This window comes from Diplotaxodon limnothrissa, linkage group LG1 (assembly GCF_057381915.1).
Source record: "Diplotaxodon limnothrissa isolate DT_005_m linkage group LG1, D_limnothrissa_male_GT1.1, whole genome shotgun sequence".
NCBI lineage: Eukaryota > Metazoa > Chordata > Actinopteri > Cichliformes > Cichlidae > Diplotaxodon > Diplotaxodon limnothrissa.
In genome coordinates this window covers 30,522,583-30,594,671 of record NC_140596.1, presented here as the reverse complement: position 1 = coordinate 30,594,671, position 72,089 = coordinate 30,522,583, and the positions used below count along the sequence as shown (strand labels likewise).

The 72,089-nt window shown below is 42.4% G+C and overlaps 1 protein-coding gene across 6 annotated transcripts; it reads right to left on the bottom strand.

Moving 5' to 3' along the window:
• Positions 1-18,962: 18,962 nt before the first annotated feature.
• On the bottom strand, positions 18,963-46,564 carry tle3b (TLE family member 3, transcriptional corepressor b). 6 transcript variants are annotated; one of them, XM_085349704.1, is made up of 22 exons: positions 46,088-46,564; positions 45,345-45,568; positions 44,708-44,808; positions 44,465-44,528; positions 42,514-42,558; positions 36,331-36,393; positions 35,498-35,602; positions 32,858-32,896; positions 30,516-30,720; positions 29,991-30,007; positions 27,513-27,635; positions 27,005-27,055; positions 26,441-26,596; positions 25,411-25,549; positions 24,766-24,938; positions 24,016-24,092; positions 23,674-23,923; positions 22,545-22,792; positions 22,267-22,414; positions 21,935-22,085; positions 19,934-20,010; positions 18,963-19,442 (listed from the first exon to the last, which is right to left on the bottom strand). In XM_085349704.1, the coding sequence occupies exons 2-22, from the start codon at positions 45,366-45,368 to the stop codon at positions 19,335-19,337; spliced, it is 2,364 nt and encodes a 787-aa protein (XP_085205830.1). In that variant the 5' UTR covers positions 45,369-45,568; positions 46,088-46,564; the 3' UTR covers positions 18,963-19,334. The 6 variants fall into 6 exon arrangements, with proteins under 6 accessions (XP_085205830.1, XP_085205839.1, XP_085205847.1 ...); XM_085349713.1 differs by having other exon boundaries at positions 30,516-30,717; XM_085349721.1 differs by having other exon boundaries at positions 30,516-30,717; positions 35,528-35,602.
• Between the last annotated feature and the right edge of the window lie 25,525 nt (positions 46,565-72,089).

The following is a 72,089-nucleotide window of genomic DNA, read 5'->3' as shown; positions in this document are numbered from 1 at the left end:
AGGGTTACCAGTCACCCACCCATCCATGCTTGAAGCCTCTGGAGGAAAGAGGGAAAAAAGAGAAGGAGCCTAAAGTAAACAGAAGAGAACAAATGAGCTCTGTGACGGCTCAGCAAGCACTGCCTCCCTCCTTGCCTGTCTGAATGCCCATTCTTTGTTGATAGCTGAATAGGGGGCTAAATATCCCTTGAAATCAGAGCCAGAGCTACCTCTCTGGATGATATATTCTGAGGCTGAAGCTATTCATATGCAAAAAGCAGCTGGGTTAGGATTGGTTCTATACCCTAGTGGGTCGGCGTGCTATAATGGACATCGCATTTAAGATTAGAGGATGAGTAATGGGGCAAAATCTAAGCTTCTCATCCTCAGTTAGCCTGTGGAGCCTTAGATTCTCCTTTTCAGGTTTTAGCATTGTGTGCTTACTCACGCTGGTTTGACAAGATCTCGTTTCTTCTTGGTGGGAGGAGACCAGATGGTGTCCCATGAACTGGTGTTTAGCGTTGCAGCAGGAAGAAGGGTTTGTGGTGAGAGTAATGCTTAGTTACAGTTCACTGAAGGATTAGCGTGTTTGTGTGCGAGAGTGTGTTTGATGAGGACACAGCTATGTGTGTGTGCGAGCTGTGGCAACTCATTCATTAAGGCGTAAATCACCGACTAATGCCCTCTATATTCCCAAGTGGGTTGCACGCTCAGAGCACAGGCATACTATCTGTGGTGACTTTGGTGTGAAGTGGAAAGCCACCAGACGGTTCTGCTCTCTCAAGGCTATAGTTACCAAGAGCTCAGCCTCCCAAACAGCCATTTTATTCTGAGTTTACACATTAAGGTGGATCAATCCGGAAAATACTGTTTACATGTGAAAATGATTTCCATCCAAACCAGCATTTCCAGGTTGTTTTCATCAAGCGTTCTGGCCACAAGAGTCAACAAAATGGCTCATCTCCCTTTTCATTTTGGCAAAGAAATTATAATCATCCAGTGCAACGCTTTGACGTCAATGTGAGCCCTGTCAAAAATTAGGCAAAAAATCATCATTTGGCCGTTTCAGAAAGAGAAGGGGGGGGTTCTGTCTATGAAATAGCAGCAGACTACCGAACGGAAAACTCATAATATCCTCAGATTGGTAGTTGTCATGGAAAAAAAAAGAGCCATGCCATTTTCTCCAGCCTTGAAGCCTTCTTGAATGACACTCGACAGTTTGCATAAGAGCAGTCAGAACATTGGCTTTTGTCTGCAGCAGAAATGAGGGCAATTACCTGTGCCTCTTATAATGCTCTCCATCTTCTGTAATCGTGCTGTGGAGAGGCTGAAAGGAAAACATGAAGGGTTACTTAAGCACATCCAAACTCCATCACGACATGAAGCAGTTTTCTGTTTGGTCGCGGCAGACTAATGGAGATCAAGGTGATCCTCAGCTGAGGATTTAAACATTGATGTGTCCCTTTCTTTCCTCTTTGGCTGCCTGCGGAAATTGTTTCATAGGCTGGTGTTGTTAAAGCACTGACCTGTAGTCATTTGTATAGGCTACGGTTGTGTAGCTGCTGCAAACGGTAAATGTGCAAAAGTGTTTGCAGTCCAAAAAAATCCTTCACAGGATTTGCTAGCAGTCATTGATAGTTTTGAAAAAGTGCTTCACAATCTGAGCGCTGTAAATATTAGTCTTTGTACTGCGTGCATGCTGCAATTACAGTGGGGCAGTGCTATTAGCTTATGTACATGGAACATCTGAAACAAAAGCCTTCCTTGTACAGCAGGTTTGTCCTCCATCCATCAACTCCTCCAAACAATAACACATGTACAAAACATGCCTGAGACCAGACAATGTGTCATTCAGCCTGCACAGAAACTGAAATCAGTTGATTGTAGCAAGAATGTTTGATGTTTTCTTTCTTTCTACCTGCCTGCTGTACAGATAACATCAGAAGATAAAGAACCTTTGTAATGCAAGTAACAACATAACTGTGGCTGTGATGTAACTGCTGAATTTAGTAAAGAAAAATGTCATGTGTAACAGGTTACGCCCAACCCTGCTAACGGAGCATGAACTGTGCAAACATCTGCTCAGACAGCATGCTAGCACCAAGCTAGCAAAGAACCCAGAGTGATGTTACGGGTGAGTGCATGCTGACCTTGGCCCTGCAGCCAGAGCCTTTTTTTTAACCGCTAAACAAGACAGTATGAGGAGTTGCGCTTGTATGGTTGTAGCCTTGTTTTTTACCTTTACAGCAGAATCACAGTAGTGAGCTTCGACGCCTCTTTGGAACAATTTGAACTTTGCTTTGTGATGTTTCCTTTATGAACACTAAAACAGCCTATTATTTATGTCCTCATTAGGATAGGGATTAGTGCCACTATGGAGCCTAAGGTTTATATAGTCAATTGGTAATTATACTATTAAACATAAAAGTAATGCATCAAGTAGTGTGACAAATTACTTTGTCTGGAACATAATTAAATAACATAATGCGTTACTTTTTAAATAAGTAATAAGTCATGTGTAATACATGACTTTTTGAGCATGGACCCCAACACTGTCTCTCATATTAAAGTCAGAAGTTTTACTGACAAGTCCATCCACTCTAACCTCCTCTGTCTCCCGACATTCACTCCATATTATATCACTTGGCCTTTGCTCCTGTCATACTACTACGCACGGCTCTGTCACTAGAATAAAAACACACAGTAGCTTACAAAAGCTTTATGCACTAAACACAAAGCAACAACTAAACAACAAAGGGCCAATAAGTTGCCATTTGTAGTCACCACACTTTTCCTTCGAAACAGCACCAGTTCATCTGTGTATGCTTGTTTTTCATGGTACTTTGATGCCAAGTTTTTTCTCTGAGAACTTGCTACAGCACTTCCACTGATTTGGAATCTCCCACTGGCTCTACATGTATTCCCAGAATGACTCCATGGTCTTCATATCCGGACTCTGTGGGGGCCACGGGGCTGTTTATTCTTTGTTTTGCTAAAAAAAAAAAAAATGCTTTATGATTTTGGTTACATGTGTAAAGTTACTGAATTCTTTCTGCAGTATTTCTGGTGGAACTGAACAAGAACAAGAATCTGAATATCTTCAGCTTTGAGAAAGTACCCTGTGTTTTTTGGAGGGGAGACTTCTTGAGAAGTCTTGTGATGAAACTTGATCATATCCCTTTTTTGCATTGTGACTAGGTACAGCAACACATCGCTGGCACAACAATTATTCACCTGCCTTATAGAGAATGTGCTTCCAAAAATCCAACTTCAGCAGTAGAGATAGACCATGAAATGAAACATGACAGCAACTGTCTGGGCAGGCTGTATGTTTGAGAACTTCTGCTACTAAAGAATAATGGAGGCCAAAATTGCAGTTTTCCACAAGGTTGGAATAAAGTTCGTTTGCTAATCATTGATATCTTCAGTAGCAATAACCCTGTATTGCTTCTTATTTCTTCTGCCACTGAAGTCACGACCTCTAGACCTGTGTGCTATCAGTTTCGAAGTTGGTCGCGCTGATTCAGGAGTTCTAGATATCTGCACCTCAAGCACTCTACCACCACTCATGGGATAAAGTTGGAACTGAGCCGCTTTTTAGCTCTAATAAAGTAGGACTGGGGGCACCTATGCCAAAAGGAAGAACCGATTACCTTTAATTTAATTTTAAGGTATCATAATCCTCATAAACCACAGTAAACACAATATAGGTCTTTAACTATATTGTGTTGCCAAGCTGTTTGGGGATTATCCTTTTTGTCTTAACACTAAACAAAGTCTGTTATAAATCTAAAGTCCACTGTCTTTTTGTATGAGAGGAAAAATTATTAATCAAGTTTCTGCTGGATAAATGACAAACTGTAAGAACCTGAGGCACATTTGAGACAAATCAACAGTGAATCCGGACTTATCCATGCAGTCGAAAGAAGCTTGTGAAAAACCAGAAGCCTGCAGATCATGAGGTGCTTGATGTCCTGTCGTGTAGTTTAGTAACGAGTGAATTATTGAGGGTAAATTCCAGGAAGATGTGTCGACAAGGGACGTGCCATCTCATTAAAAATCCACTTATTTGATTCATCGGTGTGAAAGTCATAGAGAAAGGCTTAGAGATTAGTCGAGTAGAGAGCCACCCTAACACCCACACGCACACACGAACACACAGCACGTACACACATACATGAATTGCTTTATTTGGTGACGCACACACAACTACTCCCTCATGCTTTGCTTCTCCGTGACACACACAGACACACAAAACCCTTTTTCACTCTTCCTGAGGACAATAGCTGTGCAGCGAGGTGAGACTGCAAGAGGAAAAGCATTTATCCTAGCGGAGTAGTGCTGATGACCCTCCCTGCTGGCTCTTCTCCTGCTCTCTCTTGCTCTCTTTCTCCCTCCGGGCTTACACAGGAAGCTTTTGTGTCAGCTGGATAGAGTCGGGGTTGGTGGTGGTGGGGATGCGGGGCTTGCAGCGGGCGGACCGCTGTCACACCACACACAGCTTTTTCAGGACATAGGCTGTACTTTTGACATGTGTCTACTGACATTACCCATGATGCTGCCCCTCCTCTCCCTCCACCCCGCGGCTAGGTTGTCTCCTCGCCTCACAGGGGTAATGGTGTGTGAGACAGGTCGAGAGAGGGAGAGGGAATATGCTGTGTCTGTGAGTGTGTGTGTGACAGGGATAAACTCAGGCTCAGAAACATGGCAGAGAGTGGATGTGCTTGTGTTTCTGCTGTTCCTGAAATTGCCAGTTTGCATGTTAGCATGTGGCAGTTTCTTTCACGAGCACAGCTAATAGCGTGTTTTAGTGCTTACTTGAACGCTTAGAAATGCCCAGATTTCTCCAAGAATCTCTGTGAATTCTTTTGCTTTTAAGTCGCAGCAGCATTTCCTTCATTTCTGAAAATGGTTGAGGAGATATAACAGGCGCACTTGTTACCTAAACAGCTAGCTCCATTGCCAAGGCGCTAGCTGTAAGCTTCTCGGCCCACAACCGGAGTAAAACTGGCTCATATTTTCTCCTGCAATCTCATCATCACGTCACCATAGAGATAAAGATTTTTCTCTTTGATGACTACAAATTCAGTTATATGTTAAACATGCTGGACGTGGTCAATAAAGCCCTGCTTCCAAATCCAGGCGCCTGAGCATCATCCCTCGCTTTTCAAAAGAGGTCTAATATCTCCGTTTTGCTGTTGTTCCTGCATCATCATCATAACAGTGTTGGCCCAGGCTCGACAGTGTAACAGACCACTCACGTTGTCTGAGCCTTCAGCTAGCGTTAGCCAAGACGTTGGCTATTGCTATTAAAAATGATCGAAATCAAACTAACATGAATAAATTTGGCTAACAGCAAAACTAGCTTGATAATATATTCATTATATTGCATAAATTGGTAAGGAAAACACTTGAAATGCTTACCATTTGTTCCAGAAGAGAAAATTATGTAAACAAAAGGATTTTTGACGCTTTGACATCACAAATACGTGATTGGCCAGTTACAATGTTGGTCTTGGACAAACATGATTATGATGTGGCAAGAACAACACCAAGAGAGAGATGCATTTATACAATCTATACAAATCTCATCACCTCTATTAAGCTAAAGATTTGCACAAGTAAGTTAGGTTGGTTAAACGCAAACTGTGGATCGTGCAGCTGTCCACTCATAAGGTTTTTTGAATTTTCTCAGGAATCGTGGCGGTTTTAACACTCGCTGAAAGATAAGCATTCAACGCAACAGCATCCAACTTTGCCAGGCTTGGTTATCAGCACCAGAGTTTGCTGATTATGTGACTGATCTCACAGATTAAACCGAGTTTTCAAAGTAGCAATGCATTCAGTGTGGTCCTGCGTCCGCTGCTTTGGATTGGTGTCGGTCGCAGCCTCCTCCCTCCGCTCTGCCGCCCCACTGACAGCCACACTGAATGGGTAGTTTCCCCTTTCGCCTCTCACTTTGCATAAAGCCCATAGAAATCCCAGGAACAGGCTCCCAGTCATTTGCCTGTCACATTAACTTGGCACCTCACTTTCCTCTGGCTCTTTAACCACTGTGACCCACCCAAACAAATGACCTGTTCATTCAGCACAAAGCCTCCTCCCCTCCCCGTCAGCCTTCCGGCCTCAATTCGCTTCTCTTCTAACCTCTTGTAACCTTCCCTTCAGCCTTCGTTTCCCTTGTTCTCTTCTAGCAGTTACTTCAGTACTTAAAAGTAATTAATTATGTTTTTTTCGCATAGATTTTATGACAGCTAACTCACTTTATTTTTAAACTCCAGTCCAGTGCAGTGAAAGGTGATAAATAAATCCCATTCACCTGAAGAACACACGCAAACTCCATATAAATCAAAGATCAAAGCATAGTTTTAAAGATGTTCCTGCATTTTTTGTCATTTTCTTTCAAAAATGTCCTTTTTAACAACTTATATGCAGAAAAGCTCGGAGAAGTTTTCTAACCGGTTACACCTGAATGATACCATGTATAACTACTACAAAGGCAGATATATTTACCACCTTCCAGTAAATACACAAAGCTTACTGGGTTTAATGAGAGGCCGACACGGCATGCAACAGCTACTGCTGTTTGGAGAAACGACGAGTGCAGGTGCAGGGCAGACTGAGGAAGCTTGTGTGTGTTCGCACCGCGTTCACTTTATTTACTTGGAATGCAATGAGTGAGTGTGTTTGTCAGTTGTGCGTTAAGGTCGAGCTTTTCTGATATATCAGTGGTCACACAGGCCAAGTAAACACCGAGGACAGACGGCCACTGTGCTCAGTCGCAGCTCACTCTCTCACACACACAGACACACCGCTGTAGTGATTAATTGTAGTGATTATGGAGGGTCGAGGTATATACATGGAGGCAGTGGGGCAGTGGGCCCTATCTATTGGATCACACAGTTGCTGTTGCCACGAAGAAAAAGTCCATTAGAGGGACAAATGCGGTCTGTTTCACACAAAATCAAGGTTGCCGTCGTCATCTTCAAGCGACATGAACACACACTGTAACACCTGTGTCTGACTCCTCCCTCATCATAAGCTTTTACCTTCATTTATGTTGGAGGATACTTTAAGGGCCGGCTCATTGTCGAGGAGAGATCAATCTTTTGTTCTTTTGTGTGCATCTGTTAAAATGTGATCTTTTTGTTTTCTATAAATAAGTTGTTACTGATCACAAAGATCCATCACTTCATCAGACGTGTTCCCTCTCAAAGAGACTTCAGCAGCTCATTTCTCATTATGCTTTATGAACCAACTCATCTAGTTTTGGATGAATGTGATTAAAATAATATTAACTATTTACAATAACAGCTGGCAGTGAAGATTTAGACCAGATGTGTCAAACATAAGACCCCAGGGCCACAATTTTTGGACTTTTATCTGTGTTTTCATGGGTTTTACAGCTTTTCCTGCTCACAAAGACTCTCCAGCATGCTCATTCATACTACGCCAATTAATTAATTAATATATAAACAATAAATAAATGACAATAAACAATAATGACAGAAAAGTTCCTGTTTTTCAGCATCCACCCCTCGATGTAAAATGAGTAGGGCGTCCCTGATTTAGACATATGCAGTCAGTTTCCAGTAATCAATGTGTCATCTTCTAGTTTGCCAAATGCGTACAGTCATGCGTGTGTGTTTGACAGAACTGTGAAGGCCTGTGAAAAACACGATTGTAGCTTGTAGAGCCACCTTCAGCAGCAGTAACTTGCACTAATTCTTTCCTGCATGATTTTATCAGTGTCTCACATCAGCGTCACACTTTTCTTTACAACATTGTTTTAGTCCATTGAGGTTTGTGGGCATCTATTTATGCATAGTTCTCTTCAGGTCGCTCCACAGCATTTCAAACAGTCTGAGATCTACACTTTAACTGGGTCACTGGAACATCTCGATTCTTATCTTTTTCCACTTGTCATAGAAAAGTTGTTTTGCTCAGGATCATTGTCCTGTTACATAACCTAGTTTCGGGCCTACAGGACTACTACGGGCCTGATTAGCAGCACCAGGCTGCTACTTACCCCCTTAATTTCTATGGAAGTTGTTCAAAGGACTGCAGAGAGTCATGTGAAAACTTTTTTTTCCACATGACTGTACATTTAGACATATACGTAGTGACTATGAAAGACTACAATGTTGATCTTGTGGCATACAGAGGAGTTTTGTTGAGCTGAGCTCTGGCTGGGACTGTGAACTCTACTGCAAGCGAATTAAGTTGTCTCAGCTAATCCAGTTTATTAAATGTAATATATTGGCTACATTAAAATTTGGTGTTTTCTTTAAATACGTATGGTTGACAGAAATAAGAGTTATATACACACACAGGTAAAGCTGTTGCTTGTGTAAACTAGAGCTGAAACGATAATTAGCTGACTGGCAGAAAATTAATTGGGTGCTGTTTTAATAAATGGCTGATTTCAGTCATTTTTTTCCAGTAAGCATGCCAAATATTTACAGCTTGCACCCCATTAATGTTGATATTTTCCAGTCCAGTCAATCAACAGAGAGAAAATTGGCAGATATAATGTTTAGTTGCTGCTGTGGACATAAAGAAACATGTTTATGTGACGGATGTTGTGTTTCAGGCTCCCGATCGGTGTGAGCTCCTGTTTTGGTCTCCTCCTGCTGCTGTAATAACTACTGAATTAATATTCACCGGTGCGCATCATGAACCGGTGCTGTAGGTAAAGAGCAGCCTGTGCTTTCAGTGCTGAGGCTGAACAACACAAAAGTGAAACAAAGCTGCAATTTTGCAGGTTGTTTGCAAATGGATTTCTCTGCAGCCCTTTCACAAAACACCGAGTAATTTGATCAAGTGTTAATATGAAAAATATTGCTTGTGATAATGTGAACCTGACAGTTATTTGTAGTAAAGTGTTCTTGTTGTATTTTTTTTTTAATACGGTAATGAGGAGTCTCCCTCTGAGTTTCTCTTAAGTGGCACTTTTGTCCTGTGATCCTAATTATCTCTGAGGACCTCCTTATTAGGAGGAAAGAAGTTTATAATCATGTTCAATTAGTGCTCCTTCACATTTTATCTGAGCCCTTCCACTGTGCTAATGACTTATTTGTACCAATTATTTGCTTTGCTGAGCTTGTTAACCCCCGCATTCACCTTGGCAGTTAAAGCGATTGCTATGAGGAGTGCTTTAGCGTTTCCCTTTTACAGGCCTTATGAAATGAAAAACTGAGTCCTCCGTGGGTCTGTGAGCTGCTTTTTTCTTACCGTAGGTCACAAAATGCACGACAAACCACAAAGTACTTCAGACCTCATAACTTAACGATCTGTCACAGTTGCGTGTCAGCTGAGACGCTGGTTTGAGCTCCGATCTGGTTGAACCCAGGTTGTTTTCCCATCCTGGAAAAAAGTCCTGGAAATAGTATGGATAAAAAGTTTAATGGACATTTTAATGCAGTGTAGTGAAGTTTTCAACATGTTAAATCAGTTTATTACAGCAGACGAGTGATGGTCGTCTCATATCTGAAGTATAGCCTGGTTTATATGTTATTGTTGTTGATTTTAAAGGCACGTGCCTTCGTTTTTAAGCATAATATTCAGCATATAAAAAGGGTGAGAGGATTCACGGTGGATTTCTTATTTTTTGCACTGTTGGTCAGATGTAAACTGAGAGGTTTTGAAAAAGCAGTGAGTCTATAGCCTCAGCTGAAAGATATTGAGCTATCGAGTCATTATTTCTTGCTTTTGGATGTCAGTCATACATTATGAAATGCATCTCTCCATCTCTCTCACACCCGTGCAAGCACACTTTTTTTTTTCTCGTTCTTCACTCATATTAATAGAGATTGGTGTGCAAGAACTAATCAACACCCCCCAAAACAACGGCCTGAGCTGCCGTTATTAAGAAAAATGGTGTCCGGCAGACAGGGACAGATGACAGAAACCCAAAGTTAATGACTAATTAATTATCACACAAAATGTGATTAACTATCAGTATGTCAAACTTGAACAGAAGACAGCATTCACTTCAAGATGGTTCCACAAAGTGGGTACACTTAGTAGACTCATTAAAGTCAGTATTGTATACAAAGGGTTAAGTGGTCTCAGCAGAACATGTAACAGAAACCACGTAAAACTAAGAACTAAACTCAGTGTGCTCAAGTTTAATAAGCAGGGATGGATGGATTTATTTATTATATGTACTCTGTGCATGTCTGAAAATCAGAGAAGAAAGAAGAAAGGTTTTCTCAAAGTTATGGAAACCCATTGGCCAAATAAATTAACCAGCATCCTCTCTGGTTCAGAAGTCAAACAAATAAACAAAGAACAGAACATGCCCTTCATCTTTGTTTTTTCACCTCCTCATAGTGAGAGGGTGGAGTGTGGAGGGTTACTCATGTTTGAGTTAAAAGTCAAGTTTTGCTTTGTGTGCTTTATGAAGCCTTCTGTTGAACCTCCTGTTGAATCATTGTTGAAGAAATATTGTTTCTGAAATAATTACCAAAAGTGACTAAATGTGCCGCATGTTAATTTGTGGATGCTGGTGCGTCTCACTTTTTCCACTGAAGGGGAAAGAAAGATGAAGTGCCGCTTCAATGAACATGACAAAAATAGACCAGAATCTGTTAAATGAAATTGAAAAAGCAGCCTTGGATTCATCATGAATGACACATTCATACCAGATAGGTTGAGGCCCAGGTTAACAACAGCCGCCACCCTGTTGACCAGTGGAAAGTGTGTTAAATGGACTAGTTCTTTTCTGTTCTAATTGAGCACTCAAAGTGCTTCAACGTGTATCCAGGGATCAAACCACTAATCTTCCAATTAGTAGATGACCTGCTCTACCTCCTGAGCTACAGGCATATATAACTGCTATCCCCAGGCAGTTTCATATCCGAGTGCTAACAGGCCTGACCCTGCTTAGCTTCCAAAATCAGACAATAGTGGGTGTGCTCGGGTTGGTGAGGTTGATCATAAGCCAAGTTTACAGTACCTGGTATTCACAGGCGGCCTCCCATGCAAGTATTAAACCAGGCCCAACCCTGTTATGCTTCCGAGATCAGACCCCAATCAGCTGCTATTGGGCGAAGACAGAGGAGGAGGAGAGGGGAAAGGCACGTTTAAAGGCAGTAAGACAGAAGTACATGTATGAGTGTGGAGGTGACTGCAGGGGCTGACTGGTAACAGGAGACCAGAGAGAAGATTCATGGAAGTATTGAAGAAGCAGAAGGTTGGCGTGACAAGGAAACAGAAAACTGAGCACGAGCATCATTGCAAAGATCTGTTGAATTTCATTACGTTGTGACATGTTTTTGGGGGGCAGGGGGGTTGCCTGCCCGTGTATAAAGTCTGGCTGCTGTTAGCTTGCTGCAGGACGGCCTCTTCAACTGTTTTGTTTTCTATTTGCCTGAAAAGCTTTCAAAGCCTCCTCCAGTCCCTCCCGGGCAAAGAAAATTTTGGAAAATCCAGTTTGAGTACTGCTCTCGCTAGTCTCTGTGATCAAAGATCAAGGGAAAGGCTTCTATAACAGTAAAAGCATTGAATTATACATAACAATATGAAAACTCAATGCACGCACACACACAAAGCCCTCCTCTAATTTGAGGCGCTGATCCTGAGTGGGCTCTTGTGTCCTGCAGAGACTGATGAAAGCTTCTCATCTTAAGGACAGGTCAGAAGATGGAGCGAGGGCTGAATGCTTTCAAAGGGACTCAAATGACCTCTGAGAGCTGAAGCACCAGCGCTCTCTGCCTCTACACAACCTCCCTTTAATCTCACTCTGCTCTCTGCCAGCACTTGGTTATCCCAGTGAGTGAAAGAGAAAAGAGAGAGCCTCTTGTTTTTATCTGTTGTCTCATACACCGAGTTTTTCTTCAGGCTACTTGGTTCAGCCCAATCGATGTGCTCATAGGAGCTGCCATCACAGGAGAGAAGACGTGAAGATAGAGAAAAGAGAGCCGTGCAGGCATGTAACTGCTGAAGAGATAGGATGGGGGGAAAGGAGGTGGTGGAAGTGGTAGATGAAAACATAAAAGGCTGTCTCAGTGAGGAAGGAGAGATGGAAAGGAGAGAAAAGGGCTCATCATTTTGCTCTCCATTTCATCTCACGGTGCTATAAAAGAGAAATGAAATCAGAAGGCTGTCAGGTAAAGAGGAGTAAAACCTTTGCCTCCCGCTGAAATGGACCGAGGAGAGAAATGGGGAGGAGAGAGGCAGAGCAACCTGCATCAGTTCTCCTTCACAGGAAAAGCTCTCGACTGTCAAGAGAACAAAACACCTTGCATCAGGCAGAGCCTTTCAGAGTGGTTAGAAGCCTTTACTGGCGCACAGTCAGCTTTTAGCACAGATTGAAGGGAAGTCTTTTTTATGAATTGAGAGAAAAAGTCTTTAATGGATTTTTTTTTTAGGTAAGATATCGAAATTTATGCCGACAACAAAATGTAAAGAAAAACAGAAATATGAAATGACATCCAGGCTCATTTCTCATACATCTCTGAAATAAAACAGCTAATGAAATCACACTAGGATGGATGTCGAGGTTAAAAAAATATCTAAGTGAAGGTTGACTGGACCTGTGTGTGGATACATTATGTGGATACTAGACCCCGATCATGAGAATTTATTTCTGTTTGATTCAGTGTGCCTCTCTTTACATTTGGTGCCGAACAGGCCGCTAATCGAAGATCGTGGGCAGGAAGGAGGGTTAGTGAGCATCCTTTTGCAAACTCATTCTCATCAAAAATCAAATCAGTAACAACAAATCTGAAACTTTAGATCAAGGCTCGGGAGTTAATTTTCTTAAGGGGTCACATGGCAAACTGGGACTGTTGTGGAGCGCCATGCCAATAAGTTTATGCGGCCCTCCTCAACAGTCCTAGTTTGCCATATGACCCCTTGGGAAAATAAATTGCCCATCCATACTTTGGACATGGTGGATCTTATACTCTCACAGCTTGTTGCACTGCTTTTCTGTGTCAGTATAAGAGCAAGAAATCCTTTAATAATAATAATAATAGTGCCACACAGCAAGAAGGTCCTGAGTTCAATTCCATCATCAGGCTGGGGTCTTTCTGTGTGGAGTTTGCATGTCCTATGACAGCTGGGATAGGCTCCAGCGCCCCCGCGACCCTGAAAAGGATAAGCGGAAGCGAATGGATGGATAATAATAATTGCATTTATATAGCGCTTTTCGGGGCCCTCAAAGCGCTTTACAATACCACTATTCATTCACTCTCACATTCACACACTGGTGGAGGCAGCTACAGTTGTAGCCACAGCTGCCCTGGGGCAGACTGACAGAAGCGAGGCTGCCATATCGCGCCATCGGCCCCTCTGGCCATCACCAGTAGGCGGTAGGTAAAGTATCTTGCCCAAGGACACAACGCCCGAGACTGTCCAAGCCGGGGCTCGAACCAGCAACCTTCCGGTTACAGGACGAACTGCCAACTCTTTGAGCCACGATCGCCCATATTTAGAATTAAACATAGACAGTAATCACATCGTCTTAATTAAAGCTGTTCCTTTACTTTTTAATTGCGTAGTAGTGTGGTTAATTTCTCAATTGCAACAATCTGATTTTAGTTGTCAGTCAATTTCAGTTCTCTGTGGTGTACCCCAAGGCTGCATTCTAGGCCCCATTCTCTTCCCTCTAGTCATTCAATGCTGATGATATGTGGCTGTACATATGCTTAAAATATGTGATGTGCACACATTTAAATCAGCTCTGTAAATACTCATCTTGACCTTTAAGTTGTCTATCACAATTTTTTTTGTTTGTTTTGTCTTTTGTTTGTTTCATTTTTAGGGGGAATTTCACTTGCCTTAAATTATCTGCTTTTTGGGCATTTATGCTTATGTGTAGGAGTCAGAGCTCTTTCTAGAAATGAAAATTAATTTCCAAAAAGAACTTTGAATCGTGACTCGTCTGACCACAGAACAGTCTTCCATTTTGCCACACTCCATTTTAAATGATCCCTGGCCCAGTGAAAACGCCTGAGCTTGTGGATCTTGCTTAGAAATGGCTTCTTCTTTGCACTGTTAAGTTTCAGCTGGCAACAGCGGATGGCACGGTGGATTGTGTTCACTGACAATGGTTTCTGGAAGTATTCCTGAGCCCATTCTGTTATTTCCTTTACAGTAGCATTCCTGTTTGTGGTGCAGTGTCGTTTAAGGGCCCGGAGATCACGGGCATCCAGTATGGGTTTACGCCCTTGACCCTTACGCACAGAGATTGTCCCAGATTCTCTGAATCTTTGGACGATGTTATGCACAGTTGATGATGATAACTGCAAAGTCTTTGCAATTTTTCGCTGGGTAACACCTTTCTGATATTGCTCCACTATCTTTCTGCGCAACATTGTGGGAATTGTTGATCCTCTACCCATCATGGCTTCTGAGAGACACTGCCACTCTGAGAAGCTCTTTTTATACCCAATCTTGTTGCCAATTAACCTAATTAGTGTTAATTGGTCTTCCAGCTCTTCATTATGCTCAAATTTACTTTTTCCAGCCTCTTATTGCTACTTGTCCCAACTTTTTTGGGATTTGTTGACACCGTGTAATTTTGAATCGACATATTTTTCCCTTGAAATGATACATTTTCTCGGATGAAACTTTTGATCTGTCATCTACGTTCTATTCTGAATAAAATATTGACATTTGCCATCTCCACATCATTGCATTCAGTTTTTATTCACAATTTGTTTGGTGTCCCAACTTTTTTGCAATCCGGTTTGTAAATGATGTTGCCAGTTACAGTCATGACAGTCCACAATCCTCACCAACTACCTCCCAGCATGTGTGTGTTACACCCAGCAATTAATGTAACATTTACAGATTGCACAAAATACTGCCAAAGACAGTCACTTTTCATATTATGCAGAAGGTTACGCGAGGTTAGCTTCAGGTCCTTGAGCTGGTAATTGATGTGGAAGTATCTGTACAAAATATGTCCATGGATGCATGAGCTCAGCCATATGCACAGCGCCTTCAGCCCACACGCGCAGCTAAAATCACCCCATATTGCATCCCTAAGCACCCCGTCTCCCCCTTCTCTCACATGCACAGTCAGAAATCACAGCCTTACAGCCAGCACCCCCACAAAAGTGAAAATGAATGTACTCGCCACCTGTGGTGGGAGCAGAACAAGAGAGTGGGAGAGGAAGAAAGAGAGGAGAAAAAGAAAAGACATGGCAAGTGTTCATGGCAGTGAGTCAGTACAACAGGATTCAGACGCTGACATTAATAGTATGTATCATGAATCATCTCCTGTGGCCTGTACTTGACAAAAATGCGTAATGAGAAAAAAAAAAGAGAAAAGTTGCAGTTTGACAGTCTATATAGCTGTTGGTGTTTGCGTGATATTTATTTGTGAGACATTTTATCCAGAAATGCTGCCCAACAATCATTTCAGATATCAGTACAAAGCCACAAATTCCCAGAGTAGCTTGTCTTTTTCTTAGGTGTGTGTGTGTGGGAGTGTGTGAAATGCGAGTGCGACTGAATGTGTCTCTGCTGGCTGTGTGATTCATGTGAAGCCACCGACTAGTCACTCTCTAGCCGTGCGTGTACGTGCATGTCTGTGCATGTGTGTGGTTTGGTGAGCCACACTGATCCAAAGCTCCATGTCTCATCCCTCCCACCATTACTCCTGTCAGCAGGCCCGAAACCACAAACCATCCTGTCTGGAAACAAAGCCATTAAGTCACAACAACCGTCTCTGTCTCTCCCACGCCCTTTGCTTCAGTTCACAAGTCCTCGCTCCACCGCACTCCACCGTTTCATAGCAAAGTGTGCGCCTACAATCATATTCAAAGGAACAACCGACACTGAACTGTTTCTGTGAGCAAAAATTACACCTGCAGCAATCACTGCACATCTCTATAAACGTATGTACTTCTGATTTTTTCTTTGCACAGCGCGGAAGAAGAACAACCGAGCTGTTTCTATTAGCCGATGATTAATGAGCAACGTCAACTGTTTTTCCTGACAGCAAAGGAAAAATTGAGGTGTTTCTTTATCCTTTGCCTTAAAGTAAAAAATCATAATAATATATAACAAGTGGTATATTTTAAAATCAGGAAAGCATTGCAGAATTTCAGATGGCAACCGAATCTTTAAAAAAAACAAAAACAGATAACTGATGTGATATGAAAGCTGTCCTGTATCTGTCGTCATGGCTGCACAGCTCCATCAGTGTGTTAGAGAAGGTGCTCTGCTGCCTGTCCAGTAAGCGGTGCAGAGGATTATCTGCTTGTTTAGTGACCTCCTCTCCATCACTGCTTCAAAAGTATCCAGTGTGCAGCCAATCACAGCCTTCCCGATCAGTTTATCCCATTTGCTGGGTGTCACCAGCTCCCATGCTGCCCTCCTAGCAGACCGCAGCAAAGCACCCCCCATTATTTTGATGCACGTTGAACGGTTTCAGCATCCTTAGGAAGTATGAAATGCTCTTCTTCTAGTATACAGCCTCGTTGCTGGGCTTCCAGTTCCAGTGCTCCTAGACTTGTGCTTCTCTGCCACATCAACATCCTGACCATGTAGTTGTCCTCTTACATCTAAAGTTGATCGTCATCTAACTGGTCTCATTTACATTCAAACATAGATGATCGTTTCCAGAGCACTCCACAAAATCATCCACTGGTGCAGCGTCCTCCTCCAGCCCCACACCAATACATCCAACCACTGCAGAACCGTGTCAGTATTTCTGTAGGTGGCATGAGCTTGTGCTGTGCTGAACGTTTGTCTCATTTGTTTCAGTGCTGAATATCAAAAAAGCATTTTTGTTTGCACTGACAGAGTATTCAAAGAAGAAACATATAGCATAGGATGTAGTCTTTTCAAGTTTGGATTTTGCACTAATCAGATTAAATAACATTTTTTGTTATACTTTAGATTATGTTGCTAGCTGCTATATCATTTGCATTCAGTAAGTCAATATGCCCCTTTATTATTATTATTTATACTTCTAACCACCTTAGTCTGAATGTTAAAAAAAAAAGAGGGCAGTAACAGCAGTTTCAGCTGAATCAAATGAAAACTGGGTTTGAAACATTAACCCTCTCCAGGCAGACGTTGCAGATTTGCAACAGTTAAGAACTAACAACCTGATTAGCCCACATACATATTTTATGAGTTTTTTTTTATTCAGAAGTACCACTGCAGGACTTGGTTGTGCATTAGCAACAAAAAACTCAATTTGGGCCTGAGAGGGTTAAACATATTTTGTGATTTTTCATCTATTCACGTCAGGTTTGATGCCTAAGAAGTAGATTTTTGAACATGAAAAAGGGAAGCAGTATTCTCATTATCCACTTCCATGATTTGAACTTATGGTTGGACTGTATCATTAGAATTACTATTAGACACGCGTTAACTTTCTAATGCCTGAGCTTAAAGATGCTAGAATATTATAATAATTATAATGACGGCTCAGTAGTCCTTTTCCATTAAGTTAGAAATACAGAGCGGATGCTACATACTGACAGGGAAAAAAGGTCTAGAAAAAAAAAGATCCCAAAAGTAGCCAACGATTATTTTACCAAATCTAAAATTTTAGAAATCAGTTTAAAATGGTTTTTCTTTTCTTAAATGTAAAAATAACATGCTAGTGTTTTCTGGAAGGATCATTTTCGGCTGAACACAACTTTAAAAACTAATAAGACTCCACAAAGTCCCAGTGAGAAAAGTAACCTTCAGCCCACAGACCTCCATGAAAACCACAATCCACGCGAGTTGTTCTTAAACTTGGCCTTTTGTACAGGTAAAGCAAACAAAGCGTACAGTTACCTTTGATCAGAGCTACGCAGTTTCCCTGTTTACACTCAGTTTGCTAAGCTAACAGTCTGTGGGTTGTAACATCATATTTATGTAAGAGTGCTATCAGGAAGCAGAATTCCCCAAAATGTCAAAGCATTCCTATAAAGTTCCATCCCCGCGATGCTGGCTTGCGTGTCGGAGCAGTCCTTCACAATGCACGGGTGCTTGTCGGGAACACCTGATGAACACCGTTGGGTCAAACAATATGAAATGGGCCAGTCTAGAAAAACAGTTTTATTGATTTTATTAACAACTGTACATTTCTTTTCAGTGCCGACAGCATTTGCTACATACTTTGGTGTTACTCAGAGGGGACTGGTGCATTTCACCCCATTCATAATTTCTTGTGGGAAATGCTGACAAGAACCAAGAGCACAGTTTGAATTTTACACCACCTTGATTCACTAACTTGAGTTTTTCTGTTTATATTTAAGTGCCATTACCACCTCCTCATTCTTCTTTTTATTATTAACAAGCATCTACAGGCATCGAGCACGTCTGTAGAGACGGACCAATCCGCGCAGTCAGTCGGGTCAAATGTCTGCCTGTCTCCCCGTCACGGCCAAACAAACACGTTCCAGGAATATTGATAAGATACAAAGGGCAGAGTAATTCCAATAGCACAGATTGGACTGTTTGAGTTTGGTCTGTAGCCAGGAAATCAATGGAGCAATTCAACATCCACATTACGTCAAGTTAGCAAAAAGCACATTGTCATTCAGTTTGTGCCCGTCGCTGTGCTTCTGCTGCCAACTGAGGTCCAAGGGTTAGGCTGAGCTTAAATGTTTCCCCATCTCCCTTAAACTAACAAGGTAAAACAAACAGGGGAGAGATAGCACAGACAGAGCAGTACACTTAGTACACTTTAAAAAGAATTTCTATATATATGAATGAAATTTACATCCATGTCTTTTCACGAATCATAGTGCACCGTTCGATCCCACAGTAGTCCAAAGCAGCCGAAGCTCCATCTCACACAGAAACCGTGATTTTTTTTTGTCCGTAAGAGCACTGTGACAAAAAGGCCATTTAAAAAAAAAAAAAAAAAAAAAAAAAAATCTACAAGTTTGGTGCTCCTCTGATTTCCAAAAAAAGATCAGCCTGCAGAATGTGCTTTAAGAAAAACAAAGCGCAAAACTGTTAAAAAGTTCTCATGTCCCACTCAAATATCAAACAGAGTGGGAGAAAAAAAAATCACCACAAGTACACCCAGGACATGAAAATATATATATTTTTATAATATATATAAAATGTCTTATTTATTCCAATATGTACACTTTGCACAAGATGTCTGGGGAAGGAGTTTCTCACAATGAAGCGCTGCTTCACCAGGTTACATCCAAATATTCTTGAGGAAAGAAAAAAATCAAAAAAGTGCAACCCAAAAATAAACCCAAAGACAAAAGGACGAAAAAAAGTTCATTTCTTTCCAGTACAAGCATCCTCAGGCCGACAGCGCCTCTGATTTCCACGAGTACACTTTGAGAAATCTGCAGCCCGCAGACGGTTGGTCAGGGAGAAAACTTTAATCTCAGTAGAAGTGCTGAAGCAGAGCGGGAGCCTCTTTCTCTCTAGTAGATGACCTCGTAGACGGTGGCCTTCTTGTCACCGGATCCTGTCACGATGTATTTGTCATCTGCTGAGATGTCACAGCTCAGGACGGAGGACGACTCCTTCGACTGTGGAAAGAAAAGAAAACAGGATTACCACTGAATATTCCAAGTCATCATTTCTTTTGTGTCGGTTTTCAGGTTCTCAGTCTTGGACTCAATATTTTAACCACAAGGAGAGAAAACTATGTGATTTGTTCAGCACCATGTGGGTACACAGCTGTTTAATTCAGTCAGATTACTCATGAATTAGCTGCCCAACTGTCCTTCAGGAAGAATCGGCTGATGTCACATTAGCTCAAGGACAAAATATAAACCAGAAATCTGAACTGGAAAAGCCTCGGCTTGCATTTTAAAATTAAGAAACAAAACTAATGAGTTGTATACAAGTGCAGTGTGAGATTAAAACAATCTGAATTTAGCCATTTTTCCAGCCAAAATTATTCTAGGACCCATCGGCCTCTCTTTGCACTGCAGCTCCAGTTAAAAAGTTTGGACACACTCGCTCCTTCATGTCCAAACCTTCGACTGGAGCTGTGTGTTCGTAGTTATCCAGTTACCTGGAATATGCTGGCACCATAAGGAGTCCTCCATGCATTCAGCAGGTTGTCCTTCCCTGTGCTCACAAACCATTTACCTGCAAACACAGAACACACCTCTTTAGAGTACAATCCAATGTGTGTGTGCTGAGAGAGACACACAAACATGGTCACTGCTGTCCTTCAGTCCTGCAATAGAGCTGTGCAGAACACAGCCAACACGTGACTGTAATAACATCATCAATGGCCATAAAAACCTGAAGGGGAAAAATTGCCACTACACCAGCAATCATAAAATGCCCATAATGAAGGAGACTCGCACCACTTCCTCTTAGATAATTATTTTAATCACCCTCTGATTAATTACCCAATTGACTATTTGGCTAATGATTTAATTAGTGACAGCGCGAGCTCTGAAGCAGTGAGCTTTATTTGAATGAACTAGTTCTGTGGCGGCAGAGATATGAGACGGTGCTGTGGGGGGTCTTCGGAGACTAAATGAATATGGACATTTCTAGGAGAAGTGCAGCAGTAAAACCTCATTTGTCTCAGCCTCAAACTGGAAACCAGCTGGTCTGCCTAACAGGCACAGTGATCCTCGCTAAAAAGCATTAACAAATTTCCCTAATGATCCTGTTTGTAAAGTAACTTCTCCCATGTTCACGCGTACAGTCCTCACCCCCTGAAATTCAGACTCAGTCATGTGAGCTGCATAAGTGTCACATTTCACTTTTTACAAATAAGCTGCACTCATTAAGAGTTCATAAAAATATTCTGAAAAGCAAACAAACAGCACTTTAATCACATTCAGTCATTTCTGGATTTACACAAATGGTGGTCCTGTTTGTTTTTATAGTACAGAGAGTAGTAACCAGCTGCACAGAGACTGCAAAATCCTGGCCAGGCAGTGTGTAAAGATGTGGTTTCGAGCCCAAGCGGCTGTCAAGACAAGTTAAAGATCCGGAAAAATCCATGTTCACCACATTTAACAGGCGGCCAGGTCAGGGATGTTAGGTCAGGAGTCCAAATTCTCTCACCAGTACCCCCCAAAAAAACCTATAGAGTAGCAGACTAACCACCAAGCGTCTCTAAATATTTCACATTTTATGCATTTGTTTAACTTTTCAGTTATGTTTTCTTAACATTGCTAATACATGTTAAAGCAAGCATTCCCAAGCTGACTTTTTTTTTTATATACAATTCTGGTTGTTGGTACCAAAACCCCGTTATCAGCAATGGTTGCTCATTGTGAATGCAGAATCAATCTAGACCACATCTTCTCATCGACAGGTATGTGATACCTGCCACACACACAAGAAGATTACAATAGCTTAACATATTTTTGTACAAAAAACAAGCCAGTTCCTTTTTTTTTTTTAATATAAATGAACTGGCTCTGTTTGGGTGCCATGATGGTTCAGTGGTGAAAACTGTCCACTTGAAGAAAGGAAGTTTGCGGTTTGAATCCAACAGTTGCCTTTTCTTTGTGGTGCTTGCGTGCTGTCCAAAGTCCTGCACGCTAGGTCATTTCTAAAGTGGATCTATGATAGCTGCCAACGTGACCCTTAACTGGATAAACCATTAAGAGAAAGGATGGAGAGCGCAGCTCACTGGTATTACTCATCCTCTCTGCTGCTATGACTACACTTGCTGCTCTACAGGTACTTATGTTAGAGTACACGTCCACTATAAGCAAAGACAAGTATAGTCACCGCATGATTAGCTTTTGTTTGTAGCACAATCATAACATTTCGCTATCATCATGTCTGTTTGCTTCATGTCTGTCCCTGCTTGCAGGTTCTGTTACACGTAGGGAAGCATTGTTGTCATCAGCTCGAGTAGCACACAATTTCATGTACATCCCTCATTTGGTCGTGCCGTCCTTCGTGTGGGAGTATAGGATTCATGCCAAAATCTGGCGCCACTCAAACATTAAACACTATAATTGCCAGATAAAAGTGAAATGAAACTTTCTTGCTCACAGGTCTGTAATATATAAACAGCTCTTCCTCTAGTACTTACCACAGTAGGCGAACTTGAGTGAAAGAACGCAGCTTTCGTGCAGGTGCAGCTGGTACTTGTCAGGCTTGGTGTGGTGGAGCACCTCCACATTGCTGCTCTCCATACCCACGGCCAGCCATTCCCCAGTGGGACAGTAGCCCAATGAGAAGATCTGCAACAAGCACAGAGCAGGATCAGCAACAACATCAAAGCAGCCAAGAATCCCCTAACCAGAATCATTAAAACAACCCTTAACTGCTACTTCTAAACTGAATGCCTAAGACATGTCAGAAAGGTTACTCAGTACTATAACTGGATGTACAGAAAAGTTTTTTCCCCCCACTTTTTGTTACCTGTGAGGTAAAGTCATGCTGCTGGAGCTGTCGCCCTTCCCTCAAATCCCAGGAGCGGACCGTGTTATCGAGTCCTCCGGTCCACAGTTTGGTCCCGTCGTGGGAGATGTCAATACAGCTGGCTCCATCCGTGTGGCCCTGGAACTGCCTGGAACAACAAGATGCCAAAAATTAGACCAGGAACAAAGAAAGTTCTCCATGCAGGTGTCTTATGTTGACGTTTGACCGTTTTGTTAAATGCAGTGTTTAAAACAAATCCCCTGCTCCAAAGTACTGACCTGACCAGGGTCTGGTTATGGAGGTCCCACACAGCGATGTTTCCATCGGAGCAGCAGGAAAAGCAGACCTTGGCGTCAGGGCTGATAGCCAGTGCGTAGCAAGCTGGGGCAGAGGAAGTGAGCTCAGCCTTTATGCGGGGCGTCTGTGAGGCCAGGTCCCAGATGGTCAGTGTGCTGGCCTCGCCACCCACTATTAGGGTGCGGCCATCAGGCAACAGCTTGCAGGAGCGGATGTAATTGTCTCTGTTCTGGAGCATAAACAAAGACAGGGTATCGCCCCAATCTTAATGACTGGATATAATCTGTGTGTTGTGTTTTTTTTTTTTTACATGTGAAATATCTGCATAATTAGTGATTTGAAGAAGACGGTTATATTTCTGCTGAAAAGCAAAGACATCAGCGACGCACATCAGTGTATTAATTTAAGGCTTCCTTTTTTTAAACTCAAAAGCAGATTTTCTTTGACAAGTTTTCACACTGTAGCCGACTCTTGTTTCTGATACAGCGAATATGTGGATGTCAGCGTTAACAAGAGATGCAGAAAGAACGTGTGGGGCTGCAGCTGTTGGCCAGGCTCCGAGAAAGCAAGAAGACAGATCAATAGGACCGTGGGAGCTCTTGGTGGAATTAAAACAGCACCCTGATGACTTTATAAGACCCGATTGCACTCTGGACGAACCTTAAGGGTGTTGGAGGCCAGACGAGTATAACTGCATGAAGCTACAGTATCAAAATGAGAAACAGGAGGCAGTTGGGAGGAAGTAATGAGCTGGGTAATGGCAGACAGGGTTGGCCAATCAGAACATCATTACTCAGCAGGCTTTTTTTCCCCCTCCCCCTCCCCTTACCAAGGATTATTTCAGCACAGCAGTGAGACACTATGCTGAATTATTCACATCTGTGTCTGCTGGGATCAGGAGGAAAGCTACTGGGGGATGTGGGGTCAGGCTACATTTGATGCTTAAGAAAACTCTTAATGAAGTGACCAATCACACAGACTTCATGAAACATGAATGCATTATGTCTGTGCTCTGGTTGGAAGCCTTACAACAGCTAGTCTAATGACACGCATCTAAATCACATTTCACACTTTCTCCTCCTGAGACTTCTAACGAAATAACAAAGTTACCAGGCAGTCGAGTTGGGACACTGGGCTCTTGCTGCCTGGCTGGCTGATGTCCCAGATCTTGACACAACCCTTGCCACCGGTGTAGACGTGACGTGTGGGATTGCTGATGGTGACGGCGCACACCACTTCCCCGTGGCTGAGTGTGTTGATCTGGCGAGCGTGCCGTGGGATGCCTGGCCCTATCAGTGCATCTGGAGGGAAGGGCACGGGCTGCATCTGACCATCTGCACTTACGTGAAAAGAATAGGCTCTGCAGAACAGAGAGGAATGGAAAAGCTCATTAGAAGTTCAAGCAATCCATTAAATGCAAATCTAGTTTAAACACAAAACCTAAATACTCACGGTTTTCCTCCAGAAATGGAAGTGAGGCTGGCTGGCAGCCCAGAGGCTCTCATGTGAGGATGTGGGTCGAAGCCCGCCTGCATGAACAAAACGGCGGAACAGTTAGCAAACAACCTGCAAAGATAAATCAGGCGTTTTTGGGTTGTATGGAAGCCCCAAACGCAATTTCATTGTTCTTGACAATGACAATAAATAAATAAATAAATACTAAAAATAAGCTAACATTCGGATTGCAGCCTTGCTTTAGGTGCTTACGCCTCGGGAAACCCTTGTACCATTGTTTCCAGGCAAATCCCTTGAAAGGCACAGACTGAGCTTCACTGCATACAGCGGAGCTTTGCACAAGGCTATAACATCCCACATGCTAATGCTAATGAAGGGCTCAGAGATTTTCAAACATGGAGATGCATTTGAGGCCAAGATTTATGTATTTTTCTCTAGTCTTTAGAATGCTAACTAGCCAACATCAAAGTAAAGGAGCTGGGCCGTCTTTCTACTTTCTCATTATGTACACACAACAAGCTGCAGCCAGCCAAGCAGAAATATTCACAATGAGTTATGGAAATGCAGAAGGAATGCTCAAGTTTCTCAAAGTCATTTTGCAAACACAACCTACTGTAGCGGCGGATAATAAATACAGCTGTTCGCGAGGGCTGCCGTTATCTAACGGGCAAATCATTATTTATTCAGATGTGTGTGATAAATCCTCATTTTCACTAATAAATGCTTTATAGAAGCTGGAATAGTTACAATTGGCGAGCGTCCGTAGGCGGCGGCGGCTGCAGCGCTCATCTGTGGGGAAATGAGACCCGGATACACGCCAGGACTCGTCAGGGATCCGTTCATCTCGTGATGACCCATCATGGCAAAGGGAGTGGCATAAGAACCGGCGATGGACAGGGGGGTACGCAGGGCTGGCGCGGCTGACGGAGAGAAAAAACAAAACAAAAACAAACAAACAAAAAAACCCAGATAAAGATAAATATAAAAACCTCATAGAAGAAAGAATCATTCATTCTGTTAGGCATCAAACAATGATTTGTTACAGTGAGCGCAGGGTTGCATTGAAAATTGCATTACATTACATGGTTAGGGGGTTAGGAATTGGGAGCAGCTTTGGGTGAGGTGTTTTTGTCAAATTTTAAAATGAACTTTAAATGTGAAGGAGATTTTTTTTCCCCTTGGTCCAATAAGACCCCAGTCAAATTCAGTTGAAATTCAAATTATTAGTTGTTATGGTGGTTGGTGCTGGGAACTATACATTTTTCCTAACAACCAGTCGGTGCTGGCTTGCCTGTGGGCCTGTATGACTGGATGTGACATTTGGATGATTTGATTACAACCCCCCCCAAAAAAACAAAAACAAACAAACAACATTATCTTGCAGATACTCACCCAATGCCTCCATCATGCCGGACGGTTTGCCCATAGTTAGAGGCCGTAGTCCTGGAGTGGTGCTTGTTCCAGGTGTCGGCGCCTCGTTCCTCGGTGTAGGCGTGTTTGACTTCAAGCTTGGCGTAGATGACTTGTCATTCTAAAAAACAGAGATAGTCTTCAACTTTTAACCTCAGTGTGATTTGGATCCTATTACTGAAAGTTGTAAGTTCACATGTGCGTGCACATACACATGGGCACACAAACAGCATCCATACCAGAGTTCAAAATCCCCCACAGAGTCAAAAATACCCTCACTGGCAGGAAAATCCAGAGTGACAATCTGAGTGGACGGCTTGAGGTAATCCAATCTAACACTGACACTTCCATTACAGCCATGGTGTGTGTTTGTGTGTTTGGGGGTACGGATATAAACCTTTGCTTAGAAGTCAAGCTTATTAGGAGTGGCTAGACATTCAAGATGATGTCCCAAACACCTCTTATAATTAATCCAAATCCTTCAATGTTTGGCAAATGGGAGGCTGAAGAATTGGGGGTTTAGCCTAGTGACATTATAGGTGGAGAGAGATGATGTGGATTAAAAAGCTATCCTAATCCTTAGCTTTACAAAAAACATTTCACTAACATAGCCGTGTCAGTGAACACTTCAGTATTAGAGAAAGTGGGAGTTGGAAGGAGAGAAGATGAGTTGCAGCATAAAAAGACAGAGACAGCAGTTCCCCCGCTGCTGTGTCTCTGGGTTATTTACAGCCTGAGGCCGAGGGAGAAATGACCATTTATTGGGTAAGCCATAAAGGAGATTGAGAGGGCTGAGCCATAGGGTTTGATTTCCTGAGAGTGCATCTACCCTCTGCCCTCGCAAGCCCCGCATAAGAGCTAACTGCTAAGCCTGCGTATTAGTCTTTCACACAGACATCCACTTCACTTGACAAATGCTCTTTAGTGTGTCAGTTCAGCCTCCCCTGCCCTTCCGCTGTAACCTCCTTATTTCAGCTTCTCTCTAGTCTTGCAGCATGTCACTGACACTCACATGGGCGTGGTCCTTAGCTTTAGAGGACGGCGTGCTGCCCGAAGAGGCGACAGAGGCGGGGCTGTTGGGGGCAGCATCTTTCTTCAGGACTCGTGATTTATCCAGCCCGTTTTCAGGAGGGGAGTGAGCGGGGCTAACTCGAGGGGTGGCCGGATCCTACAGAGTTAAATGAGACAGACAGAGAGCGAGACTGAGCAAACAGACTGGAGGAAAGCCACTGGCATGTACATGTAGGTCAAACAAACCGGGGCCTCATGTGCAAACACAGATAAATATACTCATGCACGTTCACATTCTCCTTCTCACACACACATGCACGCACTTCTCATTCACCTGTCACCCCCTTTTTCTTTGTATTCTTTGTCGCACTTTCTGCATGAGTGGCAAAAGAAATACAGCAAGTAAACACACACTCATCGCACACAACCAATATTTTGATAGACTTTTTGGCAATGTGGAAAGGTGTTGAGGCTTCGGCAGACAAAAGAGAGCTGTGTTTAGTTTTGTGTTCAGCCTTCACACTGAAAAATGTGACTGAGCAGCTCAGTTTAATTGCAGTCTTACCTCATTGGAGACATCCACCACCAAGTCATCACTTTTGTCTCCATCACTGTCCTGAAATGACGGAGTAACGGGTTAGCTCACTGGGACGGCAAAAATTACAGCATAAACCAAAGTGGTCCACATTCTTGACAGACCAGATGTGAAGACTGAGAATGAATGAGCTACAGGGTTATTTGCTGCACACAGACAAAAGTTCAAAATGCTAAATGTAACACTTTGCCACAGTTTCTAATATTTACATCTTCAATGAAGTGTCTTTGGGAGAACTTTGCAACCTGGCATTAATTTTAACTAATATGAAGACAAGTCTGTGGATAGAAACAGTATGCACATAATAAACTTTGCATTTAGCGTTAAGTAAGTTTCATTACTAAGCTAACTGAATAAACTCAGGTATACCCTTCCAGGAAAACCGCAATTAGCAATTGAAAGGTAAATTTTGAAACGAAACAGGCTACAAACATCATCATTTTTTTATTATTTGGACGAAAAGTAAACAAACACTCACATATCTGCTCATGCTGTCTTTGTCGTCCACTTTGCGTTTCTTGGACTCGAGACCATAGTCTGATGAGCTGCGGTGCTTCTCGCTTGCTGCCCGCAGGCTGTCTGATGGCGAAACTGAGTTATTCTGCCAACAAGAACATGCAGACAGACCACATCAGTCTCCAGTTCCCTTTTAGTCTCTTTAAAACAATAAATATCCTGAACTATATGTGCTTAGAGAGCTATGAGGACATTACGGTGTGTTGCATTATGTAGAATTGCATTTTAATAAATCTCTGAAACAATCTTTCAGCACTTTAAGCTGCTGTCTTGGCAACCCAATATTGCAAATGAATGGAGTTATCGGTTGAGTGGAGCCTGTGATGTAGAGCAAACTCTTTTCTGCCAGATTGTGCCCTTCAGCAAAGTCACTGTTTTGTAGTTTAAATGCAGCAGGTGACAAACCTTGATGAGAGGCGCATGCTACCGAGCAGTGCGTTTTCACCCAGAGAGGACTCTAGTGCCCTTTCCTTTGTCAGACCAGTAACACTATTGGGTGCAAAGCTAACTGGACAACAGTCCTAGACTGAGGAAACAGCTAGCGCATAAACACAGAGAACACCAATGGGAGAGTGGTACACAAGGTGATGAAAGAGCAGAGGCAAAGAGGAAAAAAAATTGAAGCATGCACACACACAAGAAAGCCAGAAACACGCTACCAACTCAAACTCAACAAGCCACATTCATAACAGTACTGCATAACAGTAAGTACATGCAAATAAAAACAAAACTGACCACAAAAACCAAGTCTAAGGCTGCTGCTCCTGTATGTGTGCTTATCTCTGTAATGTGACAGGTCACAGTGAAAAAACACTGACTGTAGAGTTCATGAAAATGAACTAATGTTTTTAAAAAAAGAGGAAGCAAAGAAAGAGGCCACTAAGGGAACCTGGACCAGAGAGCAAAGTGAAAGAGGGTGCTGCCAGCAGAGAAAAGAGCCATGAAAGAGAGAGTGAGAAAATGAAGGGGAAAGGAAGAAAAAAAAAAAACCAGAAAAGAAAATGAAGGCAGACAAGAGAGCAAAACAGGAAAGGAACTTGGCAAGCAATGAGAGCATAGCAGTGTGGCAATGAGTCCTCCCCACTAGTGGGAATGCTCGGACAGGCTGGCACTCTCTCAGAAGCTGCAAACAGGGTTTTTGTAGTCTGGGCGCTGGTGTGGTGGGGTGGCACTGCCAAACAGGCCAAAAGGCAGGGGGAGAAGGAGGGAGGAAGTGTAGGCGAGAACACCCTGAGGATAGCCCACACTGTTAGGTAGCTCAACAAATCCCTGCCTTCATCAGAGACAGAAAGGCCTGGTGAAAGAGACAGTAGGGAGGTTTCTGACATATTGGCTGACTCAAAAAGAAAGAACAGCATAGAAAGGTAACAGCTTGAAAACCTAGTGAGATAAAAACCTCCTAAATTGAGGAGAGTGTGAGGAAAAAAAGTGTGCTGGAGGAGTTAACAACATACACTTCCACTACAGTTGCCCAACCATTTACGCTAACCAAGCAGCTTTTGGCCTCCTCCTCAGGTTCAGCTGCTGCTGTGGAAGAGTTTTAATCTGGTTTGGTGCAAAGATAGACCGATAAAAATCTACTGCAGCCTGTCTGTGTATCTGAGTCTGAAGCCTTTCAAGGATTGCTTAGACTCAATAACCCTGCACTTGCCTCCAACTCCAGTATCAGATGACCTGACACAAAAGGACAGGAAGACTGTGTGCGCAAACTGGAAAAGAGAGGGAGAAGACTGTGGCGGGGAGATCAGGTAAGGTGGCGTTGGCAGCCGCTCGTCACCACATGAGAAGAGGGACGAGTTTGGGTTCCCTTCAGACATGAGTGGGTCCATTCAGGATGGTCAGTCAATGGGAACTCAATCTGGCCAAGCAGATCCAACAGAGCGTTGCACTCTGGCTAACTGAGAGCTTTAAGCTAGCCCAATAAACAAGGACCTTAACATGAGAAGGAAGAGACTGTGACGGCGAGAGACTGGAGGGTGAATCAAAAAAGCGCTGGAAAGGAATGAATGACTAAGATAAGAATACAGAGCAGAAAAATAATAGAATTAGCAAAAGAAAAGGAGACAGGTAGATAAGAGGGGATGTAAAGAGCCAGGTAGGGGACACATGCAACCAGTAAATCCTTTAAGGTGGTTAGGGATGAAGAGAAGGAGAGTCAAAGTCGCTTTTAATTGTGCTGAAATTAAAGGAGGTTGCTGACTACTAATCCTTGCTCAGTGATTGGAGTCATTTTCCACCTGGATTAGATGGCACTGGCTTATTTGGCCAGACGTAATTATTTGATTCAGTCAGCTTATACCCCTGTGACTACAGCAGTGTGTGTGTGTGTGTCCGCACATGAGTTTCTATTGAACAAAGGGCTGTCGTCTATGTAAAGACACCTAATCACCAAACACAGTAAGCAAGAGAGCGACACACAGGAGACGGAGAGTCAACGTACCGTGCTCGACTCGCGTTCTTTCAGAGGAATGGCCAGGGGCGAGTGAAAAGATGAGGGGCCAGGAGAGAGAAAAGCAAAACACAAATTAGTATGGGTGTCACCAGGATTACTCATATCAGCAACTCAGCAGTATTGATTTTGATACCACTTGGAAGACATGTTTAATTTTCATATTTAAGATCAACAATTATTAACCTGATACCTCAATTGCTGATATGTTAATGGCTTTTAAAGCCTTAATACTAATGGTAAAGGAATGATTACAACTTATGTTGTCTTGTGTCAGAATAAACTATTTTCATGCTGACACAATCAAGGGATTGACAAGAAAAACATCTAAAATCTAATATAAAATTTTTTTTGTCACACAAGCATTTGGTACAAAAACATTTAAAAACCTATATTGATGTGTTTCACTGATTAATATATTTGGCTGGAGAAATCAGTGCTTGGCAGCTACAGTTAGCCATCATCCCTAAAATGCCATAGGCAGCGTGTTTGTGTGTGGCAGGCTTTGCTCCTCACCTCGGTGCTCCAGGTCGTGGTGGTTCTTCTCATCCTTCACAGGCAGGTGGGCTTGGCTGCCAAGAGCGCCTAGAGCCAGCAGGCCGGAGCCAGCGCCCGTCACGGGGGGGATGCCGGGCGGCTGCAGGCCTGAAGGGTGAGGGGGCAGTTGGACCGGGGGACCGTGGGCAGCGTGAGAGAGGTGCTGAGCCTGAAGCTGCTGCTGCTGCAAACAAACGCAGAGAGACGAGAGACACGACAGAGGACAAGTGGGTCGGCTGGGAAGTGGATCCATGAATGAGCACACTCTGCTGCATTAGAGCTGGCTTTGACGACATTCAGTTGAAAGCCAAACAGTTTATGCGTAATAGCTGCCTGCAAGTCTCCGCCAACATGTGGATCCAGCTCCACCAGGAAATAGTGTGAAATACCAATCACTACTTCCCAGAAAAACTGACAGGTGTTTGAGTATAAAGATATTCAATTTAAATTCCTATTAAAGAAAGCAAATCAGAACAAGGAGGAGCTGCAGCCACATGATATTTACCATTTGAGGCTTGAGCAACACTTGAATTACAAACTGCCCCAAAAAGGCTGTTTCACCAGCGATGTAAAAGTTAGCAAACCCGTGCAGAGTTTGCACACAGATGACTCATAATGTTCCTCCTCTGAAAGGACCCCGACCTCACGTTTGTTCTACACGTCTGGTTCTCTTTAAAAATCACGCTCTGCACTCATTACCACACTGATACGCTTATCACTGCAAGCTTTACAAATTGCTCATTGTTTTGGTACGTGACCTTTATCTGACAACTGTGTTTGACTCAATAACACGTCACCTGTGGTCGTCAAAAACGATACAACGCTTTTGTTCACTCCCAAACCGCTGTGCTTCAATCATAGCTGGGACAGTTTAAAAAAAAAAAAAAAAAAAAAAAATCAATAGGTCTACACTTGAAAACCTCAAAACCTTTCAACACTCTGGAAAACCAAGCAAGCATGCACTCCTTCAGCAAAATGCTGTTAAGCAGAGACGGCGGAGAACACACACGGCTCCCATGATGCCCTGAATGTGTCTGTGAGAGAAGCAACCAGAGAGGAGAGAGAGTAGATAGACAGGAGTTAAATAGCCACTCAGGCAAGAGGGAAGCAAGTGCTTTAAAACAAGGTTAAATAACACTTAGCACATCCATCAACTGCCTCTCCAAAAAGGGAGAAAAAAAAAAAAACATGATTGCTATTCTGCTTGCTAGACAGAACTTCAATAAGCTCATCCATACATTCATTACATAAAATGGAGAAACTAGACAAGGGTATATCTAGTGACTTCCCACATTTAAAGGCTTATTTAGCAGCCATTATTCAGTCAGCTCATTATGCCGAGCTGGACCTGAAATCGCACAATGGATATAAGCAACTGAGGGGTGGCATTGTTAATCGATATTGTACTGCTTTGCCGAGCAGCCTATTTGTTGTGAAAAAAGGGAAAAAGTGAGAAGGGGGAAAAGAAAAAACGAGAGAGAGAGGAAGGGGCAGCCAGAACAAGAAAAGGAGGGAGAGGCAGAATCAGAAAATAACAAGAGAATGAAAGAGAGTGAGCGAGGGATTGAGGCAGGGACGTCCCTATTGAGTGTGCCTAATGAGGAAAAGCGTGCAGGGATCATTATCAAGAAGCCTCATTAGCGAGCTATGGCTGAGGAGGAGGAGGAGAGACGAGGGAAGGGAGTCGTGAGGTGCAGAGAGCGAGAGAGAAGAGAGAAAAAAAAAGAGGGGGAAAAAAAAATTTCAGAAAATAAATTGCCTCCAATTCAATATTCATGGATAAAGAGCTGGCTTCCTTTCACACTTATCTTTTTTCATTATGTGTAAATGCCGCAGCAGCTCAGGCAACTTCCACAGGAAACAGGCAATTAAAGTTAACTAGGCGAAGCTGGCTCCCTGCAGAACAGTACTGTCAGGTGGAACAAGCATCAACAGCACCAGCACAAACCAGCTGGCACCCTGGCTTAATAAGTCTGGCAATGATCGCCACATTACCCACTTATTCTGTGCTTTACAACAGTTTCGAGCTCATCGTATCTTCTTCGGTCGTCACAACAAAGACTCTAAGATTTGGATTACAACCTATGTTTAAAGCAGAATACAGCAGTGGAAGAACGGGGGTAACATTTCTGAGGTTAGTCGTCAAATAAAGAGATAACGTTCTGTCAAATGCACAACACCAGAGTCGGGCAGAGTAGAGGCCAAAAATAACCTGACACGCCCCAAGCTGTCCTTTGTCTCCAAAAGGCATCATTCCCCTTCACAAAAAACAGACATTTCATTGCAAGCTAATCATTCAAAACCCTCCTCTCAACACTGACCGTGAAGGCTGGGTAGACGCCACGAGGCGGGTGCAGGTGCTGGGTCAGAGGAGAGAGCAGAGATTCAGAGGTAGGGCTGCACCTGATGGCTATTTTTAATACAATCATTTATTTTTCCTCATTAAATCGACAAAAAGCCCCAAGTGATGAATTCAAATCGGATGAAGACATCACCGGCTTTTGTGAGATGTTAAGTCAAAGCATGTGTAAATTTGGACACTGTAGTCACACTATGTAAATGTAGACACTCTTACTCTGTAATAAAAGACATACGCATAGCCAAATAAAACATGCAAAGGAGAGGAGATCGCTGTTACTGGAGTGACAACAGCAAAACTTGACGCTGTGAAGGTTTATGTCGTGTTCTGCGGATTAGCATTTACATGATACGTGATAAGGAGCACACCGGCTGTAACTGACTTGTTAACCATTATCCCAACTACAATCTTGCCCTGTGTCAAATTCATGGAAATGAGGGTAGGAACATGGAAATGAGTCTGCACCTCTGACACTTGTCAAATCAGACTCAATCATACGCTGCTTCTGGCCAAAAACTCATGCAAAATAGGGGAGAGACCAGTAGAGACCAGCCTTATGATGCTGTAAAAATTATGCTAATCTAATTATTTTTAGCCCTTTTATTTAGGAACGACTTTTAATAAACTACACTACCAAACCAGCTAGAAAATTGACCGATCAGCTTTCCTACGGCATAATGCTACCTAACAGATTTGTTTTTATGAGTGAGGCCCACATTGAAAGAAAAACTGTTTTTGGCCTCAGTCACTAACAGCTATTAAGAGAGGGTGGGGTGGTTCTGTTACGTACTCCATACAGTATGTGTGTATGGATTCTTTACAGTCAGGTTGTCTTTACATGACAACCTGACAGTACAGCAGGTGGTGCCTGCAGGGCAAATCTCTAACTTATGCATGTCTCAAATGCACTTTCTGATCCAACTGAGGTGAACACTCCCTGAGTTTGATGCTCCGAGTGTTTCTGAGGCTCTAATGTTGAGACGCTAGAGCATCACTGCCTCACCCACCCTGTGGGGGCATGGAGATTGATCACCTGCCATCTTTTCAACCCTATAATTAAGCCTGTTTTCCTGAGTGTATTATTGTGTGTGTGTTTCAGGCTAGCCCTGCCTATCTTTAATGAAGGCAGGGTCAACTCCTGTTGTGGAAAGGACTTCGTTGGGAAAAACAACATAGAAGCGCCAATAGTGGATAATTACCCTCGGCTCCTGGCTCATTAAACTAAACCGAATTTTAAAATCCGCTGCTCAGTCGACAGCCTCCGATCACCATGTAACCTGACTATCAAAACCAAATACGCATGTATGTTTTTAAGAAAAGCAAATGCAAGATCCGGGCAGTGCACAGGCTATATTTCAGAGTGGATTTTTTGGGGAAAGAGTTTCCCTGTACTGTCTGCTAGATTTAAACATCTGGGATTTTTATTTGATTTTTTTAAAGAAATAAGCTCCAACTGTTAAGTTAACCAATGTGATTTATTCGCCTACTGTTCATATTAACAGCTTTACAAATAAACAATTTAGTTCTGCTTACTTTTTTAAAGAATTAAAAGCAAAACATTGTTGCAGCTTGTCCCAATCATTTGCTCCATTAAATATTGGATTGTAACAAATAACGCCTGAAATGAAAACTTTATTTATTGTCATCATAATTCAAACAAACAAACAAACTTGTTGCACTTTTTACCCATAGCAACAACATAAATAGCTAAATTAAGCTTGTTAAATGACATGACTTAATTATAGAAGCTGTGGCAACCATCAGGGAACAATGTAGTAAACAGTAGGGAGGAAAAAAAGATGTTCCTGTTCTCCCTATTCTTCCACAACTGCCGAAATCTTTTATCCACTACACCTTTCAAATGCTTAGTACCTGCTAAGTTCATGCTGCTGTAATCTCTGTTGTAATCACAATGGCTTGTCCTGACCTGACCACTCTTAATTCCTCGAGCTATTGGGTCAGAGGTAGGGGTAAGCCTGTTGGCTGGGTCCTTTTATCTAATTAAAGTGCAGCCAAAGTGAAATCTGAGAAACACCATGATCTGATCTCCCAGTCTGGACTGTGTTACTATATATCAGATGTTCTTTGACTCTGGCTGAGAGGAGGAAAATCAGAGCGGAGCTGCAACCTGGGTGCTGACGGGTCATGGTTAACCAACAATCAGAAATTACAGCAAAAAAAAAAAAACGCCATACTGACAGCACATTGCAAACATTGTCAACTCAAATAAAAACATAATAAACCACTTGAGACCAGGGCAAGTCTGTACAAGTGAAGAGGACATGATGTTACTAGTTTGCATTCAGTCTAAAAACTCAAATGCCACAGACGGGTGAAAGAAAATTGCTGCAGATTAATATGCTAAGCTACTTTTATCCCCTTTTCACCCCCATTTCCCCTGTGAATCTATTGCCCTTTTCCCCGGTTATTCTTGACATGCGACACTTCGGCCAAAGCTTAGAAAGGTCAAATACACCCGTGAGCAAAATGTAGCACGCTTCAATAATCTACATATCTCTATCTGAATGCTGGTCCTCCTTCACGTATGCAGTTTTGCCTCTGGTCTCGGGTCAAATGAAGGAAGAAGAGGGGATATACACACAGTCAGAGGCAGATTGGGAAGTCCACGTACCCCGATGATAGCATTCAGCTCAGTCATTGTCACCTGCTTGGCCCGTTCAACAGCCTGAGCCACCTGCTGTTGATGCTGCAGGACACATAAACAAAGATTAGATCACTGATGGAGAAGAATAGTTCCCGCCTGATGGTTCATCTAGACAAGTAGACACTTAAGCTTGGGGGGGGGGCCTCCATAATGCACGATAGTCATTTAATGGCACTTATCGTCAATAAAACAACACATCAATGTACTACATAGCACTCAACATAATAGGAGAATCTTCTACTAGGTAAAACAAGACATAAAAAAATACTCTGTATTGTATGTGTTATATGTATTATAGAAATGCAGGTCAGAGTGAATCAAAGGAACACTGAAACTGAAATCTATTGTCTGGAGGTTTGCCGCTTGAGGCGTTTGAAGGTTTGCTTTCATTTCATTTCCTTGCGCATTAATTCTCATCTCAGTTTTCCAGGAAAGCCAGTTCCTTCAGAAGAACTGATTTATGTGTTTATGTTTGACTATTTGCTCAATGTTGACAGGATGAGCTCGAAAAGGGGCGATATTTTTAGAAGTGGTCAGTAGTTGTTTGACGTTTGAGTCAAATACATTATTTAGTGGGCTAAAACTGTCAATTTAAAAAAAGAAGGGGGGGAAAAAAAGGGTTTCCTCATTGTTATGTGCAGTGAATCATCTGTTGTTCCCCAGAGATTATCTGCACAATAGTCATCGTCACAACTACAGTAACAGCAGAATGTGAAACAAATGAGTCTCAGTCTCATCCCTGAAATGCTGCTGGCTGGGTTGACACTCACCTCTTGTGACAAGAATGGCATGATCTGAGCCAGAATTGCATTGAGGCGCTTGGCAATCTCAGTCTGTAGGAGAAGAGACAGAAATGATTAGAATGACATCCTTCCAGCATACTGCATGCCTCAGACAACAGAATAGCCAATAACATAGCACTAAATGTTGCAGTGTCCATCCGGACACACCATGTATTTCTTAACTAAACTGGGACCGCCTTAGAACAAATTTGCTTCCCCCTTTCTCCTGCCTCCATTAAGCTCAGGCCTTATTTCATTAAGGCCTGAAATATGCTAATACCATCTGGCTGGAGAAACCCTAATGAGGTCCATACTTCATAATTACGGCCCATACAGAGGGGGGTAGGGCGTGCTGAAGCAGACAGGTTAACTCTGGCCCTATCTATCAGAGGCATCTTTGGTATCGACCACAGAATATTAGCTGGCAGAGTAAGCTGATACTGGAGGGCTCACCATACATGGAGCACTTTACAGTGCTGCATTTGGTCAAATGGATATGCTGTGCTGCCCGCCTACCGCACTTGAAGGTCCCTAGACATTTTGCCCAAGCCCATTTCCTTTTTTTTTTTGAATCTGCACTTTCCATAGAAAGAGATGAGGAAGATGCATAGGAGAGGAACACAAAAGTAGAAAGCAGAATAAAAGAGAAGTGGTGGGGTATGTGTGGGGGTGATGAATGGTGAAGTGAAACCCTCTGATGTGACACTAAGGTAATGTGGTTTGACTGGACCGGGGGAGGTGAACTAATTGATTCTGAGAGATTAGGGGTGGAGGCCCAGCAGGTGTGTGTGGGCTGAAGAGGTCCTTCCCGCCGTTTTATACGATGCTGCACTTCACTCATTTTCTCCCTTAACCTTGTTTGACTGTGAAAGGGGGGGAGGGAGGAGGTGCCAGTAGCTTTCTGCACAGCCTCTGAGGAGGGGGGAGAAACGAGAAAAGAGGGAGAGAAGAGGAGGAGAGAGACCTTTGCTGGCCTGTCAGGAATTATCTCACAACCCCCGTCTGACCTCAGACGCACTGTGCTTTCTCCCCTCCTTCCTCCTCCAAACGCTTCTTCGCACCCCTTCACACTAATCTCCACTACTCTCTCTGCCCTCCCTCCTTCCTCTTCCTCTCATCTCCCCCCTCTTCTGTTGCTGGGGCAACACTATCTGGCACGGCTGATCGTTATGTAAATTGGGCTGGGGCTCTGACCAGAACAGCCTGTAAAATCATATTAGGCGCAGCACAGAGGCAGGTCATTAAATTGAATTTTCGGCCTGTCGATCTGATCAGCACGGGAAATTAATGAGGGATAACTGGGAGACTGGAAATGGGGGTGGTGATGGTGGTGGGGTTCTTCGGAGACTCATAAACCATCATCATTAGCGGAGGCTGGATACAATGACACATGGGTAGGGTGAGAGTGTTTCAGTATCACACCACTTCTCTGGAAATGGCTGCAAGGGGAGCAACATGGGGCCTGTAGAAACGGCGTTGTGCTGATACACTCGGCTATTAGAGCAACCACCATACAAACCCTCCCTCACGCAGAAAGGCATCCATTTGTTCGGTGCAAATCACCACTTCAGAGCCACCACTTTTAAGCCAAAAAAATAAATAAATAAAATTCACTGAATTCAGGTGCACCTTTGCTTTTTTTGAGTTGTTTAGTACTGTGCTAAAAAACACAGATTTCTCTCAACAATTCATTCTGAAACATGAGCTGAAGCACCAGGTGCTTTGAGAGCTGAGCTACTTAAATATTCCCAAAACCCATGGCTTCCTCTGAAATACCCCCCACCCCACCCCTCCTCGACTTTAAATATTACTTTGGAGCCAGGAAATAAAACAATGGAGCAGACTTCCTTTGCATCCATTTCTGTTGTACTTTCTGGGCCCAATTTATTGCAGTGTCACACAGGACCGTCGATTTAAGAGATCATGAGGGCAAACACGGCTCGCATGTCAACCTGTGACTGTAAACCCCTCAACCGAATCGCTGATGCTGCCAGCTACATCTCATCCTTCCGTGTCGTATTTAGTCACTCAGCTCTGTTCAGACAGAGTTCATGCGTTAAGGAGAGCAAAACAGGCAGATGGCATATCTGCACGTCTTTTTGACAGCCAGCCATTCTGAAGGGTTAAAATAAAAAAACAACAACAACAAAAACAAAAAAAAACCTGCACACATTGATAACAAATCCAATGACTTGCAGCGCTCGTAACGACTCCCACTTTACTTTGCAGGCACTATTTTCCACAGTGCTTTTAGTGGCAGAGATGGGCACTGGAAAGAGTTTACTGTCACTTAAAGCCACTGAAAACAGAAGCCTTTGAGCCGGCAGAAGCTTTTCACTGCAGCTCCACAATTACAGGTACTCAGGGTTGTCTAGTAGCACCAGAGTTTGGAGAGGCTCTCACTCTCACTCTCTGTCTCTCTCTCTCTCTCCATTGCCTGCCCCCCCCCGGTCAATGGTGCGTTGAAAGCCATTTGGCTGTTTGTCGCTCCAGGCATTAGCCCCCGAGTGGAGAGCTGAGTCTCTGACGAGGATTCAATTGGTGAGGAAAACAAGTGGCATATGATGGTGGGGGGTGGGGGGCGCAGAGATGGCTGTTTGGGAATTATCTTCTCAGCCAGAGCAGAGAAAGAAAGAGGCACTTAGAGGTATCTTGTTCATTACAAATGCATGAAGAATATTTTGCATGTGCATGTCATTCTATTTTGAGCTCACACACACACACACACACACACACTTTTCTGCAGGGGGAGCATATGGAAACAGGTTGTTTTCCAACAGATTACATCTGATTTTGTTAACGCTCAAATCATCAAATACACAACATTTTTTTATGCTTCTTATTTCTGAATTATGTAGTTTACATGTACACACATATTCATGACAGGCCTGTCATCAGCTGGTTTTAGCGAGCGCGCACACACTCATTGTGTAATACTGTTCTTCCAGTCCTTCTAGCCTGGCTATCAAAATAAAGCAGGTCTCTCAGCCTCCGGTAACCTCGTCAAGCTCCCTTGAGACACACACAAACACACACACAGTTTGTGTGTGTGTGTGTTCTCATAGTCAGTTTGTTTTGGCTTTGAGAAAGATCGGCCATCATCACCTTGGCAAACAATTCCAGGAATCCTGTATAAATTATTCATTTGCATAAGCTCTCCCGTCTCCCTCCCTCTGCTCCTCCTTTCACCCTCTTCCTCCAGGAAACGGACTTCACTCTCCTTGACAAAGCACTTTCTCTGTTTCCCTCATTCATTCAACAAGTGAGGAAATGGATATGTGGAGCAAATTCACAAAATGGCTACCCAAGGTGCAACTAAGTTAAGCAGCACAGTAGAAAAATAGAGGAATTTATTCATCAGGCTTTCTAATCATGTGGCACTCACTTTGCCAAAGAGAGAACATTTGAGAGAGAGAAAAAAAAAAAAGAATAAAAAAAATCAAAATGTAGGCAAGCGTACGAGAGATAAACAGGGACCACAACAGAGAACAGAGGGAGCGAAAAAAAAAAACAAAAAAAACAAACAAAAAACACAAAGCATCCCCCATCACAAAGTCAGCAGGGCACGATGCTGAGGCAGCCTAATGAGCTGCACTAATTAAAATCACTTATTGACAGCAAGCGAGGGTGATTACCTCCACCCTGCACTCTTTGCCATCATAAGAGACACTGTCAAAACAAATTACCCCCCGGCAGACGCACAGATCCCTTTCATAGCAACTATTCAGCTCGGCGGCAGCAGTAGGGGAAACTGTATCTGCGGGAACTTGAATTGCAGTGTTTGTGTGTAAAGACACAACTGGTGCTACCATGTAAGGGACGGGAGTAGATATTTATGTGCGCCCCGTGTTTATACCTATTCCCCCTCTCTTTTCAATCGCGCTCTTAGTTTATCATTTCTTTGCCACACTGCAATAAATCTTCAGCACAAGCGAAGTAATATGCCTGCCTGCATCCAATAATCCAGCCTCCCTCCGGTCGCACCAATAACAGGGACAGCTGAGGGGCATCTGTTTACCACTCGCTGATGTCACCACAGACACTCGTTCACCAGGGATGGGAGATCGTGTGTGTGTGTGTGTGTGTGTGTGTGTGTGTGTGTGTGTGAGTGAGAGAGAGAGAGAGTGTGTGTGTTGGGGGGGGGGGGCATGCATTATTCAGAGATCTCAGTCGTCTCCACCGGGCTTATTGATAAACAAAGGAGATGCAGAGGAGAGGACAAGTCGATTAACCCATTTACCCTGAAGGCCCTCACTTCTTTCCTGTCTCCACCCCTTACCCCACCACCACACCCCTTTTTTTACCCACTTGTTTTGTCCACCGCCACCATCATCTAACCACAACAACCAGCTCCACCCCCACCCTGCATCACTACAATCTCCTTGTTGCTTTACAGAGAAACGCTCAGCAACGTGAAGGAAGGGGGGTGGGCAGCTCCACGATAAACTGTAAACACACCTAGTAAGCGCGCATGCACACACAGAGACACACACACACCACGTGCCTACAGAAAATGTCTACGCTTGATGAATTGCGCAGTGTGCTGCTGTTCCAACTGGGCTACCCTCCCACTGATGCCATTAACCTTCTGGATCTGAGGGCCATGAAGCCTCCACCCCACCCCTCTCCATCTCTCTCTCTCCCCCTCTGACAGACTCCCACTCTCATACATCATATCACACAGCTAATGACACAGGACCATCATTCACATCACATCGTTGGGGCGGCGGGGGCAGAAAAGGGAGGAGGGCGCAATGAAAAGACATAAGGGCGCCAAGAGGAGGTGGAGAAGGAGAATTAGGGAGGCAAAAGCGACTGAAGGAAACAGAAAGCAAGTGTGAATCAGAGCAAATGGAAATGTAAGTGCAGGAAGATAAAAAGGGGGCAGTCTGGAGATTATGTTCATCTTTTGTTCTTCTCCTTTTAAAGTAAACAGAATAAAAACATTATGCTGATGTGATTTCACACAGCTGACTACAGCCTCGGGTCACATCGTTAGCTAAACGGAGCAATTTTGCTGTGCTGTCTTCAGGTGCAATCTGACTTTTACAGAGGGTTGATTCTTTATTTGGGCCTCTGGTGACTACAGTATGTGTGTGATTACAATATCTTACTCCAACTATTCCAAAAATTCTCTGGCATACAGTCCAGATCAACCTGTGCGTGCATCAAAACTCATCAGGTGAGATTTCTCAGAACAAGTACAGACATCTTACAGGTAGAAGCCACAACTTACAGCTATTTTTATTCTCTGGATTCATGTTAAAAAAACAAAAAAACAAACAAAAAACAAACCTAGAGCCCAAACGAACATTCTGAGGGAATAAATTGTGTCCAATAGCCAGTCCAAAACACCCCAACCCCACTGAAAACATTATTCATGTTAATTCTCTAGATTTGCAACTCTATAGTATTATAGATTTAAAAAAACAAAAAAAAAACAAAAAAAACCACACACACACACACACACAGGGCATCAAAGCACTGCTGGAGTTACTCAACTTTTTGTTTCTTGCTAGAGGACTGTTCAGTAAGTCAATTCACTATTGACTACTTCACTACTATCCCATTATCGGGACGGTTTCCACAAAACAAAACAGAAAAGCAAAAAAAAAAAAAAAAAAAAAAAGAAACCACCAACCTGCTTCAAACAGTCTGGACATGACAGACCAAAGATCAACTGGAAGTACACCAACAAATGTGGCCAGCGCTTCTAAACCTAACTCAACGGTAACGTGACATGGAGTGAACTGTGGACATTTTTGATACAGCATGATGCCCAGTACTGGGTGGCAGCTGAACTAATGAGCTTTTAGCTCAAATGGCACTTGGGAGGCATGGAGAATAAAGCAGGCAACGTATGTGCTCACTCACACACTCAGAAAGGCAAACCGCACACACGCACCATCTTCTCAGAATTTGCGCCAAATACTTCACTTTAATCTTATCAAACCATCCACATCAGGCAGCGTGCCCTTCGTGTTGTTTAGCCTGTCAGCGTTTTCACTACAGGAAGCCAGTATGTGTACGCTCCCAGAAGCATTTAGGGATGAGGGTAGAAACTAAGATCAGGTATGCATGTGTATGTGTTTATATTCTTAATCACTAGGAAGGGATGGGGGAGGGGGGTGTTTTGGCTGTACACAAAGCATCTCTGATATGGCTACATACCTGTTTGTGCATCTCAATGTTAAGCCCGTAGGACATCTCATAGTACTGTAAAAGAACAGAGAGAGAGCAGAAAAAGACATTATAAACTTAAATGAATTCATATGTTGAATTAATTAGAGACAGATGTTTATACATAATGACACCATTCTTAATTGAGCAAAACGCAAGACAGTCCAAACTGCTCTAGACTTTTCTCTGCACGCACAGAGAATTCGTGCAACAAGACAAACAGTGGTTAACTGGTGTGACATCTTATCGGTCCCCTCAAGCACCCAAACAAGAATAAAAAAAAGTCAATCACATGTAGAATAACAACTGAAGCGCGGGCGAACTGACATTAGCCGACGAGGCTGACATCTCAACGTGCATTTTTCAGCCGCGGCAGACGCTCGCCTGGCTGCAGCGCCTGTTTACTTCTACTTGGCACGGCCTCGTCTTTGAGCGCAAACCCCGTCCAGACAGCAAGGAGAAAGCCAATACTATTATTGAAAACAACATTATCTGCTGCTGATTGCCAAAAAAGCTTGCAAGCCCACCAACAGATACAAACTAAAGCCTAGTAGTTTGTCTGCCTTGTTTATCAAACACACAGCAAACAGCTTCCATTTATTGTAGCTACTCCCACCACCTTCTGGTTCCTCACAGGGAAAATAATATTTAACAAACGTACTGCTGCGTTTGGTTAAAGTCATTCCTTTCATGTACAAACAAGATAAGCACGCACATACACAAGTGTGAGGTCTAAGTTACACAACTTGTCAGATAAAGATTGTTCTTTTTTTCTCTTTTTTCTTGCCATGCACACAATGAAGCCTTTCCTGTATTAGCAAGAAGCTTTGAGCTGGCTTGTCTTTACAGAGGCACAGATTTCTTTGTCTCCCATTTGATCATCAGAGAGCTCTGAATTGACTATAATAAGATTTAACTGCACTCTTGGAACTGTTTTACATTTAACCCTTTGCAGCACTTTGATAAGCATCAAGTATTATCTCACTTCTCAAGTGTGGTTTCCATTAAAAGGTGAAAGCTCTGACACATGCAGTGCACAAAGCAAGCAAAATGACATGCAGCAAGTACGCAGGGTCAGATTTTTAACTTCCTGCTCTCTGACTTCGAACGTGATTTAAGCTGCGACTAAAAGCTACTCATCTAGTAAATGCCCCTGGGTGTTTTTGGCGATGTGAAACCCTTACAGACACATTTTGAACTTGCATGCTTTTGAGTTTATAATCAGAAACAATACAGAAACATGAGAACATTTCTCATCTGACAAACTGTGATCAGCACATCTTTAACATTTTTGAATGAAAGGGGGGGGAGACCTAAATCCATTTCTTACTTTGATTATCAAATGTAAGTTTTTTCCATTTTCCATCCATTTTTTTTTTACTAATAGAGAGATAGATTTTACTGATATTTCAATAACAAGTAATTATCCAACAAGTAGTTCATTATCGTTGCAGCTGGAAGGAAAAACACACAAAGTCTCCCAATATGTGAGAAATCTCTGGGTGTGACCACATGGCTCACTCTGGGAGAGTTAAGATTTAAAACTTTCACACACACACACAGGAAGCTGTCTGATTCACTCACACACACACACACACACACACACACACGGCAGACCAGTCATTAACCCCCAGTGGGCCATGCTGGGTGTGTTAGGGAGGGGCGGTGGAGGGTCATAAAGAGGACCCCAGAGCCACTGAGAGGAGGGGTAGGGGGGGTGGTCACACCCCACAATCAATAGTTGGACGTTTGACCTCGGCTAGAGTTTCACACCCCCTCCCTTCTTATCCCATGAAAACTCAGACGTGAGTCAACAGTCTTAACACAGGCTCTACAAAAACAACCAGGTTCTTTTCAGCACCTGTGACTGTTCACCACCTGAGGCGAAAGGGAGGAAACGCCATTCAAATCCTGTTCTCGGCTTAATAGCTGTAGTACTCACCATGACGTAGTGACGCTGCATCTCCGTCTTTTCGTTGGCCAGTTTGTCGTATTCTACTTTAAGGCTGGGTGGAGAAGAAAAAGCATTGCGTTTGTAAAAAGGATCGGTACACCGCTGCAAAACGTTTGGTTTTTGTGCGCCACGTTATGATTGCACAAAGCTACAGTAAGGGAACAAAACATCAACGGCTTCTGCTTCATGTTTCCAGGAAGCCGTTGGTTTTTACAGTAGTCTAGTCATTACCTGTGGTACTGGGCCTGCAGGAACTGAAATTCATCTTTGATCCTATCGCAGGACTCTGCTACTGTGAACTTGAAGCCAGGCTGCCCTGGCTGGTGAGGAGCCTGAAAAGTGTGAGATTGGAGATACCACAGGTGTAAATAACATCATCACATAGCTGAGCTCTCTCTCTTGGCACCTCCTCCTCTCCTTTATTTTATTCTTTTTTTTTGATAACACCCCTCAGTCCTTTTTTAATGGTTTGTCTTCTCATTTCCCTTGAGTCTTGGACTGGCAGAGGGAGCTGCTTTCACTCAACTTGTGCAGTGACAGAGATGTGACTTTATCCGTTTGCCATGTACAGTCTCTAAATCACACAGTGCTGTTTTTTTTACTGCACAATTAACTTTCAGGACCGTAAAAAGAAAAAAAAAACTGATGATCTACTTTACGAGTTCAACACAATCTCAGATCTTGTTTCCAATAAACACCACCTCTCCGTGCCTCTCCTTGCCACAGTGAAGCCCTCAGCAGCACTGATGCAGACCATAAATAGTAAGGTGTGGATCAGCAGCTTCACTCTGACGAGCTAATTAGGCCATTTTGAAGGGCAGCGCTTCTGCATCAATTTACAAGCAGCGACTAAAGACGGGGGACTTACCGGATGCCGGCCTTGTGGATACATGTCTAGTCTTTTTTTCCACACGGGAGTCTGTGTGTTGTTTTTCTCGTGCTTTCTTTCCGTAATCCCAGTGAAGGTGCGGTAAATCCCCGCCACCCCCTCCCCGATATGCGCAGGATGGCGGCGGACAAAGCCTCGTTCTCGGCTGCGAGGCGCACACTCAGAGCCAGCCCAGCGGATGGATCAGCTCCTTTCTTTTGTACCTAAACAAACAGAAAACAGCTGGATCACGTTCACAGCGCCTGAAAGCAACACGAACGTAGAGCTTTATGAACTCTCCGATACACCTTGTGCAAAATGCAGAATAAAGTAGTTTTCTTTTCTTTTTTTGCCCACTAATTCTCTGAACGTGTGTACCACAAAACAAATCTGTCGTCTAGATTTGCAAAAGAAAAGAAAGGGAAAAAGAAAACCAAGAGTGGCAGCAAAATGCGTTTGATGCCACGGATCAAATAAATCCCAAAGTTTAGACTTTTGATCACACCCGCAACGACACGATGCGCTTTTTTTTGGCTTTTTCCTCGTAAATCTAACGAGTCGTCTTCCACTAGAGGGTAAAGAAAACACGCAACTGTTGTTTTTGGTGGTCCTGGAAGATCAGAAAACAAGGAGCTGCTGCTTTCAAAGTCGGCTGCCATAAAGCCACCGCCACCACTACTACCACCCGTCTTGTTAGCGGCTCTCTTCATGTAACCCCCCTCTTTTTTTCTTTTTTTTTTTACCTTTGTCTCGACTGATTCCTCTCCTCCTCTCCTCTGCACAGGTAAGAATAATGTATATGAAAAAAATATTATCCACACGAAGCTTAATATCCGGTAATCTGTAACGTTCACCGCAGACAATTGTCCGTCGTCGTTTCTGTTTTTCATACACTTCTTTGCTCTTCTTTGCCCCCTTGAGAGTCCTTTAAAAGCCCCGGTGATTCCCGAGACTGAGAGCGCCGCTCAGTCCGCTCGGACGCTGGAAACCCCTCGACTGGGACGAGTTTTTGACCGCAGACAACTTCAAAGAAAGCCTCTGTTAGATCCAGTAGCAGCTCGAAACTCTTCCAGTAAGTCCAGGGATTATTATTTTGCGACTCAAGCGGTTCTTTTTTTTTTTCTTGTTTAAAATGTCGGCCGTTGTGAAACGCACCGCCAGCCTGCAGTTGGGTACCCAGTTCCTCTGCCGCGCGCTGTACCACACACAGACTGTGCACTGACACGAGGACCCGACTGCCGAGAGAGGGGCCTCGCGCTAACCAATTGGGTTCTCCGGAGGAGTTTAGCGCCGAAGACCAATCACAGCGCGTCAGTCCCACGTGGGGTACACAGCACTGTCGCGTCCTGATTGGGCCACGATATGTGACCTCGCATGTTCGCCATTTTGGATTTGAAGTGACATTCGGTGCGTTCAACAACTTGTTCAAAACAAAGGTAATAATTTATATGTCCGTGCACTGCAGCGGGTGCCCGAGTGTTTCACAATACTACACGGTATGTACCAACGAGCTGTACAATTTAAAACAAGTCTCGTTCTCAAATAGAGAAAATAACCCACCCCGAAAATAGAAGGGATCATTTTAATAAAAGCTTTTCGCCTTCAAAATCTGCTCACTATATGAGCAATTATAACTGAAGCTGGCGTGACCCTGAAAAAGAAGGTTATAGTTTGAAGCTTGACTATTTCACTGCGCTCTCGGTTGAAAAAGAGAGCTAGAGATGCCAAGAAAAAGAAATACGTCCTATTTCTGTGCCAAGCATAATACGCGCTCATAGAATTTCATTCAAGACTCGAAGTGCGCAGATGTGAATACCCCTTCATCTACAGCAGAGTGTCCTTTGAGTGACTTGAATTGATCGACCTATTTCTAACGAGACCTCAAGCATCTACAAGCTTTCCTATCAGCAGCACTAGGTAGGCTACAACACGTCTGCGCCTCAGCCTATCACGTGTTTCTCACTATGCCCTGCCCCACGTGGGTTCCCTCTTTCCCTCCACCCCCTCTCCCCCCACTTCACCGCCTTTCATCCAATGATCTCGCAGCTGTCTTCCTGCGCGGCTCACCATTGGCTAGGGGCTGGAAAAGCTGTCAGTCAGGAGTCCTAGTTGTCAATTAAACCCACGTTGGGTACGGCGCTGACAAATGCCTGTGCTACTCTCCCTCCTGCCTGCGAACAGTGCCTGGAATGGCTGCTTAATTAGCTTCGAATGGCTTTTCCTTTCAGCTCAAACAATCTGTCACTACCATGTGGTAAAAAGAGCCCTGCATAAAACAAAAGCAGGAGGAAAAAAAAAGCCAGTAGGGGCTAAATATCAGTTTGATTCCCCCCCTCCCTCTCCTCTTCAACCCCTCCATGAAAACATTTGCTGCAAAACAAAGCTTTTACCTCGCTCAAACACTGGATTCTCTCACTCATCTGCTTCTGCTCTCATTTTCTTCTAAAACTAGATTCATTTGTTTACCTGGGTGTCCATTTAGCCCCTGCATGTTTAAATTTAGGGACCAGATTTTTCTTTTTGCTTGTGGCCTGGCTTTACCTGACCCACATGACATTTATGCTTTGACTGATATATTAGCATGCTGTGAAATGTCTTCCCCACTGTTTCATTTCACCTAGATTTAGTAGTCATATATATATATATATATATATATATATATATATATATATATATATATATATATATATGTGTGTGTGTGTGTGTACGTGTATGTAGGCTATATATTACACTTTGAATTAATGCATCCTAGCATTAATAATGGTGATAGCATGTATGACACTTAACCACATGTCGAGAGCAAATTTAAGAGGAAACTGCTGTGACAACAAATGAGAAAGGGGGGAAAATGTGAACTGTTTCAGAATAATACTTTGCGGTGACCATAGTGAGAAATACTCTATGTTATTTGTAGCATAACTAAGTGCCAAAAGTCAAGAAGTATATCAAATTTGAACTGCAGCTAGCATGCTGAGAGCTTTAGCTGTTGCTAAGCAACAAATGTATCCCTCCTGCAGATGTGGTGACATCAGTTGGGATAATAACTCATGCACTGAGGGCATGTCAGTGAGCAACACACTGGCAGACTTTAAAGAAGGCCCTTTTTTCCCCCCTGCACAGAACTTCTCCTAATGATGAATTATCTGTAGTCCTCGCTGTAATCATGGCACTCTGAGTGGGAACGCACTTAAACTACATGCAAACTCTTTGCACTTCTCCAAATCTGAGCTTCCTGAGGGAACTGTTAGTTCTCAGCCAGGAACAACCGCTGTCTGGCTTTGTGTTTCTGACAGACACTTTGACTCGTAACCCATTAACAGGTAATACCAACGGCCTCCCATTATTCTATTTAAAAAGAAAGAAAAAGTCACTCTTGGAAAAAACCATTTCTGTCATGTTTTCCAATCTGATTTAATAATTGTGCCAATTTCCTTGCAAGTTTTCAGGCCCTTTTATTTTGTTATGTTCCATAGAATTTGACAACCACACAAATACAGAATATCAATCAAATGTGTAAAGAAAATTAAAAAAAAAAAAAATTCTGAATTGAGCTGTCATGCATCCTGTTTCTGTCAGTGGTCCTTAAGGCTGCCTCTAAAAATTCACCTGAGTCCACAGCTATCCGAGGGTCATCAATTTTCTAGCTACTCTGGTCTGAATTAGCCGACGAGCTTGTAAACTTGTAGCTTTTTCCTGTTGGTTTGGTTTCTTTTTGCACAGAGAACGCTCTAAGTGACCTCGAGGTGATCCTAAAGTCGTCACTACAAACCGCATAAGGACGTTCAGTCCTCTTACTGGATGGATGTGTCTCGGTAACAAAAAGTAAAAACAGGAAGAAGGTGCTGTGTTCTGGACTAATAGATATTCTGTCGGCTGCTCCCTTTAGGGAATCATCTGTCTCCATCTCACCCTACCCTCTTCTGTCATGCCAACCCCGCTGGATGTCTTCCTTCACTACATCCACAAACCTCTTCTGTGCTCAGCTTCTTTTCCTCATGCCTGTTACCTCTATCTTCAAGATCCTTTGTCCAATATATCCACTTATTCCTCCTCTGCACATGTCCGAACCACCTCAGCCTTGCTTCTCTAACTTTCTCTCCAAACTGCTCAACCTGTGCTGTCCCTCTGATGTACTCATTTCCTGTCCATCCTGATCACTCACTCAAAACCTGAGCATCTTCAGCTCGGCCTGCTATCATCTATTTATTTATCTACACATTTGTGGTACATCCCAGAATGCAAAGCATAGCCGGTTACAGGTAGGTGTTTAGCTGAGACACCTGTACACTTGGAAATTGGGTCATATCAAGGCTGGGAAAAAAAATAAGCTATAAGCTCCACAGACCTGCAAGAAAGCATTGTGTCAGTGCACAGACCTATGGGGGAACCATTTCTGCAGCGCTGAAAAGTACCAGCCTCATTAACTCCGTCCCTACAGTCAAACACGGTGGTGGCAGCATCAGACTGTGCATCATGCCTTTCAGCGACAGTCCCTAAAACAAGGGACCAATCAGGGCAGAGGGAAAGATGCATCCAGAGAAATATGAATCCATTCTGACTGAAAACCTTTTCCAGGAAGCTCAGGACCTCAGGCTTGGGTGAAGGTTTACATTTCAACAAGACAAAAACCCAAAGCACAACGTCAAGAAACCTCATCTGTCAACATCTGGAGCCAACAGAGAATCATTTCTGGAAGGACCTGGAAATGGCTGCAACCTGCTTGTGCTTAAATGTACCCAACCTTTAAGGCCATTCACAAAAAGACTGCACACAAAGGTACTTCAATTAAGTAGTTGTGAGGGGTGTCCTTCATAAAAGAGATATTTCATATTAAAACATATAAAAAAAAAATGTTTTTAGCATGGTCATCATGTACTGAGTGTAGGCTGATGAGGAAAAACAAGTCTGAAACATACAATGTCTTACATTTTAAAAACTGCTGCACATAATCACAAGAAAGCTTCCTAAAGTTTTGTTGAAACAGCTTAAGTGACGTGATGGGTTCTAATCTTTAATCTGCTGGATATGATTTAATAATAAGCATTAAAAGTTCATTATTGAGTTATGGAAAAATTCTAATTATCAACTAATCTTTCTACAAAAGAACAGAAAAAAACCCACTGGAGCAATTTCCTCTCTGCCTCTCCTCTCTTTTGACCTTTGACCTTAATCACACAAACTTGCGGGCTGTACCAGTGCATTCTGCATGTTTCAGAACAAACGCATCCAGACAAGAGCAGATACACAAGTTCAGGTTTCATTTAGCCTCCAACTCTGAGTAAGCCCTGTTATTTAGTTTAAAAGCGTGCCGGCACGAGTGGCTTCACCTCACAGGCTCTGTGTGTATTTGCACTGCTTACTGCAGTTTCTAAGTACATCCTAGAAACAAGCCAACCAGGTGTATTAGAGACTTACGCCCCCCTCCTCATAGGTAAGGCTGTTAAGGTAAATCTTAACGTGCTCTGCAAGAAAATACAAATTACTGTGACTCTTAAATTGATTAAATTACCCACTGTTATTATGTAGGATGTTAAAGCACAGTTTTCTCAAAAGTCTAAGTAAAGTGCTCAAGAAAATAAGTATTACTCTAATCCACTTCAGAAATAAGAACAGCCAATTGATGTGTAAGTTGCCTCCCAAAGGCACCGTTTTCATCAAGTCTACATTAAAAACAGGAGCGTGACAGTTTGGGTAAGTTTGTTTCACGTTCAGAAACTACTTCTCTGTGTAGCCTTTGCTATCAGATAAAGGGCTCACTGTGTTTCAGGTTTTACTCAAGACATTCCTTGTAGAAAAACAGTTTTATTACGTTTTATCTACATGGTCTTATGTACTATAATGCTTTTACAGTAGGTCTAAATAATAATAAAAAACCTATAAAAATTTGATAATTTAGCAACAAAAAACCCAAGAAGAGTCAAATCCACAACAAACAGAACCTAAGAGATGGTGTATGAACACCAACACAGGAAGCAGTGTATGAACACCAACACAGGAAGCAGTTTCAGGTGCATTATTTTACATCAAAACTAATTTCTTTCCTGTAACTCTTACATACCAAATCACCGGGCAGTGTACTCCAACATGCTTTGGTATTTAACCCAGAATCCCCAAAAGCATTAACTACTGTCCAATCGAATGCTAATTACATTTAATTTAATGTAGATGCTTCCCAGGTTTGATCCTGGGTCTGATCTAAGTATGAAGGAACTGAGTGGACCAAGTGTACGAGCTTTGCAGCAACAGCCAGAATTTTAAACAGTCCAAAACCAACTGCTAGCATATCTGCATCATCCCCTATTCATCATAGCTGTACTCAAGTGGGCATGTACTGTTGATTTAAGCAGAGCTGCTGGTCAGGCATGCTGATATTTGTCAGTTTGCTCTGCGCTGAGCATCCTGGGATCGGTATGTGTAGGCCCGGTGTAAGGATGTGGGTTATCTGGGAACTGGCAAACACAGTGGTGGTCTCCACAGGCCCGGGACTCTGATTCAAGAACCACATACAAACAGACATTATCGTACAGCTTCATCTGACACATCAAGGACCCCGGACGTGTCTCTCTCACACACTCACAGTGACACACAAACACTCACACAAAGATTCACTTTTCATCCCGCTCAAGAGAGAGTGGCCTAGATTAAGCAGCAACAAAGGAGCAGGCTTCACCTCTGGGATAAGGGGGGGAGTCCGCCCTTGTAGACCTCCGCACTGTTTATTTGCACTGGAAACCCAGACGCTGTGAAACTCCCACTCTGAGGCGCTGCACAAATATTGAGGCTATTTGCAGAGGTGGTTTTAATTCTTTACAGAGCAATGATTGGCTCTTTCCACTACCATCTCTGCAAGAGCTTCGCCAATGGATTCCTTAAGCCTTTACTGCAAACCCCCCCACCGGCCAACTCACACCAGCTCTAGAATAAATATCACAGATGTATATTTTTAATGGCTTTAGTGACCACTAAAGACTCAAATCCCAATTATTCTGCTTATGATATCAGATTCTCTGCTCAAACAAATACTCAGTACCAAAACCACAGTTTCTACAGAAAACCAATGCTTGGTTTCTGCTTCTGCCGTACACCAACACCCCGATACTTCCTGAGAGGACTAACTACGTTCAACTTAGCGTTCGGGGGTCTGTCGGGTGAAAACAAGGATGCTATTCTCAAGATACTTGGTGTGGTTGCGTGACATTAGAAATGAATAAAGACTGCACACACGTTCCCCGCAAGAGTGGCCTCACCTTTGTGAAGCTGTGAATTTATCAGCATCCATCAGATTAATGACTTCATCCATTCAACTGCTCCCTCTTTGAACCACCCGGGTCTCTTTCCACTGGTAGAATGCAGAATTGCGGCCCATTTCTGCAGTGGGGTGGTTGGTGGGGTGGTCACGGCACTATTGTGAAGCACCCACTGACTCTGGATTATTGACATGCTTTCACAGGCGAGTTCAGGCCTTGAAAGGAGACATTCCTCAGAATAAAGGATCCAGTGTGTGTCGCGGGGGCTCTAAACATGAATAGGCCCCTAAGTGTATCGCTGTGACTCGTCAGCTTGTAATCAACGCATATAAGATGAGAGGACACTAGAAAGAGAGGCAAACACAGACTTGAACAGTCCTACAAAAAAACAGCAAAGGCTTTTTTTCCCCACCTTTAGCTTGTTTGTCAATCTGATACAGACTGTGTTGAAAACATAGATGTAGGCACCGTAACGACATCCACAGGGTCAGGGTCCTCTTTCTATTTTGAAACTGCATGTACTGAGCACATGACATCACATGTGAGGCCCGTTCTAAATAATACCCCCCTTTGTGGTCCATTTTTAACTCTAACAGATCAAAAAGTTATAAAATGAACATCATTGTATTAAATAATACATAAAAATAAGAATTCATCAGAATTCACAGGTCAAGGGAGTTTCTTGTAGACTTCCATAAAAATCGCAACCACAGGAGTCGCCCCCTGCTGACCTCTAAAATTATTGCAGGTTTCAGGTATTTCAGCAGTGGCTTCTTGCATATGTCTACACACAAAAAAATGCCGAAAACAGTCAAAACATTTGCATTATACTTGCAGAAAACAGGTGTAAAATACTCTCCATAGTCTCTTCTATTCGTTGACAGAATAGAAACTAAGTTAAACAAAAGCGAACTTCAAATACATAAAGCGGATCTTGAGGAATTCTTTTTTGTTTGTAAAATCCGATGTGGTGATTTGCTGCAACTGGCCCTTGAAAGCAGGCACAGAAAACTTGCAAAGGCTCCTGAAAACACAGCTGTCTATCAGAGCAATTTGTTGAGGTACTCAAGGTAAACATGGGTGAAGAAGTGAGGAAAGACGGGAGGCTCGTCGTAGTGCCTTGACCAATTTCCTTTTGTTCTCGTCTTTCCAGGGAGCTTGGAGTTATTAAACACTCCGAGCTCCGAGACTGCTTGGGAAAAGTATTTTTCTAGTGAGGAGTTCATGAATAATTGCTTTAAAAGCGCTGAAGTAATACTGTATATTAATCACAGCTTAACAGTGGTTTGCTTTAATAACTGAATTTGACTCGTTAATTGTCGAGTTTTGCAAATGCAAGTTAGCTGTAGTGCTGCTCTGTGGACCTACTGCCCTGGAATGTGATGTTAAGCGCTCGTGCAGTTGGAGTGTTTGCCGTACGCATGCAGTTTCAATTTGAAATGGGTCCACGGTTGTTGATAGTGGAAACATGATTGAGCCTTTTTTTCACACTCCTTTGCTGAGCATTGATGAATTCACAATGGCTCTGCCTCTGGTGCTGTCTGTGATTAATAAGCTCATTTAGACAGCACTCATTGTGACCTGGTCTACAGGCCAGCACTATGGCTCTTTAGTGGGTTGGTGTTATTTTTTGTGATTATCATCCAAGTGGCTGCTGTAAAAAGCAGGTCAACAAAGTGACCTTATCCTGTCCTTCAGCTGGAGAGTGAAAGAGAACCTAGTGATGACAGCGAGGCCTACTTTGCCTTTAGCAAGTGAATGAGCATGATTACGTGGAAATGAATAACATGGTTTTCATCGCGCTTTTAAGTATGCCATTTTTGTGTTGGTTTTGGCCATCATATGGCAATTTTAGTGACCTGGGTAAGCCCCTATCTCACTGTTGAGAAACTCAAATGTGGGAATTGGTGGGCATTCATCCGTATGGTTGGAATAAAATAACACAGCAAATATTCATGTCTTTTACCACTGTATGTTTTTAAAAGTCTTATGTCACCTAATAATATATGAAACAAGTTTCACAGGGGGATACTTCTAAGGCAGCGTTCCCCAACCTCCAGGCCACGGACCAGTACCGGTCTGTGAATCGTTTGGTACCGGGCTCGGGTGTGAAATGTATGGTTTTCAGGGTTTTTAGCATTATTTTGTTATCGTTTTTATCATTAACTCGGTTTTCCTGGGTCTTTTCACGTGTGTTATGAATAAATCTTCTTTTTTTTCGGTACCGGTACTAGTTTTATTTTGTTGTATTTATCTGCGACACCTTAAAGGCCGGTCCGTGAAAATATTGTCGGGCATAAACCGGTCTGTGGCGCAAAAAAGGTTGGGGACCGCTGTTCTAAGGCACTGCCAACTTGTGCTGAAATTATGGTTCAGCAGTGGTAGCAAGCTGTCAATGGAGGCAGTGTACAAAGTATTTATTGCAATCAGTCTACGGGCTACTCTACTCCTGGTTGTGCTGTTATTGGACCACCAGACAGCTGTGGAGAAGAGTGAAGTTATAACATGGACGTTAAGTTACAACAATGAAAAGTCTCCACTTTAGCCACTGGCTCTGCTTTCCATCCAGTGTGTTTTCTTCTTCTTTTTTTAATCTCTGATGCTGTCGGACCCTCCCTGTTTCAGCCCACTTGTTAACCAGTCAGCATTTGAAAACACACTGCACAGTGCAGTTGGGATTTTGCAGGACTGCACAGGAGCATTACTGTGGTGATTGGAAACCACCTCTGTACACTTCACAAGTTTTCATAAATTACGCATTAAGGAAATGGCATATGGTAGAGGGTCACACATGGATATATGTGTACATCAGAAAAATAATTCCAAAAACCAGAATGTGTCCTTTGGAGACACGGGTCTACTTCAACATCTGAAGTGCCCATTTATACACATTTTAATTGAAACCAGGATGTTTTTATAAGCAAACCTGATAGATTTGGATGATAATACTGCAGGATTTGATGGCTTGGGATGAAAAAGCATTGTTCAGGCATCCATTGCTTACCATTCATTTCCTTATTAGTAGGAGAATGAATTAGCAGACTCTTGATTTAGCTGCAAGATCCTTTACATAGAACATCTTGTTTTTATACAATATGTCTCCACTGTTCACTATTATACTGTATCTTATAAAATGTTTATACTTGGTTATGAAAAAAATCAAGGTTATGATTAACAATGCAAATTAGACGTTGTTAATCATAAGCAGAGGTTTACAGTGAGCTACGCTCCTTGTTAAACTTTACAGAGGAAGGAAAAAAGGGCTGAATAAAGTATGTGAAAGCAGTCTGACATCTTGGTGGCATTTCAAATGTCTCCCTCATGTTGTGATGTTTTTTTATCAGTCGCTCAGCAGGTTACAAAGGCACTGAGTTCATTATGACCTGAGCAAAATGTGTTTTTCCAGGGAACAAGCCCCTACAGGCAGCGCCTTAGGACTACAGGCAAGATTTGGTGTTTGGCACTCTTGTATACCTCAGGGGGGACTGTGTAGCATTTATGGATGTTTATGGGGAGCATGCAATCCAGTGCAAAGGCTCCTGTTCTGTTTTCATGCGTGTGAACCCAGTCAGCCCTGTGAGATAAATGGAATGAGCTAAATCACCAGGGAGATTGCAGCCAGGCCATTGATTTTATGGGTCATCAGATAACACTGGGGCTTGCTGAGCACATGCCCTTCAGCACGAGGCGAAAGCTATCATTTAGCCAAATCAATAGCTCTAATTACCCCGCTCCACCCACCGTAATGAATTCAGAAACTATTCTACTATCTTCATAGGACTGGAGTGAGGAAATACAGTATCGCTGATTGCACGGCACTAAATTAACAGTCTCAGGCGGAAATATACTTTTACAGATGCTTGGTCATTTCAGTCTACTACCTTAATGTCAGGCACTTTGTGACTCAAATCTATATCGGTGTCAACCAGTTTCTACTAGCTGATCCAGCCAGACTCTGACTTAGCACAGTTAGCACAATATAACATTTCTGCAAACATGAGAAAGTTCCAGTAAATGGAAGTTGGATGGAAACTGAAAACACACTGACACACATCTTTCTGGCTAAATAACACACAATATGTGTGTATGTTTGCCAACATGAGGGTTAGCTACCAGCTAAACACACCAATGACAGAAGGATCACAGGATATTTCTAAATTCTTACCGATCAAAGCTACTTTTAAAGCAGGTTATGACACAGAACAGAAAGTTGCTGTAAAATAAATACAGTACTCCAACTGCAGATGTGGTTTTTTGTTTTCTCAGACGCGTCACCGGATTTGAAACAAAAAAACTCTCACAATGCACAAAAAAGGAAGCCTGGGACTTTGTTATGGAGTTTCACCTTCACTCACTGCTCTATTTAGATTTCCTCTCAGCAGCACTTTGGCTTGATGTGACATTAACACACTCCACTCGGTCCAACAGCATCTCGTGTTAATATCTTCAAGCCGTCCACTTAAGAGCCAGTGCTGTTGTAGTGTTATACGCTCCCTTCCTTTGTCCCTGACCTCCAACATGCTGAGTGCTGCCATCCTGCTATCAGGTTTCTCCATGCCTATAACGCTGCAGTGGTCCACTTATCACCAAGGCTGGCACACTGCCCACCGCCCATCACTTTCTGTCTTTCAGTCTCTTATTCAGACCATAAAAACAAGTGTTACTAACTTTAATGTTATGTTCAAATTATACAGCAATGCAATACTGATCGTAATATTAATATTAATATTAATATTAAACAAAGATGAGAGAGCTCCCCAAACTTTGAACATCTAAAACCTTTATTTTTATTTTTCTGAAAAAACATATTTTTTGTGATAACCATGTGAAACACTGTCAGAATATGAAAGAGGAATTATCACCTGAATCTGCAGCTTGAGTTTCAGCTCATTTTCAGCTGTCTGGCCAACAGAGACAGATACAGTAAGCAACTAGCTGTTGAACACAGTGAAGCATTTAGCAGCTAAACAGCTGCAAATTTGGCAGAGACACTAAACTGTGAATGTACCAATGAATTCATCACTCAGAAACTGTAGTTTATGAACTACAGTTTGGAGGGGTTTTTTTTGTTTTATTTGGCTGGCATGCTAAGATATAAACTACCTCTAGCTAGCTGTATTAGCAATATCCTGCTGGGCGCATGACACAAGTAATCAAATACTACTAGAATTTAACTCACTGCAAAAACTGGAGTACAGACTAATTGAACAAATTGTTATTATCAGAGATGCTCTAAAAACAGAGGGAGATGGGGCAAATTTAGCTAACAGAGGTGAAGCAATTTGTTTTTTTGGCCCCTTATCTGTGGTCGTGGTTTTCAGGGGAATAAAAACTGAGCTGAAAAAAGGAGTGAACAGTGCACTTATATTTCTCATTGAATGATCACACAAATTATCTAACATGTTGATCATATTTACCTGTGGGTAAATAAATACGTTATTGCTAACATTGCTAACTATTTGCTAACAAGTTCACCACTCCCAGTGGTTAGTAAAGCCCTATTAAGAAGTTCAAAGCTGATTCTTTAAAATGTATGCTCACTACTGCCATAATTTACAAAATGGACTTGACGTTTTATCCAAGCTGATGTTTAAAAAAGTAGCACCTGAGCCGATAAAGTCATCAGAAAAAGGCACTTCTCAGACTTTGACCCTTGTCCGTTCATGTTTCTGCCACACACATATATCCCAAAAATATAATTGCAGGTTTAAAAGTCAACAGTTTAGAATGAGAGCGTTGTTATATGTGCTGAAAACTATTTAAAAAAAAATATTAGTGTTAGTCAAACTCAGTTTACATTATGGGCCACATGCAGTCCACTTTGATTTGAAGTTGGCCCGACCAGTGAAACTGCTGATGATAAATGTGTAAAATTACATAAAAACCTCCTCGACCAGACTGTCCTGTAATTCTAAGATACAACGTTTTTTGTTAATCCTTAGAAAATGTGTTTATTTAAACCATGGATGCACTGCAAAAAACAAACAGACAAACCCTTCTATAGTATATATCACTAAATTATTTTGTTGTAGTATGAAATGCAATGTGTGTGTGTGTGCTTTTTTATGTCCACCTTCATATTTTCCAAAGCCATCCACTGGGCCAGATTGTACACTCTGCCAGGCCACTTGTGGTCCCCAACCCTAATGTTTGACATCCCTGGTCTAAATCATGACAAATCTTCTATCAGTTACAATCCCGGCTTTTTCACCCCCTTTTTCATCACCTGTTTGTTAAACAGCTTGTTAAATTTAATCGTCTTTTGATAATATTTCTATCCGACATTTAACACAAACTCAGCAAATATTTATAGTGAGTTTATATTTTCACCTAGCCATGCAGTTATCCAGGTCTGAGGATATTAGAAGCCACCTACCGCAGTGTGATGTTACTTGTCATTAAAAAGCAAAACTGAAAACTCCATAATTAATGACAGTCTCTTTCTCCATGTCACTATGTGTATACGTGTGTCTGTCAAACAGTGCTGCCCCCAAGCTGGCAGGCTGCTGCAATGCAGGCGTGCATCCAAACACATCCAAACATGCCCAGCAGCTGGCCTCGGGGCCACTGTAGCTGTTTAACCCGTAACAGTGACTGATTAGAATACCAGTGACAGGAACTGAACCCAAAGCAGTTGTTGACAGGGGATATTAAGCAAAGTGGGGAGTCCAGCCACAGGGATTTGATGATGCCACCGGGGAAACATGTGCTGGCCTACTCAGCGGTTCTCTTTAACACCACAGCATCCAAACAGTTGATAACTATATCCAAGAGATGAGAAGTGGCTCGTACCATTTTACCCCACAGCCACGCCAGAGGCAAGTGAGAAGCAAACGATTTAACTCCACGACAATTATGGAGACAGTCGATGTTTGTCAGCTCTCTTCCACTGTACTGTTCTTTGGTTTTGTTTTTTTCTTCATGGTCTGTTCATTTGCTTTCCTCTATCAATCACAACTAGCAAAACTGCAAACAGTCCTGCTGCTTAAATACAATTTGATCCTCACGTCCTTGGGTTAAAGAAACCACAATTATTCATTTACATATTATGTAAAATCTTAGGTCAAATGACTAACTCATCTTATAAACTTTGTCCCCATTTTCCAGTCTTTGAACTCAGTTATGCTTATCACCTCATGACTTTAGCTCTAAGGCCTTGTGTCTTGTGCATAACTTGGAAACACCTTTAATGGCTGTACATAACTTAAGCATCTCTGACCTGCTGTTCCACAATTAAGAACAACACGATTAGTCTTTATGGTTATGTTTTGGCAACATAAAACACCTTTACCATAATCCAACAATAACCTGTTGAGTTGTTACTGTATTTCCTGTACACATTAAACACTGCTTCTTACTTATTTTGTTTTAAAAAAATACATTCCTCACCTATTTATTCCCTTTAAAAAGTAATTTGTTACACTACTCTTTCCACTACTCCACAAAATGGCCTAAGATGTGTCATATAATTGCTGCTTGATAATATAACGCTAAACCACCCATGTGGCTATACCTATCATTTTCCTAATAAGGAGGGCATGTTGTTACATTCTTATCTTTATAAATGAACGTCTAAATCTTCGCCCCTGTAAAACATTCTGCCATTTCTGTCCTGAGTCCGAAGATGGGACAAAAGTAGTTACTTTCTTTATGTCGCCCATCATCCAGATAATTGGAGGACTTAGCATAAGTGATGCAATTATTTGATTAGTAGCTACTGTATAACGGCCATCCATCCATTTTCTTTATCACATACCCAATTCAGTGTTGTGGGTAGGCTGGAACACATCATAGCAATAACTATTATGTGATTAATGCATTTAGGAAAAGTAATGCCTTCAGCTTTGAAGCCCTTCTTTTGTGGAAACTGCTCTTAGTTTAGATTCAGGAGACAGACACCCTCTCTAGTTTTAAGATTAGGCTTAAAACTTTCCTTTTTGATAAAGCATATAATCAGGGCTGGATCATGTGACCCTGAATCCTCCCTTAGTTAGGCTGCAATTGGCCTAGGCTGCTGGGGGGGCTTTCCCATGATGTACTGAGTCTTCATCACCTTTTTTCACTCTGTGTTTATTCACCATCCCGCATATGTTCAGTTATTATTAATCTCTGGCTCTTTTCCACAGTGTGTCTGTTCTCCTGTCCCTCACCCCCAACCAGTCACAGCAGATGGCTGCCCTTCTCTGAGCCTGGTTCTGCTGAAGGTTTCTTCCTATTAAAACTGAGTTTTTCCTTCCCACTGTCACCAAGTGCTTGCTTATAGAGGGTCGTCTGATTGCTGGGGTTTTCTCTGTATTATTATTGGGTCTTTACTTTACAATTTAAAGCGCCCTGACACAACCGGTTTTGTGATTTGAAGCTATATGAATAAAAAAGAAGAAAAATAGAAGATTAATGTGTTACAGGCAAATGTAATAAGTTTTCATTAATGTCTTGCTTTGTTATGTAATTTAATGTAATTTAATACCTTCACATTTGGGATGCAGGACTCAAACCTTGACCCCCTGTGAAGAAGTCCTGTGTTTTGTCATGTTTCTAAACTTAAAAAAGAAAGAAAAGAACTTCTCAAGTAAAAAGCACAGTCCAGACAGTTACTGTCAGGATTGAGTGAGTGGTACATAAGAACTAATATTACATAAAAACACAAACCTGCTCTTGCTTCCATCACAGGGTTTTCCCAAACTTATGAAACCACACACCTATCGGAGTAGAACTACCACAGAAAATACGCCTAAAACTTGAAACACTAAAGTATTAATGGCTTTTTGGTCTTTAGGGAAATTTAATGTGATTCATGTTGTCACTGACAAAGAGCCATTAGCACCCTCCAACACTCCCCCAGAGATCCACCCTTCATGTCTGATTGTGTTTCACTGCTCGACAAAGTGCCACCTCAGTGTAATGAGTTGTTCATAATTTGTCATCATTCTGCCTCTTTTGACAAAATAACCTTTTGTTCTGCTTTGCTGTCCACTTCACTGCACTCTCCCAAGAAAGGCTTTTAGAGGCGTCTACTTCAGAGACAAAAAGCCGGACTGTGTGTGCAAAAGACGTGTGGAAGACAGCATGTTTCTTTTACTTATATTATTCACAAAGAAGCATGCATTTAGGTCCGGTCTGCTCAAAGCTAATATTACATTAATAAGGACTACAGTGCTCTTTATTAAGTGCCCACAAATATTAAAAAATTGGTAATGCATCATGCATCCTTTCCCCATGGATTGATGGGTTGATCTGAAATAAGGGATGTTCCTCAGTGCTCTCATGTAAACCATCATGCATAAGGACAATATATGTGACAATAAAGCCGCAGTAGCAACAATATGAAACTTTTTTTAATAGATCTGTGCATAAAACTTTGAGTTTTGGGACTCTAAACCTAAACAGGCAGTTATTTGTGATGATTACCATAGTTAATCTACAGACCTCAAAGTCAGTTGTTTATGAGTTCAGTAATAAAAACAATGCCGGATTTAATTTAATACATGTCCCTGATCATTTGGTTGCTTTTATCTGCTATGTGAGTCAAAGAAAGCGAGTTTGCCTGATTCAAAAGTAGTATCCCACATTTACGTACCCACTGCAACCATTTATGCACATCAAATACCCAGCAGCTGTGCATTTATCACAGCTCCATCCACCGAGAAGTCTCCGCATTTACAGCACTAAAGTTAAATATCCAGAAAATGTAGTTACATTGCAAAAGGCTTACAATGAAACTACAATTTCTTTGAGGCCATTCTCTCAAAATATCTCATAACCGTACTGCAATGACTGTACTCTATATGCACGTGCTTAGATACACTTAGACATGTAGGAAGCATAAATACACATTCACTTCTCCTATATTAAAAGCAAAAAACTTGGAGGACAGCTTTTGGTTTCCGGCCTAACATCAGCAGATCAGTCTGAGACACAAGACCCATTTTATTCCATGAACACAACGATTTAATTGTAATTTCTCCACACATATCAAGAGAAATGCTGGTCTTGTCGAGCTCATCAACACACTCATAGTCAAAGTTTTAAACAATCAGCCGTGTGATTAATGGTCGTCTGGCTTTACCACTTTGGCTTACTGCCAAATGTTACTGATTATTTCAGCTGATTAAACTGATATTTTAACTTGTCACATCGTGTTTTAATATGATAAGATTGAGATAGAATATGCAGTAGAGATGCAGTATGTCAGATAGGAGGGCAGATAATGACTTTACTTAGTGGATCATTTATTGGCCATCATAGGATACCACAATCATTTACAAAGTCACAGTTTTTATCACCGTAGCAATCCATGGCCTAGTGTTAACTCGACATAAAGATGATTTTGTATATGCAATAGTCAATGATGCTCTTTGTAATGGAATAAAGAGCACCGGTATTAAATGAGCATTCAGTGTCAGCAGATCGCATGCAGATACAAATTTTACACTAGCATACAATTAGTATCTGTATGAAAGCAGTACAACTGATGATTAATTGATTCACTCTCATTGTAGATCTGCTTTGACAAGGTGAACTGAATCTTGCTCAAGATAAAAAAAAACATCTCTAATGTTCATATATATATATAATTATTTTTTTGCTATTATCGTCAATATTTCTATTAACCTTGCATACCATTAAGTGCAAAGCTATTGCAAGAAGAGTAAGGCCCAGCAGTCAAGCGAATCTTTTCTCACAGCCCCCACATCCATGGACAGAGGTGTTAATCCCTTCTTCCATTGCTACTTTTAAAGCTGAATACATCATCTTGCACCTATAGTACCATACTATTAACATGTTGTCAATACACTCATATTCTGAAGTTAAGAAATTACAACTGTGCGATTGTGATACTGTTCAAGACACAATTTTAATAGTGTCCACATTAGCTTGTTCAAACTAACACAGCCACCTCACTGTGATAGCAGTGTACATGTTATTGAAACTTGAGGAATATCTGTGCTATGCGCACTAACTGCCAAATATCTGGTGTGTTACTCTGACTTGTTACTGAGACATACAGAGTCAGGCAGATTATGAGGAGTCTATACATATACAAGGACTAATCAGCTTGGACAAAAATACAACTAAGTTAAGCATGTTTGTGATTTCTCTGCACTATGCAAGCATGCTGAGTAGATGAAACCTATTGCCTTCAAATAACCTGCCCATGTCCTCTCATCAGACATATGTTCCACCATTACACTGTTTTCAGTTGAAGCTAAATTAGTATGCAAAAAAGGGGCTTTCAGTTAAATCAAGAGCACAGAACTGTCAAGTGTAGAAGATTGTTGCCAGAGGGGCCTTTCCAAAATCACAATTAAGCTGTCACAGCTACCGTCAAGAACACCCTCTTCAAGCTTTTCTCTCATTAATTGGGATTTGGGGAGTACCTGGGTCTCCTTGGTAGCGAGGTTCAAGTGGTTGTTAGTGAATGACAGAGCAACCACTTGAGCCTTTCCATCCTCTAGGCCTGAGAAGATGAGATTGTTACAAAACGTGATCAACAGCCTCTCAGGGGTCACAATGCGGGGCTTTAGCACCTCCAAGAGTATGTACGTTACTCCGTGCTCTTTGTAGCATCACCCACAAATATGTTTTAGAAACTGAAGTGCCTCTCCAACAACAGACATTTCTGTCATTCAAAGAGCCACACACACAGAGCACTGTATTATCCAGGGTCAGCCTGTTTTTAAGTGGCTTTAGCAGTTGACATCTTTACAATGTGCAGAAGATGTGCGCCTGAGATTTGCAGGTGAGTACTGTGGATGTACACAGTACACTTCATAAATACTAAGTGTAACATAAGAATTGCAAAATGGGAATTCCACAAGGTTCAATATTGGGACCACTACTATATATTAGTGAGACACCAGATAGCTGTAAAGAAGCAGCGTGCCACATGTATGCTGATGATGCAGAAAGGTGCCAACAAAGAGTCCACAATAGCCTGAACAGTTGGTTAAGAGTCCCACATTCATTTCATTGGTTGCACTCAGGAGGTATAATTACGACCATGTTCACAATAGTAGTTTAGTATAGGATGCTAATAATTGCTCTAAATTGAATTTATCATTATTTGCATGTCTCAGTTTTGACTGAGACCATGAAGATCAGCCCTACAGTCACATTTCGAGTTTGGCTAAAGAGGGTCAAACAGATCCACATAAACCTCATTTATATTCATACAGTGACACATACCAAAGGCCTCAGTTGAAGACTGAATAAAGAGACAGCAGCAAGAGAAGGAAGATTTGGCCCTACTGCCAAGCTCTTAGCTAAGACAGCAGTTACAATAGCTGGGGGGGTGAGAGAGGTTACAACTATTCAATCTCTATTAAACCGCATCATCTGCCTTAAAGTCATTTAGATGTGCTCCCAGCGATAGCGGTTAATGAGATTAAAGAACTGCGATCAAGCTGTGAGTAGCCAGCTGAAGTAGGCGGATAGAGCTGAAGACACGCTGCACCAGCTCTGACTGAAAACAGAATTAGTGTTGGGTGATGCTTTTGTGTCAGTGATTTCGGTGTACGTGAAAACACACATGTCAGAATTAGTCATATACTAAAATGAATAGAGCATTCATTGGCTTCCTTATATCAGGTTGCGTGGTTAAAAAAAGCTGAAGATGACTGTGTTTTTCTTTTAAATGGTTTAGATTTATATGCTCGGAGGTAAGACGACACGGTCAAAATGACACAGTCCTCTCAAGAAAAACAACATTGTTAATCACTAAAGCTCCTCATTTTGTTTACTAACCTACACACTTTCTTTAAAATGCTATTTTAGTTTTCCTCTTAACCTCAGTGAAATACACAAAATCATTAAAGATTCAGCCACTCATTTCAGTTTTATTATGAAAAACAACTTCCAACATCAAAACATCTTCCAGAAGGACCTTACAGTAGCTAATAAGCTAGGTGGTTAATTGAAATGGTGGTGGAGTAGCAACAATTGTGTTTCTTTTCTTTGTTTCATATGAAAATAAACAGAATGTCAGGGTATTGAATAGTTGTTAAGAATATACCATCAGTGATTCAGAATAAATCATCATTCATTCATATATATTCATATTTAATAAATGCAAAAGGTAATTGGAAAATGAATTGATACTGAAAATGACTGTAGATGCCACCCCCGTTATTTATGCAAACAAAGCGATCCTCAATATTTGAATGCAGATGTTTCAATATGATAAAATGACGCAGCTAAAGATACATTTGTGGGACCATATGTTTCTCATGAAACCATTAGCAAAATAGAAAGCGCAAGCATTCTGAAGCCATTAATGTGATCTGATTTAGTCAGGTAAGTAGAGAGTTTTGAAAATGTCGAATCAGTGTCTACATAATAGGGAGAATATTAACATTCATCAAAAAACAGCAAATATAAAATTGATTCAATACTCACTCATGAGCACTTTATTGGGAACACCTGTTCTGCTGCTCTTTCGTGCAACTATCTAATCAGCCCATCACATGGCAGCAACTCAAAGCAATGAAGCTTAAAGTGGGACTCAGAATGGGGAGGAAAGGTGATTTAACTGACTTTGAACGTAGCATTGTTGTTGTTGTTGCCAGATAAGCTGGTCTGAGTATTTCAGAACATGCTGTTCTGCTGGGATTTTCCTACATAATAATCTCAAAGCTTACAGAGAATGGTCTGAATAAGCAAAAAACATCCAATATCCAGTTCTCTTGGTGAAAATCCCTCTTTGATGGCAGATGCCACAGGAGAAGGGCCAGAGTGCTTCGGGCTAATAGAAAACCAGGAGTAACTCAAATAAGCGCTTGTTATGACCAAGGTATGCAGAAGAGGATCTCTGCACAGCACATCAAACCTTGACGCAGCAGAAGACCACACCAGGTGCCACTTCTATCAGCTAGGAACAGGAAATTGATGCTACAGTTCCCCAAAAGTGGACAACAGAAGACTGGAAAAATGTTGCATGATCTGATTAATCTTGGTTTGTGAAATTTGGACCGTAGGGTCAGAATTTAATCTGAACTGACAGTAGTTCAGGCTGGTTGCAGTGGTGTAATGGTATAGGGGTATTTTTCTTTATGGCACATTCTCAGCCCCTTAGTAGGAATTGAGAATTGTTTGCTGACCGTGTCCATCCCTTTATGATCATGGGATGATCTGCCATGTGACACAGAATGCCACACTGGGGAAATTTACTTACTTGAGCGGCACAGAACTCAACAAAACTTAAATCATCTCAAACTGGTTTCTTGTTGGTTTCCACAGTTTCAATCCAATAGATTTGAGATCTGGGATGTCACAACTGTGCGATGCTATGATGTCATTATAGGCCAAAATCACTGAGCAATGTTTCCAGCAGCTTCTTTAATCTACGCCACAAAGAATTAAAGCAGCTCTGAAGGAAAAACTGGGTCCAACGCAGTATTAGCAAGGTGTACTTAATAAAGTGTTTGGTGGGTGTATATCTCATATGAACACGGGCATGCTACTCGACAGAAAAAAACTTTAAAACACACTAAGAGATGGAGAAGGAGCGAGTGTGAACATGCTGCAGGGATTCCAGATGTTTAATATGCTGAGCTGTTGTCAAGGTTGGTGGGGGGAACATTTCTTGTGGCAACAGTAGCAGTAAACCCACACGTCGAACCATCCCACATCTGCCTATAGAGCAAAGAAAAAGAAGAAGAAGAAAAAGCCAGGTGTCTCTGGAGGCACCCCTGTGATACATTTCTAAGTGTCAACTCTAGAACCGTGCTAGAAAAAAAGTCATCTCCCTTTGACTACTCCACTATTTCTCTACTTGTTTTTGCCACACAGAGATACAACCAAAGCCCCTCCAGGCACAAGACTTCACACAAGCCCCTCAGTGCTTGGCAACTGACACAGAGCTTCTAGTTAAAAATACCCTCACTTCTTTAGCAGCATGTAGTGTAAGAACAGCATCTTGTTCCAGCTGCCGCACTGACAAATACAAGTGGAAGGAGACAGCTGATGGGAGGAGAGAAAGAGTAAATACATTAAAACTCAAAGAGTGGCAAATTTAATCAGGACCAAATGGAAATCTGTCTGGTGAGGACGACGAAGAGGAAGAGGCTGCTTTCCTCACGTCTCTGCTCGCAACCACATGAAAGAAGGGCAGCCGGCGCTCTTCTCCTTGGATCAATTCTCGATGCATTCCGATTCCTGATTGATAAAATGTTGATTGCAGTGCTTCATTGTTTCCAATTAAACCTCATTACACATTCAGCACTCCAGTTTAATTATCTGACATCAGTATTATAACACCTCGCCTTGCCGAGTGCCAGGGCTGTAAACATCAGTGTGATATGGGCTTGACACACTCTGAAAGTGATTAAGCAAATCAACATAAATTAATGAAACTAATAAATCACGGCGTGCGATTGCAATTTTCCTGCTTGTCTACGCTGATGAAGATCTCAAATACGTTTTCCCTACAGTGCTTGAATTATGCGCCTGCGCCGCTAGATTTCTGTTAAACAGCTTCACCGCGACGCTTTCACACACCAAACAAACAAAAGCAATTATGATGAAAGGAAGGCTGGAAAGACCACTTAAATATAGTCCTCTGGCTGATGGGAATAATTTATGGCGTATTAAGATTTCATGCTGAGTTCCTCTCATTCTCTTTTATTTCTCTTGCACTTCTGGATGATACTAGCATAAAAAAAAAGGAGGGGGGGCTTTTCACGCGTGGTTCCAGGATTGACCATCTGTGCTCCACATTTTGAGCAAAGGTTGAAAAAGCCAAGGGTATCAAGGAGATTTTGCTTGTGGGCCGTAAGCAGCTAAACACATGAAAGGATTGGATGAAGAAGTGCAGGCGCAATCTGGATGCTATTCAGAAGATATTCGATTAAAAGCAGCAGCTCACCAGGCGAACAAGCCAAGTCTCCCCACTGTCTCCGTTAACTGCAGTCCTGCTCTTCTGAACGACACTGACAGGCTGGGTTTGAATATAATTGGACAACGAACTGATTACATTTACAGCTGAGTGACAACACACCAGGAGAGGAAATGAAGTCATGAAAGTTTAGACCGTGCAATTTCGTAAATCATTACTCTGAAACACAAGCAAGATCACATTTTCTGGCACAGCGCTGAGCAGGCCGGGCCAAACACCACGTTTGGGAAACATAAACCTCAATCTCCGATACAAGGAATTCATATTAGTGAGCGTGGCTGGATTTCGTTAAATGATTGTGGAGTTTGTGGACAATTTATGAGACTGACTTTCCCGAGCGGTGACGAAAAAAATAAACAATCCCAGCATGGCAGAAATTCTTCAGCATCGGGATACTGGGAGCTTAAACTTCCCTTCAGAAGTCCTCACCGATACTTTAATTTGGTTTCCTCTGAGAGCTACGGTGCTTAGCCCTGTTGCCAAGGCTGAGCGAGCAGGGTCCCCGTTGAAATCTGCACAGGTGTCGCCATAGTTTCACAGCTGTCTGGAGGCTTTGACACAAAAACACAATGCACAAAGGAGGAAAACAATATCAGCGCAGATAGTTCACTCAACAGTGAACAGATCAGGAAATAGTACAGGCTTAGGGAATACCTCCTCCTGTACAACCCTGTGACTGATCTGAACAGACAGACCACCTCTGAGAATCAGCAGAGCTCGGTGCATACAGCCATGCCAAGGATCAATGTCACCGTGCTAGCATGCTGGTGTTTAGCAAGTGTTATACTTGGTGTGATTGCAATACGAGTCATATGATAAAAGGTCAGGGAAGTTATTACAACCCATCACTGGAATAGAGCGATGTTGCCAAGATAATTCACAAGTAAGTAAGCAAATTTTACAGATTTAAAACCAAAGGGATTTAATTTCAATATCTTTCTGTTAAGTGTCCGTCTGTCCTCGCTGAACAACAGTTCAAACAGTCAAAATTTCATGACAATCATATAATTATACAGATGTCCCAGTGGATCCCATATTGGCCCTGCTAGCAATGCACCCAAAGCTCATTAAAACAGAAAGACAAACAGTTTCAAAAACTACATCTCTTCCTCAAAGTTTACAGGCTGTAATGAAGACTCTAACAAGCACTTCAGAGTACTTGAATAACAACTACGGCACACTGGCAGTCTAATTTTACATTTATTTATCTCCTTTAAAAAGAAAATGATCTATAACTCTTGAATAGTCGAGAATGGTACTCTGAGACTAATACCATACTAATCCAAAAGACAAACCATTCAGTCTTTGTAAACAGCTGAAGCTTATCGCTACATGTAGCAGCAAAACGGCATCAGTTGGAGAATTATAAACTACGCTGGGTATTCAGCACAAAGCCAGCCTGCACACTGTGCGTTTTTCAACAAAGTTAATTGTTAATTAATTCTTTAAGAGAAAACTAATTGGATATTCTTCTGGCGTGCTGGCATATGTCTGCTGTTAAATCCCAAGATAAGTCGTTGATATTTGTTTGAATAAGATTTCTCATGTTATGTCATTTCACCATCTCCCAGATTCAACCTCGTCTCAATCAATACAAAACAATTTATGTGAGGAACCGGTATCATAGCTGGAATCCACTTTCCCGACATTATCAAAGGTTATTAGTAGGTCAGCTAGATAAGACCTCAGAAATTTGTCCAGACAGTCAACATATCATCCCATTTCATAGGGGCGTACAGTGAACTAAAACTTGATTTTCAAGCAAATACGTAAGCAAAACAGCCTCTAACATGACAAGTTCGAGCCAGGCCGAGCTGACGGAGCCCAGGATCTGGCAGCCTCATTCTTCTGACAGCAACCCCGCTGGGGTTATCCGAAAGCTGCCGTCTTCAGACAAGTGTTTCCCCCCTCTAGCTTGAGTCGCTCTGCTTCACAGGGTCAACTTTGGTGTACACTTTCCGCAAAACCGATTTTTAAAACATTCATCGCTATGGACAAAATGTAATCTACTAAACTGCGTGCAGGTATGTTTGACAGCATTACAGACAAAGCAATGCAGGAAAATCCACATCATGTTTTATAGATTATCCTGAAGCTAACTTTGCAGTCAGCAGAAATAATTTGGTGTGAAGGGTTTCTTGAGATTGCAAATGACATCTAACATGAAGCTTTTGTTGGCGGTCTCTTCAGCAAAAAGCTTTGTGTCTGCAGAGGAAAAAAAAGAGATGGGGGGGCTGGTGAAGCTGTCATCACTTCGATGCACAAGTTCATCTTTCCTCACCGCTGAAACCCGTGGAAATTGAAGCTGCATGCCACTTGCCTCTGAGGAAATCCAATCAGCGGAGGCTTCCAATTAAGCCAATATCCACGGATGAGATGGAGGCTGACTCGCTTTTGTTTTGTTTCGCCTTGACGGCCACGCGCCGCCCTCCTCTCTCTCTACATAGAGGAGTGTTTGTGTGTCACAGCACTTTTTCCCGATGAGTCCGATGTGATCTGTCGTCCGTCTCCGTCATTCACTCCACCCCCACCCCCCCTCTCTCCCTCTGGACTCCTTCCATCACTTGTCCGAGTGAGAGAGTGGCGTGACAGTGATGTGATGGGGCTACGCAGACTGTCAAGATGGATTGCTACCTTGGGAGACTCGCCCGCACACATGCACACACAATGGATGTGTGACACACAAACACACAGGCAGAATCACACGTGCGTGCATTCACCCATATTCGCAACACACAATCGCACACATGCATGACTGTACAATCGCGGATTCTGCCGCACACATGCACGGTCCAGTGAACTCCTGGGCCTGTCAGCCGAAGGTCGCTCAATCTGACACAGTGTTCCAGCTGGAAACAGGCCAAGGGAGGCATCATGCTTCCGCTGCATCCACGCTGACTTGAAACGCACACACGCACCTGAGCTATTTCCTACCTTTCACACATACTTATTTAAGCACGTTAGTGTAATCACATGGTCTCTATTCCTGCCATCAACAATTAAAGTGGTCAGATTTTCACATGTGAACACGAGCTGAGCGTGCTTTAAATGTCTTACTTGTGTACAAATATGAAAGTGCCTATGATGTTAGGTATGATGGTCACATGACCCTTTAATCTGATAGTTCATGTCTGCAGCAGGCCTGTGTAAAACTGTCAAATTGCTCTGCTTTATACAAACAAACCTCTGTGCCCTTTAAACCGCAGACACACACACACACAATCACAGAGCAGTCAAGGATGATCAGTGTGAATCCCTGCCAAACACAGCTTCCTCTCTTCTGTGATGTACACACACACACTCGCACAAAAACACACCAAACGCACAAATGCAGAGGCCTAACCCCGGAGGACAACATGTCAGGCAAAGATCTGAGAACACATTTTCGACTTGGCTGAGCAATCGAGCGGTCCGGGGTCCACTCGGGTGCTGGTCTCTGCCCACCCTCCGTCTGCCCCTCCTTCTGCATCGCCGATCAACAGCGAGTAGCTGATGAGGTCAGTCAGACAGAGATGAATCTATACTCTGCTGGCACAGCCGTATGTAAGACTCAATCCCTGTGTTTTATTCTTTAACTGTGCACCGCCACTGCTGCTTTTTGTACCA

Bases quoted from the DNA above. Each gene is read 5' to 3' on its own strand.
- tle3b (XM_085349704.1), bottom strand. From the start codon at position 45,368: ATGTATCCACAAGGCCGGCATCCG. The intron at 22,793-23,673 runs GTAACTTTGTTA...TTTATGCTCCAG, and splicing joins TGTCCCAACTCGACTGCCTG to AACAGAGACAATTACATCCG. The intron at 22,086-22,266 runs GTAACAAAAAGT...TGCTTGTTGCAG, and splicing joins AGCATGACTTTACCTCACAG to ATCTTCTCATTGGGCTACTG.